Source organism: Thamnophis sirtalis, unplaced genomic scaffold (assembly GCF_051295495.1).
Source record: "Thamnophis sirtalis isolate CommonGarterSnake01/CBP01778 unplaced genomic scaffold, rThaSir2_p1.2 scaffold_11, whole genome shotgun sequence".
NCBI lineage: Eukaryota > Metazoa > Chordata > Lepidosauria > Squamata > Natricidae > Thamnophis > Thamnophis sirtalis.
Genome location: NW_028261391.1, coordinates 38,021,049 through 38,093,137, shown reverse-complemented (window position 1 = coordinate 38,093,137; position 72,089 = coordinate 38,021,049). Strand labels below are relative to the sequence as shown.

Genomic DNA, 72,089 nt, shown 5'->3' with positions numbered 1-72,089 from the left:
GAGACAAAATGGGGGGGGTTGGCTTGTCGCCTGCCAGTAGCCCCAGGAGCGGCTTGTGATCCGTGACAAGGGTGAAATTCCTACCATAGAGGTAGTCATGGAATCGCTTAACGCCGGACACTGCAGCCAGAGCTTCTTTATCAATTTGGCTGTAGTTCCGCTCCGTTGGAGAAAGTGTCCGGGAGTAGAAAGCTATGGGGGCCTCTGAACCGTTCGGGAGAACATGGCTCAGGACCGCCCCTATGCCATAAGGAGAAGCGTCACATGTCAAAACTAGGGGCATCCTATCACTATACTGAATTAGGACTGCCGACGAGGTTAAAATATCTTTTATAGCCGCGAACGCGTGCGCTTCACGGCTACCCCATTTCCAGGCCGCTGACCGGTCAAGCAGTCGGTGTAATGGCTCAGCCAGCGACGCCTTGTGGGGAATAAAAGGGGCATAAAAATTTAAAAGCCCCAGGAACGCTTGCAATTCCGCCCTAGAAGTGGGTGCAGGTGCGTTTTTGATGGCAGCAACTTTAGAGGGAGTGGGGTGGATGCCTTGTGCATCGATAAGAAATCCCAAAAATTCTACTTGGGGAACAGCAATTTCGCATTTGCTGCGCTTTAGTTTCAGTCCTGCCTCCCTAAAACGTGTAAGAACCTCCCGCAGTATTTTTAGGAGTTCCGAGTGGCTAGAGGCTGCAACCAGGACGTCGTCAAAGTAAGGAACGACGCCAGGGAGCCCGTGGAGCAACCGCTCCATGAGGCTCTGAAAAATCCCCGGGGCAACCGAAACGCCGAATTGGAGACGGCGGCAACGGAAAGCCCCGCGGTGGGTGACGATGGTCTGGGCTGTAGCCGCGTCGTCGTCTACGGGAAGCTGCTGGTAGGCCTGTGCCATATCTAACTTGGCGAAAATACGGCCTTGCCCTAAAGAGTGGAGTAGGTGTTGCACTACCGGAACGGGATATGGATTTGCCTGCAGGGCCAAATTGATGGTCGACTTATAGTCGGCACATATTCTCACCGATCCGTCGGGTTTAACCGGGAGGACTATGGGGGTTTCCCAACGGGCATGATCTACGGGCTCAATTACCCCCTGCTCTATAAGCTTATCAAGTTCAGCGTCTACCTTTGCTCTCAATGCGAAAGGGACCCTGCGTGCCTTCAGCCTAATGGTCGCGACCTGGGGATCGAGGCAAAGGGAAATGGGGGTGCCCTTATAACAGCCCAGTTTCCCATCGAACACATCTGCAAACTCATCTAAAACACTATCTACGGTGCGGGGAACTATCCTATGCACCCCTTCTATGGTGATGCCCAAGGCGGGGAACCAATCCAACCCAAGGAGAGCGGGCAAGTCATTCCTAACAATTAAAACTGGAAGTTTTCCTTTAAAATCTCCATATTCCACCCAGATGTGGAATATTCCTGCCGTGGGAATCCCGTTTCCCTGGTAATCTAAAAGGGAGACCCCAGCGGGGCGCAATTTACTCTGGGGAACCCTGGGGCAAAGGCGGGAAAACAAGGCCCAAGGTAAAAGGGAACGGGAAGACCCAGAGTCCACCTCCATTCGGCAAAGCTGACCTTCGAGACGGACGGCGGTGCTAATTTTACGATGGCCGGCGGGGACGTGGGAAGCCTGGTAGACCACGCAGTCAGCGCCGGAGCGCGGGTAGATTGAATGGCAGTCCTCAGCTCGCCTCACAGAACGTGGTTGTTGGCGGCGTTGCAGTGCCTGGCGCTGGTCGCTGGGCTGCATGAACGATGGAGCTGGCACGAGAACCCGACAGACCCTGGCGAGATGTCCTTCTCCTCGGCAACGGCGGCAGACGGCGGAACGGAATGGGCAGGATGCGCGGCTATGGCGGCCGCCGCATCCGCGGCAAGGTGCGTTTGAGGCTGGCTGAGCGGACGTCGGTGGTTGCTGGTGTGGCCTCCGCTTTGGTTGCGTCCTCATTTGTCCGACGGTTTCCTCCTCCTGGTCTGCAAAATCGCACTGAGCAGCCACTGTGCGCAAAGCCTCTAGAGACTGGCTGATGGATTCGTTGGGCTTCTGCACTCGGCGGCGGAAAGTGAAACGGCGTGCGATCAGAGAAGGTGAAGGGGCGTAATGGTCCCTCAGCCTGGACATCAGCTCGTCCCACCCAAGTTTGTAGGCTGGCCTCGGGGCGGCCAGAGCTCTCGCAGAGGCAAACATGGAAGGCTCGCAGCAGGACAAGAAGAAACTGCACTTCTCCTCGTCGGTCTGTGCCCGGTTCTTTGACGCGATTAAATAACACTCGAACCGCTCCATGAAAACGTCCCATGATTCTCCGGCAGATCCGAACGGCGCGAAGGGAGGAAGCGATGATGCCATTGGGTATGAAGCCAGAGAGGGAAAGAAGACGGCAGAGAAAATTTTGCGTTCTCTGCCTGAGTTCTCAGCCTGAAGAGCGGTTCGTGCTGATTCAGACGCGATAGCAAGCTGGCTTGTTCTCCTCCGTGGTCGCGGGAATCTAATCCCACCTTCGTCGCCAGTTTTGCATCTTTGGAGCGAAGGAAGAGGACGCGGCAAGATAGGTAGCAAAGCAGTAACCTTTATTCAAGCATAGTAACTACGATTCAACGTGGCGTGGTTCGCGCCAAACATTTATACCCCCGTGTTTGAACGAGGAGCCTATGGGGCGTCGAGTAACTCGACCTATCAGGGCGAGGATTGAACCGGCTCCGCCCGGGAACCAATCAGAGAGGGAGTCCTTATTCCCGCACTTGTATTTCCCGTGCTAGTATTCAACAGTTAGCTATTTGTGAAATGCAAAAACCCAGTTCTCTCAACTTCTGTGTTAATTCTGACTTCGAATGTCATAGAAAGCATCCAGCATCCATGGAACAATCATGAAGTATTCCAACAATAACAGTAAAAACTTTGATTTGACAGCTCAGTCACGCAAAGGAGGGCAGGAAAAAAATGATTTTCTCTGCCTGCCTGATGTTGCTCATTGAGCCTCATTGGTGGGTGAGGCACTGCAGGAGCAGACAGCTATGCTCCATGATCTGCTGTGCATCACTTCCCACAGTTAACCAGCTGCCCCTTGAGAATGGCAAGAACTATATCTTGTCATCATTGCTGAATTAAGATTCAGCTGCGAATCAAGCTGATGTTACTACATAAAATGGACAGGTATCTTGTCCTTGCCAGTTAACTGGTCTGTCTGTTCTCATGACTGTTCTTCACAGGCTTTCTCTTCCCTAACTAATGTTGGAATTTTAGAGAGATCCGGGTAAAGGAAAGCTGACTTCTGTTTATATTCTAATACAGAATGGTAATCAATATTAAGCGTTCTGGCCGGCTATGATATTTTTGACTTCTCAGAAATCGAATTCCATTCAATCCTTAGAACATGATAAACTAAATCCAAAAGAATATAAATATTTATGCTAGTTCTCTACGTTGTCATACCATAAAAATTTTACAAGTATAAATCATATTTTTACTGTTGGGAGACACCCAAAATATTCTAAGGCATCCTATCATTATTTTGATTTAAAGAGGCAGTTCTTATGAAATGGGAAATACAATCCGCACATATCCAGATTTTGAATCATTTCTCTTGAAAAGAAAAACACCAATTTTTAAGGCAAATTGACACATTAAGCTAAGCTGTAGGTGATTTAACAAGGTATGCTAAAAAAGCTACGATTATGTTTACATATTGGGCTAAGCATAACTTCTTCAACCATAGTCCTTTGAATTAACCACAATTGCTTAAGTTTATATAATAATTAAGCTATAAACCAGTGGCCGAGTTTGCATAGTAAGAGAATAAGATCTGGGTTGCAAAACACCAGTCTGTCATGAAATGGTGATAAAGAGATACAAATACCGCTACAATGTTGCTACCATGTTGGTTTTGTATCAGTGGTGGGTAGCAGGTGGTACGCCCCGGTACGCACGTACTGGTGCCTGCCGGAAGCAGCAGCCACCATACCGGAAGGGTGCTTTGAAGGGCCCTCCCGCCCTCGTTCCTTACCTGTATTTGAAGGAAACGGGCCATCTGTGCATGCGCATGCTGCGTACGGCACCTGTGTGACACTCCGACAAGCAGCTGGAGTGTCGCAGGCAGTGGGTGTGCATGCATTTTGTATGATTCTTAAATACAGGTAGCCCTCAACTTAACACAATTCATTTAGTGACCATTCAAAGTTACAACGGTGTTGAAAAAAGGGACTTATGATCATTTTTCACACTTACAACATTGCAGAATCCTTGTAGTCAAACTTCAGATGCTTGGCAACTGGTTCATATTTATGACCGTTGCAGCATCCCAAGGTCATGTGGTCACCTTTTGTGACTTTTTGATAAGCAAGGTCAATGGAGAAGCCAGATTCACTTAACAACTTATTAAATTAACAACTGCAGTGGCTCGCTTAACGATTGTGGCAAGAAAGGTCATAAAATGGGGCAAAACTCATTTAACAAATGTTTCACTTAGCAACATAAATTTTGGGCTCAATTGTGGTCATAGGTTGAGGACTACCTGTAATCAAATTGTGTTCCCAACAAGGAACCCCAAATATCTGGAAAACATAATAGAGCATTAACAGTAAAGGTAAGGGAGGGTGAAGTTAAAAGTGCATTCAAGAAATTTGTTGGAAACAATATCAATTCCTTTCTCATGTTCATAAATTGACCATCTTAGACATTGCTCTTTTTAAAATTTGAAATACGTGCAAATATAAGACAAATGATTCCTATAACACCTGGCTATGGTATCCTGATGTCTCATCAGGAGATTGTAAAGGAGAAACAGCATCTGAACCAAGGTAGGAATGAGGTGAAAGAGGCCACCAGGTCAATGATGACTTAGGCAAGACAAATCCCCAAACCAGTGGCTGTCATAATGATCTCATACAAGGGCTTCTTTTTTCTAGAGTTTAACAATACTTGCCCAACTTGTCATCATGTCCTTTCAGTCTTATGGGCTGAATCAGAATGAAGGTGTAAGTGACCTACACTGAAAATATGTGATGCTTTATATGTGTTTGAAGGAGAACAAAGCCAGGATACAGGCCTCTCCTTTTGCTTGAATAAGCAGAAGGTCTTGAATGTCTGAAAAAGCCTGCCAAATTTCCCCTCCCTCTTGTCCGCACTGGACAGCCTGCCTTACATTCCTTGCATATAAACAGTAAACAGCCTGTTATTATCCTGACATGCTTGGAATAACTGTGGCTATTTTTTCCTCTTCCCAGAATTTTGAAAAGGCCAAAAAAAAAAAAAAGAGTTGAGCAGTTCTGAGTCAACTCCCTCAGTTTTTCTTTCCCACCACCTTCTCAGTTTTGAGGGAAATGGGGAAAATCCAAAAGCCTCTCTCTCTCCCCCTCCCTCCCTCCCTCTCTCTCCCCCTCTCTCCTCTGCTATATTCATGAGTGGTTACTTTAATTATCCTGCTATTTGGGCTGCCATTACATAGCAAAGTTCCTACACAAGTTCCTGTATAAAATATGTAAGACCCATGTTTCTCCAACATGGCAACTTTAAATTGTATGGATTTCAATTTCCAGAACTTTGATGGTTGAAGTCCAGACATCTGAATGTTGGAGAAACACTAATGTAGACCATACCATGCATGAGCCAACATTATATGTATGTGCCATGTTTAGGACCATTGACACAACAAACTCTGCCAATTTAGGATTCTTTCCTATGCGAAACCTATATAGGATTTTTGTAATTTAAACCAGTTCCGAGGGAGGCTCTAATTTATGGGCACATCCTAACTCTTCAGAAGTAAAAAATCAGTTGTACTTCTCTGTTCTTACAAGATCGTGTGCTACTTTCAAAGGTCTAATAAAACTCATACATTATGCATGTCGCAAACTGAGGGATGTCTATATGGCTTTACATCAGGCAAAAGCTACAATCCTTGGGCTACTTGTGGCTCTTAGCCAAATTTTCAAAATCCTCTCCAAGCCATCAGTTCAGATCTCTGGAAAATATAATTGACTTTCCCCTGACAGCCTACTAGGTAGGGAGTGGAAAGAGGCAGCCCTATCTAACAGAAGCACACAACTCCCAGCTAATTACCATGAATAAATGCAACTCGGGGCAAAAAGAATATTTTCCCACCCTTCCCACAAAACCTTAGATGAGACAGACAAAGTTGGTATAAGTTTGCCCTGATTTCTTTTCATATATTCTAATACTGTCCTGACCTGTAGGATAATTGAAAATATCTTTGTACTGCAAATGGACTACAGGATCACAAGAGAAACATTCCGGCAAATTTGCTCGTGGGTCAGAAGGCATTTTTCCACGCAGTCAGAGACCCTTTTTACATATTAAGGGGTCACCTTCCTCTTACTACAGGAGAAACATTCTCCAGTACAACTACTATTGTTTTATATAATGTCACCAAGGTGTTGCTTTTGTCTCATCCCAGACCATCTCTGGGGCAGTTACCTTAAGCTGTTTCAGTTTTAAAATACAGAAATGTTTTTTCCTATTTTTTTTTACACAATTTTAATCAGAGTTTAAGGTTAGCAACTGCTATTTTATTCCAGCACTAGCTAGCTGATGATAAGAATTTACTTAGGGTTTATATTAATTCCTCATTGCTTTGTTACCAGAATATGTTAGGCAACTGTTTTTGAAAGGTGGAAGAAGTGCCATTTAAACACCCACCCACTCACCCTTTCAAACTGATCTCAGGATACATTTTTCTGCTTCATTCCAAAACACGCTTCTCTATGTTATGTTTCCTTGAAGGCTCTTATCCATTTCAGGTAGCATATTTCTGTTTAAAACAAGTGAATTCCAGTAGTTCATTGCTGCTTTATAGAAGCAGAAATGCTAGTTCAACTGATACTATAGTCAGTAACACTTTTTAGAACTATTGCTACTATAACTGCTCTAAAATTGTCAGTTCAAAACCCAGCTGATAATTTAAACTCACATTTTTTTCCTGAGATACCAATATTTCTCTGTACTTAAAAAAAAAGTCAAATAGTGCCCCACCTCACTGCTTTTACAGTCATATGTGCTAGAAGTGTCTTAGTCCAGATCAAATACCTTACAGGATATTGCCAAAAGTCCAGACATCTGAATGTTGGAGAAACACTAATGTAGACCATATCATTCATGAGCCAACATTATATATATGTGCCATGTTTAGGACCATTGACACAACAAACTCTGTCAATTTAGGATTCTTTCCTATGCCGAACATATATAGGATTTTTGTAATTTAAACCAGCTCCGAGGGAGGCTCTAATTTATGGGCACATCCTAACTCTTCAGAAGTAAAATATCAGTTGTACTTTCCTGTTTTTACAAGATAGTGTGCTACTTTCAAAGGGCTAATAAAACTCATACATTAATTTTTAAAGGATTTTTAAAGGATGGAACAATAGCAACCTAAGGAAATGTCCATGTGTCCTTATCCCAGTGCTTTTCTATGTCTGCAGCTTACATGTGCTTGTTACTTTATTCACTTTCTCATATTATGAAACCCCCAGTCTTCAGACTTTTTGTAAGATTGTTAATGCACTCATATTTTCCAATTGGGGAAAAATTGTTGGCCACATTTTCTGGAGACAGTATGACTAGATTCAATTTGCTGGGAAACCTACTCTTTCTTTGGAGATTCTCTCCACCCAGTTTAACCTTGGTATGCCAGCAGTAGACGCTGATGAACATTTCTAAGATGCCACGTCTGGTCTAACTGGTTGAGCAATGTACAAAACAAGTATGTACAAACCACCTCTGAACATATGTGCTTAATCGGCCATGGTAAATGGTATTGAAACACTTTCCCTGAGCTTCACAGGGCTTTCTAACCACAAGGACACCAACGGGAGAACTTGTTTATACCTACTGTATCTATGTTTGCCTGGTAGCCTTTTTGAGGCTTAAGAGTATAATGGACAAGAGCATTTTTGTGTACTTCTTTTGTCTTAATTACATCTAAAATGCAAATTCAAACATTTTGGTATTTCCATCCAAGCATTCACATCCAAATGCTTGTGCCCATTTGAAAGGAGGGAAAACCCACATAGTCAAATGCAGCACCTTATTATAACTAGCTGGCACAGAAAATAGGTACAGATGTTAGTAGTTAATGAACTACATGTAATCAAGCCTGTGAACCTGAAATAGCAGCCATTTGTATCTTAGATAATATGAAAAAAAGTCACAGGAGTTTTTAAAATCTGTATGTGAAGGGAAGAATTTAAATGGTAGCAACCTCATTTTGGGCAGGTGATGAGCGGTGCTTGGTTTTCTCCAGACATAATGTTTAGAATTGAGATCAAACAGTTCAATCTTGGTTTCATCAGACCAGAAAACCTTGTTCCTCACAGCCTTTTAGTTGCTTTTTGCAAACTTCAAGTAGGCTTTCATGTGTTTTGCACTGAAGAGAGGCTTTCATCTAGTCACTCTGCCATAAAGCCCAGTTCAGTGGAGGACTGCAATGATGGTTGTCATTCTGAAACTCTGTCCCATCTCCACATAGGATCTCTGAGGTTCAGAGTGATCATTGGGTTTTTGGTCACCTCTCTTACTAAGGCCCTTCTCCCCCAATTGCTCAGTTTGACCGGGCGACCAGCTCTTGGAAGAGTCCTGGTCGTATCAAACCTTTTCAATTTGGGCATTGTGGAGGCCACTGTGCTCTTAGGAACCTTCAGTGCAGCAAAACATTTTATTGTAGTTCTCGCCAGATCTGTGCCTCGCAATAATTAAATCTCTGAGCTCTGCAGGGAGTTTCTTTGACCTCATGGGTTTTGCTCTGCTACAATATGCATTGTCAGCTTTGAGGCTTTCTATAGAGAGAGTGTGTGCCTTTCCAAATCATGTCCAATCAATTTAATTTTCCATAGGTCGACTCCAATAAAGGTGTAGAAATGTCAGCAATCATCAAGCGAAATAGGAGCCACCAGAGCTAAATTTCACAGGTTGTTGCAAAGGTTCCGGATACTTACGCCAATATTTCAGGTTTTTTTTCTTTTTAATAAATGTACAGACATTCTAAAATTCTGTTTTTACTTTGTTATGATGAGGTACTGAGTGTGATGAGATGATTAATGATTAATTAATGATTAATAATACACTTCCCAGCATTGATGCTTTAAGTCCACATGGCTAAGTTTCTATTTGGAAAAAAAAGGAGAATATGAAAGAACAATTCAGGAATAATGTGCAGACAACATTAGAAAACTCAGTGTATGCCTTTCCCATGAATAATTCTAGATTTTCATTCCTACCTACTCCTTTTTATTAGCTGCATGATACGCAGACATTCAAACAATTCAGCTTTTCCAGGACAAAGGAATGCCTTCTTGTGTTTCTGTCTGTAATGCAGCTGTAGCATTGGGGATTGCAGAAAAAAGAAGATGCCAATCCTATTTGCTTCATACAGAAAATTAGCCTCTCTTTGCCTGGAGCAGCTCTGTAATGCAAGCCACCCAGAACAGGACTTCATTTTTCCCCTTGCAGATGGAAGTCATTAGCCCCTGTCAAGGTGGAGAGACCAATTAGAAGATGATTTTGTCCTGTTACCCCAATTTCAGGGAAATGACAAAGGTTCCTCCTTTAAAATATGTGCATTCAGCCTGTACTACTTAGGTTATAAAATAATGTTATTGGACTTGTGACTGTATAGCTATTTGCCAAGAAAAGAAAATGATTTTAGTTATGGGATATTAGGTAATTGATTGTCAGATGCTTTTAATTTTAAAAAAATGTATGATGTACAATTTGTTGCAAGCCCTATCTCAGCCTCAATATGAGCTGAAAGAGATCTTGAATGCTTAAGTCATCTGTTTTTAAAATAGCTGAATCAATGGCACTGTAAGATTCCATCAGGATGGAAGAGTTCATTTAAGTTATTGCAAGAGATTTACAGGAACTAACCCACTTTTCTTTGGTACCCACATATGAGGAATTAGGGATGGGGGGAAAGGTACATATAATTATATGCTTTATGTAACGCCTTGCATTGCACATTTCATTAATGAAATGATTCACAGCTTTAAAATTTATGTAGCAACATCTCTCGTGAAAAAAATGAAGGTACCAGCCAGCTTTTGTTAATTGGAGCTGATTAGATATCTACGTAATATTATGTGTATGGAATGGCATTTATTATGCTAAGGAAGCAGGAATGAGTTACCTCAGTGGCATAAAGGAGTACACTTCCACTTGAATCAATTGTCTGAATCAGTTGTGGAATCAAAAGCCATAGGAAAAGAGTCTTTTCTGAACTTGCTGCCCTTAAACTGCATTACAGTTTCTTCAACACTAGTCAACTGTCATTCAAGACATCTGGAAGGCACTAGCCTGAGACAGGCCAAATGGCATTTTCTGTCAACTTGCAAAAGTGCTCTGCAAGATTCTGGTTTCTTCTTCAGAAGAAGCATAAGCAGAATCAACTCCAGATACAAATGAACCCTGGGCAAAGCAGCACCACTTTTTTGAATGAGATTAGTTAGATTTACTGTTAGTGATCCGAACAGCCATCAGCACGAACAGCACTAGCAGTTATGTCTAATCTCCCAAATGCCTCAAAGTGATGCCAAATCAGGGTATTCATGGCAACTTTTAAAGAGAGCATTTTGCAATCCTAAAATATCTAGAGGAATTATAAGATGTACTAAATAAGAGGATAAGTAGTGATAGCACAGAAGCAACAAGGAACCAAGGTAAATGTTTCTCTTTTTCAAATTCCTTATTCCTTCAAAGATTTTTTTAAAAATGTTTTAATTGACAAAAAGTTTTTAGAACAGTCTTTTTCAACCTGATGACTCTGTCTTGTATGGGACTTCAGCACCCATTGGTCATGCTTCTAGGCATTCTAGAAATTGTTGTCTCACTAGTCTTTGCCTGTATCTGCATAATCAGTTGCTGGTTCAAAAGAGAACATTTTCTGGATACTCTTTATCTTGCCTCCATTTAATAATTACAAATTCAAACATAGGCTGGATTAATCCTTGTTTGTTTAACCTCTGGAAAATAGTTGGAATACTTTGGATGCTTGGGTATTCATTAAGCAACATGCAGTGCTGGCTTTTGTTGTCTCACCTTGTTCAGAAGGAAAGTGAACTTGCTCCTGGATATTTTCACAGACCATGAAATTAATTTAGAGGGGGTATTTCAAAAAGTTGCTCAGAAGCAGATAAGCTTCTTATATGCAACGACCCACATGTTATCCATCACCTCTGTTCCTGAAGGTCAGGTGTGTCAAACTCATGTCCTCATATGACGTATCGGGGCTTTTTTTCCCTTCGCTAAACTGGGCGTGGGTGTGGCCAGCCCACAGGCCAGGAGTTTGACAGCCCTGCTGTAGGTGATGATTTTTTAAAAATGAAAATCAATTGAGGTTTTCATTTCACAAAGACGATGAATTTTTTAAAAATCCTTTTACGATCTTATAATCCCATTTGGAGCAGAGTCAGGGCAACTGGATGGGACTGTTTGTACAAATGCCATGTATTAACCAAGCACAAAGTCCAACTGAAAAAGCTTCCAGGTTTATGAAATAAGATAAACCTATAAGTTGATTGGTATGTTTGCTTAGGATGCCTGCATTATGAGCAAATCTCTTAGTAATTTCTTGTTAAAACATGGGTAAAATCATATGGAATATGGATGAGAAGGTTGACATAAACTCCCTCCTTCACAAATATAGTAAAAATGGGAAGAGCCAAACAGGGCCAAGCTAAGGCTGATTGACAAATAATAAAATACCAACTGGTACATTTGGAATTTGAGAGAATGTCACAGATATTTTTACAAAAATGAGTGTTCAAAATGAGATGAACGTGTCTTTTTTTTAAAAATGGTTCCAGCTTTTCCCAATTGGCATAATCTATATATCCCATAAATCATAGTCGGTAATACCCCCAAAACCCAATAGAGTTCAAGGACACTAACAAGGAAAACATCACATTTTAGTAATGAGTCTTTGTTCAGTATGACTTTGTATAACCCCGTTTTCCCCTGTTGATGGAGATCCAATGGACTTCATATCTCTGCAAATACTTCTGCAGGTGTCTTATAGAAATATAATTCTCCAATATTGCTATCTTTTTCTGTTTTTCAATTTCTAAGCCTTCATTAATATTTCACACAACCACAATGTTGCCTGCATTCATAGCTTAATAACATGAATGTGAGAGCTGATCCGTCTTCCAGTATTACAAAGTGAATCATCTCTCGCTGAACTTGAGTTTTCTAATCCTCAGTAAGAGGCTACCGATTTTAAGATTGCAGAGCCCATAATGTGGCAATAATTTTCTTCAAACAACTAATGTATTATTAGACCTATAGTGCAAGAAGATGGCATTCATAGCCTGCATGTAGAACTAAGTTTGGTAGGTTGCTTGGTCACAAAGTTTCAAAATGATGACAAATTTCTCCTTGCTCAATGTATATTCAGTGCAAAGCTTTGGCATAGTTGAGATCTAGAACTGAAGAAATTCAGCACTGTAAAATTATGTGTATCATAATTCAAGCTATGATAGATTATACAGTTTGTAGCTCAGTCCTCTGCTATGCCTCTGAGCAAAATCTTGGGGTGGTGAAACTACACAGGAGCCTTGTGTGTAGAAAATATTTCACAAAGAGCTTAAACTGAAGCAAGGATCAGCATATTTTAAAATTCCAAGGCTCAGCTGTAATATACCATTGAGGACATACAAGTCCTTAAAACTGAGTAATTATAAAAGCAGTCAAATTTCTCACATAGCCACATACTAGGAGGTCTGATTTCCAGACCCACACCCAATGCCTCTGATTTAACAAATTAAACATATGCTGCAAACTGAAAAGTAGAGTAATACTTTTTTAGATTACTGATTGTAGGAAAGTTTAGGACATTTCATATGGAAGACAGACTTTGGAACTACTTTCAAAGAATGTCTTGATTCTAAGTTAGTATACGTGAGTTATTATTGTGAAGTCCAGCAGCATTTTTTTTCTTTTTAATAAAGGCATTTTTATTTATATTTATTACCATTCAGAAGAGGAATATACAAGTACCACAAAAGCAAAATGGAAAATTTTAAGTATCAATAAAATAAAATGTAGCTGAATCAATAAATGGAAAGAGGAAATATTAAACAGATAAAATATTGAAAAAAATCTATCCATAAATACAAAAGCCTATAATTTCTAATCTGAAAAATCGAAATCGGGATGAACAAGTTTTAAGATTTTATCATAGTAGACAGCTCAGTACCATTCAATATATGCTAAAAGATGACAAGCTTAAATTTAAAACAAAAGCTAAAACCAAATATATTGATATATTTAGAAGAATATTTTTTTAAAAAAGTAACAACCCACAGAATCACATTTTGTTATCTTTAAATGATGTTAAATAGTTCATTATGTGGACCTATGATTCATTATGGTACAGAAAAAAGAATTCTACATTTTTTATACATTAGAAAATAGGCTTTTATCGGAAAGTTGTTTTATAAATTTACATTTAAACCATGATTTTGTAGATGGTACACATTCCTGTTCATTTAATCAATGTACTGGCATAAGGTAATCATAGAAATTTAAAAAGCACATAGAGCATTCTGGACCTCTGCTATTTTGCTTTTAAATCAAAATAAGATTATATTTCTAATTTATCCTGGAAATTAATGAAGAAATGAACACCAATCAGTCAATAGATGTTCTTTTCAAATACATAACTCTATTTTTATATCTCATATAAAATTAAAACATTTCTTTTAAAAAGTTAGAGACAATGGTATTAAAGCAATAAGAAGCAGATGTAACAGTTCCTAACTTTCAAGGAAATTGGCAAATGTGATCAGTGTTGACTAATTTCCTACAGTTTCCAGTGGAACAAAATCAGCAGGCTTCTTTAAAGATAGAATTCCACAAATGGAACACCACAGCAAGGAAGTCCTATTTCTAGTCATCTTAATTTGGATGATGACTGTACTCTGTTGTATTCCATAAGTAGGCCTCAAATTATAAAGCTAAGATGTCTATCTTTTGTTTTTCTGTCCCAAAATACCCTGGATAAATAAATATATTACAGTACAACAGCAAAGTACTAACATATTAGTAAAACAGCATCACCTCCATCTTGCAGAAACAGTAAGATAATTGTAAAAAAGAAGAAAGAAAAGCCTATGAAACAACAATTAAAAATATTGTGACAACACATAAAAATTCAAAAAAGTGGGGAGACCAAATACAATCAACAACAAAAATTGTGTCACATATTTAATAGATAGGAAAGAAAATGAAGACAACTGAAGATTGGAATTTTAGGAACTATGCAGTTACTCCTCAAGAGAGCTTGATGCTGGATTTTTAAGACTTTTGAAGCAGTATGATTGTTTAGATATTTAAAATCTATAGAAACTATATGCCATTTGTTCCAACAATATTAATATGGGATCGATATAACTTCTATTACTATGCTTTGTGAAGGATTCAAATCTATTTATTATAGTATACTTAAATTCTGTAAGATTGGTTAGATGCCAAAAATGTAAATACAAACTGTCTTATGTAGAAAGTTGTACTTACTGAAAAATAGGTACCCACCCATATTATAACTGCTGTAGCATGCAACCGTTTCTCTCTCCTTTTTTATATCACAAAATATGAAATTATACCATGTTCTTGAACACAATGTTTTGAAATTGTATGGTATGGTTTTGAAGCCATATCAGTATCCACTCTGCAAAATCTATTGCAAAAATTACTAGCATAGAATCCGAATTAGTTACCAAGACTTTGAAACTGTAATAGCTTCTCAACAGATTACTTGATGGCCCAGATACATTCCTTAGAAACCATCCAAAGTTTAGAATTGTATTGCCATGGAAATGAAAACATTACTTTTTCCAGTTGTCAGAAATATTGAATCTAAGGAGGAAAAAAATGAAACCAAGAGAGGAAATTCTGAGAAAATGAAATAAATGGGAAAGACATTTGATTTCAGCTCTCTTTTCCCACCCTTAAAGCAGAGGAAGGAAAGAAGGAAGGAAGGAAGGAAGGAAGGAAGGAAGGAAGGAAGGAAGGAAGGAAGGAAGGAAGGAAGGAAGGAAATCTGTAGATTTTAAAAGATGAAAAACTGAGAATTGGTGATCGTATGGGTTGATAAAAATAATCCCTAAAAGATTTAGAATAGATGAACATGTTTATGAATTTCAAAATGGGCGAGTCAGGTGAATTAAATTTTAAACATCCCACTGGCTAAATTCAGGCATTTTTTAAAAATTCAATCCTTAATCTGTCCCATGTCAAAAATTCTGTGTGCTCTGGCTGTGCAAAATTGTTCTGCTGGCAAACAGATAGCAAATAAACAGAGTCCAAGCTGCTTTACATAATACCTATCCAACATTCCATTGGGTTGAAAAGAATAAAAATAACTATGGAGCTTAATCAAGTATTAACCTTTGCCTCATAAATCAAATCAGTTGAGAAGAATGAGAAAAGCATGAGGTGTGTTATCTGCATTTGGAACTGAGCCAGGGAAAGACAAAAAGCTGCCCATTTTCTGGAAAAAGTTTGACTGCACTAAATGTGGGGGTTCTTCTTTTCACTGGAATTAAAATTAGTTTCAGCCTGACATGCATGTATTAAAATCTCTTTTCATTTGCCATTAAAATAGTGATTCATAATAAAAAAATCTAACAGCTGGAATTGCAAAGTGGGAAAACATATTCATGCAAAGGAAACATTTGTGTTAATATTAACCATTCTGTTAAAGATACTAAAATCCCAAGCTAATGGTTTTCATCTTATATACTGTGATGAAGGATCAAAGGGCCCCAGCTTTCTATCCTAAACAGTTAAACCAGTATTTTTTTAAAAACTCTGACAGCTTTAAGATGTGTGGACTTCAACTCCAAGAATGCTGGCTGGGGAATTCTGAGAATTGAAATCCACACATCTTAAAGTTGCCAAGGTTGAAAAACACTGAGTTAAACCTTCTGTGTGTTACCCTAGGGAAGTCACGTGCATATGGAAGATTGTTTCTGATGCAATGCATCACAATGCAATATAACTTATAGTAATTTAATTAACAATTAACAATTTCCCCTTTTGGTATGAACTAGAGAACAGGTCAAAGGGTATTCTTTTAGGCCTGGGGTAAGCAGCCTTTTCAGATAGTGAGCCACAATATAATCATGCAATTTGAGCCCCCAAAAGAAACAATGTTTAAATGAAGTTCATAATGAAGTTACATAGAAAAATTCATCTGACCATGAATACAATTAAATAAAATAAGAATGTACTCTTAAGCAGAATATTGCAAGAGATCTCTGATGAGAAAATGTAAATATCACAAGATTGAATGAGCTTGTAATATTTCAGCTTTTAAAAAATTACGTATCCTTTTTTGTGTTGCCTATGGTCCCATTTATGCTACCTCTGGCACCACCCATTTATCCATACAGTTTCTGAGTTCACAATGAAGCTACACAGAAAATTCAAAGCATGTAATGTTTATATCCCCACCTGGACCATGTGTCTTGTTGCTGTCAGAAATACTTCAGGCATCTTACTGGCACTTGATCACATGTTGAGTTAGACTTCAATGAAGGGGAGGAAGGGCCTTCAGTGAGCCGCATAGTAACATCTGACAGGCTGTATCTAGTCTGCAGGCTAGAAGATTGGCACTACTGTTTTCAGTCCTCAAATATGTTTGGGGAGGATGGGACCAAGTAATCATTTGCTGCATCAACTTGATTGATAGCATGGGACTTCTGAGTATCAGAAGCTGGCTGTTCCTAGAAGCTGAAACGTAGACTCTTAGTCTCCTTCAGCAAAGTAATTCTTATGGATTGATTTCGCAAACGGAAAATGTGCAGTATGTAGGATAACACAGGAAGGAACAGGCAACAAGAATACAAGTGTGCACCAAGGAATGTCAGACGAAATTGCACCAAAAGTCAACAGGAATATCCTGTTTGAACCAATCTTATGCATGACAATACTTAAAAATAAATAGCAATGTGCCTGACTTTTCAAGGGGTGTGTCTGATGGGTGGATAATTACTTGACTATAATTACAATTTACTACTTATGAGATACACAAGGGTTAGAGAGTTAGGATTTGCAATTGACAGGAAAAGATGGATTTAGATGGTTGAAAGTTGGCAATGCCGACTTTTCAAGGCCTTCATTCCAAATGACCTAGTTTGCATTACTGAATGAAATCCCAATTACGATACACAACATCTAAAAATCATATTGAATAAAATCTGCAGCCTGCTATCAATTCTTCAGAATATCTAATAGACAGTTTGTAGAGATGTATATAAACTCCAAATGTCCATAATTTAAATAATATTAAAGAAATTCCAATTTTCTTTTCCCCCAACACATAGCAATTGCTGCTGTCACAATATTTCATACAAGTGTAAATAGGAGGCGACAGTGTTTCTCAATTAATATGCAATCTTGATTAGGAAAGTATTTCACAGCTAGAGTTACAGCAGAGTGATTTGAATAATAGCAGAAAGCAGAAAACTCGGGCTTATTCATAAATGAAGAAAACTAAACATCTCCACCTCATATTTTCCTTTCCCCAATTCTCTCCAGCAACCATCATCACCTCATTTTACATCTCCTATCACTGTGCATAGAAGATGAATGACCTCATGTGCCATGATTTGGGAATGAACATTCTGTCCACATTCTTGGACATGGATTGGAATGTCAGCATTTAGTCTGATGCCAGCAGCCACATTCCTGCATGATATTGCTCCCAGAAATTCTATGATTCCCTTTGGAGAAAATGTGGGAGTACTGTTTATATTGGGGTGAAAGATCCCAGTAAAATCCCGCTGGAGATCAATTACTGTGGTTGTTTTTGAACTGAAATCTCTTAAGAGTATTGGGGATTTACAACATATAATCAGGAAAAGAACTGTTGGAATTCTTGCCTTCAAAAATGCATTGTTCCTGCTCCCTCCACCCCCTCTTCTGCCTATGTTCTAGACCTTGAGGGCATTTTATCTGAATACTGGAATTTTTCCTGTATCAAACATGGTCAAATATTTTAGGGAAAAAAATGTGGATCAGCAAATCAAACTACTAAACAGCAAGAGGGAGTTTAGGAAAGAGAAGAATTGTTGAACAGACACACAAAAAATGAAACAAGCAAAGCTGAACCAAACTGATTTCCAATATAAGATGAAGAGATAATGTGGCAGATAGTTTTTAATATCCTACAATCTCCCTTCCACACTGTAAATAATTAATTTCAATTTGTAACTTGGAACGTAAGAACACCTCAACAGTTCTGAAGCCTATTAAGGTGAACAAGTCTACAAAAACTAATGGTAAATACAATTTTGAATGGGACAGAAGAGGAAATTATTAAATAAACATTAAATATGGTAATAGTAACCCTTCAAAACCAACTGAAGTCCTTGGACAAAACAGTACATTTAGGAGTCCAGTAGCTATTTTTCCAATTAACACAATTTATTAATGAAAGTACACTTTCATGATCTTTTTAATGAAATGTTTAAAGTGCTACCAGACTCCTTTGATATTTTGCTATCATAGATTAACACAGCTCTCCTCCCACTAGACCATCCCTAATCAAGGGTCATGTATTCATTTACTAGGAGCTGGATGAAACCTTAGCTACATTTGGTAATTAATGAAGACTTTTATCTTCCTTGAATTTGGCTAGTGCATCTTTTACCCTAATTATCCTACTGAAATGTATGTACCTTCTCCTATACCAATGGTCAACTATAAATTGTATGAAAAATAGCTTCCATTTACTTCTTTGTATAGTTTTTTTTAACATTACACAAAAGATGACACTTCTCGCTGCCAAGATTTTCATTCCCCAAATTCTGAGATGCTGTTTAAAGGGAAGCTATGACTGAAAATCACCATACCGCCATACTGATATGCAGCAATAAACATCTCATTAACCTCTACTCTACAGTACAGAAAAGAAAACCCTTGGCTAAGCCACTAGAACTGGTAAGCACAGAATGAAAAAAGAGAAATTAAGGGGAGAATTCCAATGAAGAAATGAAAACATAATATCTCAAAAACTAAGCAAAACACCAGCTTCATAGTAGTTTCAGTTATACTGCACCAGAGCCAGGAATAAATCACCTCAGCTCTCTGTTCTTCTGACATCATGGGAACAGAGAGATCTGGAGCTGTTTTCAAACTGGCATAGTATCCACATGTGGAAGTGGATATTAGCTCATTTGCAGCAACAATACAAATAGTACATTAATTAAACACCAAATGAAAAATAGTTCCAACAATAGCAATAAGATTCAATCCAGAAATATCAATTTCTGACTGATATTGTTTATTCTTTTAAACTTGGATGTTAGGCGGCCATTGTATGTGATTCATTAATTTTACCATAACATTCATTATTTAATATCTCCACACATATATTTTCCCCTATAGTTTATTGATATTTCCACATGAACACATTAAGATGATATTTGCACATTTTATCCATTGTAGACTTTCTCAATGCTCAATGCTTGATGGTTTGGAGTGTTCTTGTTGTTCAGATATCTCACTGTATCACTGATCAGAAATCTGCACAGTTGTTTATCATGTTGATTATACAAACACATGGCTGGGTATGTATTTCCATGCAAAAGATATGTACAAGAAAAGCATAAATGTAGAAAGAGTAGGCTAAATGCATATGTAATCATAAATGGACTTTATCAAGAAAACTTGTTGGATTGCCATAGTTTTTAAAGTAGAACATTTTCATCTTAAAAGGATATATGCCAAACACATGAGGCAATAGAGAAGTGATATGTATTTACTGGACAAAATTATGACCACGTGGGAAGATTAGATGAGTGTTGGCTTTTCATTCATATGAAAGAAATTAAGTCTCCTATTCCCATATCTACTATATTCTTTTAAAATGAGCTTATTTTAATGTTAGTGAATCAATAGGGATTTTTAATTATTTCTAACGAAATATCTGAAACTTTCCTCTTAAAATAAAAATCTTGCCAGGGTAAGAAAAAATGTAACAGTTAATCACTACACAGATGGAGAATTTGCTGGAAAATCTCCATGCACTTATGAAGCAGGCTATGATTAAGAAAAACTTATGCAATGATAAATGTGCTTGTCATTAAAATGCCACAAAAATCTCTTCCCCTCTCCCCAATTTTTTTTATTCAGGATTCTTTCTCAAGTCATTTTTATTAAGTCAGGGCCTTTGAAAACACTGACACCTAGTGGTACAGGGACATGCCTTGAATTTGATAGTTATAAATGTATGTTTCATATACATACATACATACATACATACATACACACACACACACACACACACACACACACACACACACACATACAGTGAAAAACATTTTGTTGAGTAAACTGGGCTTTAGTTAATCTTGGGTGAACTTGTTAATAGCTGATGTGTCAACAAGGGGATTTTGTAAGTAACCTCATGCTGGAAAGCATGACCTCTTAAAGCTAGAATTGGCTTTCAGTACAAGGGTATCTATGGCTGAAATGGGGGAGTGGGGTAGGGGGTGATTAAGCAATCAGACAAGGGAGTCAGGAGCCTCCGGTGGCTTAACAGTTAGAGAAAGAACCTTAGGAAGGACTTGCTTTAATGGATCAAGCAGTTAAATCTAATGTGAGGTATGTCTGAGATTTGCAAGAGTCCATTAATGTAGCCTTACAATAAAGTCAAACAAGTTTTTCTCCTTGTGTCTCCTTTCTGGTTTACCTGAGAGAGCTGACAGCTGCTTGCATACATGTTGCTGTGCAAATAAAAAAGGGTAGACTTTTCATCCTGCTGTGTACATTTTGGCATCATTGCAGTTAGGAATTGATGTGTCAGCAAACAAAGTTGCAAATAGTGATTACTCCTTTAAAAATTCTAAATTAAGGCTAGCACTCTCCATATATTTTATTTATTATTTATAAAATTTATTTGCTATCCATTTCACAAAAATACCCTAGTGGCGTACAACAATTAAGTAAAACAATAAATATATTAAAATCATATTATAAATATAAATAAAGATAAAGGTTCCCTTTGCACATATGTGCTGGTCATTCCTGACTCTAAGGGGAGGTGGTCATCTCCGTTTCAAAGCCGAAGGGCCAGCGCTGTGGGAAGTCATCTCCATGGTCATGTGGTCAGCGTGACTAAGCGCCAAAGGTGCATGGAACGCTGTTACCTTCCCACTAAAGGTGGTCCCTATTTTTCTACTTGCATTTCTTACATGCTTTCGAACTGCTAGGTTGGCAGAAGCTGGGACAAATAACGGGTGCTCACTCCGTTACACGGTGCTAGGGATTCGAACCGCTGAACTGCCGACCTTTCTGATCGACAAGGTCAGCATCTTAGCCACTGAGCCACTCATTATTAAAACATTAAAATAACAAAAAATCTGCAAGGCACAGGGTGGAGAGAGAATATCAGCTATAATAATGGCACTAATTTACAATGTTATTATCCTTTGGGACCCCCAGTCCTGATGACACAGCCTGAGATTGAGGGACTTCTGGAAGATAAATAGGGATTGAACTAGTCTCCCTTAAATATTACTAAATATTTTTATATTTTATAAAATATTTTGTATTTTGACAACAATTTATTTAAATATTTTCTTTATCCAGTGTGGTCAATATGGCTGAATGCTGGGAGCTATGTTTAGCAACATTCCTTGGCATGATGGATATATCTAAAAGGATGATTCTTTGCCCGCCTTTTCCTTATGATTCGCAGAGAAGGTTACTGATTGTATCTTGAGATATGATGGTTTGGATTAAGAAACTCCTCAAATGATCATTTGCCTTATAACAGGCATGCGACATACCTGAGAAATTTTAAACAATTAATATCTTTTTTTTCCTGAAGCATTTAAATTTGTAGCATTAAGTTTCATGAATATTTTTAATTGTTTATATTTGTGAAAACTGTTCCAGCATTAAGATCACAACTATTTTAAAGAAGTAGACACATATTAAATTCATTATCCAGGTATCTACTATATTCTTTTAAAATGAGCTTATTTGAATGTTAGTGAATCAATAGGAATTTTTAATTATTTCTAAGGAAATAATATTTTATTTGCCAACATGGCACATCCAAAAATAAAAGGGATGGCGGGATCAGCAAGTTGTGGGGAATTTCAAGGTTTTTCACTGAAAAACCATGTATGAAGTATAATCATAAAGAGGTGAGCCAGTTGCATGGTTTTAAATACCAAGTACTTAGTGTAAAGATGAGATGGGTCATTGAGAAAGCAAGAATACAACTTAATATCTTGGAAGAAGCAAGTCTGACTGGCTAACCTGAGTAAAAAAATCTGAAAGATCTACTTGAAAACTGCCTTCCAAAAACACTTTTACTATTAAAAGTTAATCATCACCGGGAAGAAGGCGGGGCTTAGCAGTGAGAAGACGGAGTTTCAGGCTATTCCTGAAATTCCCCTATTCCAAAGGAATAGGACGGGTCGTTTCGGACCCTAGCTGTCCCGGAGAGACAGTGAAAGGTTAGGGGAGATCCAGTGACCTCAGAGACGTTTGCAAGTCTCTGGGGGGCTTGGGATTTAACCCCTTTTGCCAGCTCCTTCTGGATTAGCTATAAGCTAACTGAAACTGCAGGTTGCCCCTAAGAATGGTGGAAGTGATTTCAACTGGTAAGCTGATTTTATTACTCAAAGAGATACAGTCCGCATTAAAATTTAAGCTAATTGAAACCAAAGAACAGAAGAATCTAGCGGCGAATTGGTTTTTTTTAATGGATTTATGACTGGTGGTTACCCTATTTCTTAAATGTTTTAAAGATTACTTCAACATTCCCTCTGACTCTTCTTAAGTGGGCTGTAAACTAATTTACTACAATTTGGCTTCTTATGATCTGACACTTTTATTGCTTGGCTGTGTTGGTCTAAGATCAGATAAGATCGCATAGTTCCCAGCGTGTTCTTACTTGCAAATATCTTAGAACTTCTAGCTGCGTCACAACATGGCGTGTATACATGCTTCAAGTGATTCGTTTCAAATGATTTTCTCTGCATTTCAAAAGTTGTTTGACACATATGAAAGATTTGAAAAAAAGCTGGACTATTTAACATTAAAATATGAAGAAAAAAGTGAGAACGTTGAATGTTTGAATGTTCCTGAAATACAAATGGAGAATGTCAGAAATGAAGTTTCTCAACTTGCTTACACGCCGGGCGTCTGGTTTACTTCGGAGGAAGAAAGAGATGCAACGCTTGAAAGGGGGGCAGCCATACAGAAGATTTATTTTAAAAGACAGAGCGCAGGAGGAATGAGAAGCATTAAAGAACCTATACTTTATGAAACATCATTTGCAGAATTTTCGATACCACCCTTGAGAATTAAAGGCAAACTGAAAAGTGCAACAAGCCTGGGACAACGTTATTATTACATCAGAGGCATCCTGAGCAAAAAGGTGCGAAGATATTCCTGTTTGGACTTGCTTATAAAAACATTTGGTAAATCTGTTCCACGAATGGCAATAGGACTAAGGAGGTTTTGTTATTGGAGAGACATAGGCTGATAGATGGAAGAATACAATTTAAAATTAGCTAAATATAATTACTCTTATTTGTAATAGACATAGCTGAATAATAATTGATATTGATAGTAATGTATATAATGTGGAGTTGATATGATAAATAATAATTGGATATGAGAAGGGAAGGTTGGAAATATTTTTGGACCATATACAAAGGTTATTAATCACAATAATTATCACTATTAAAAAATAAAATAAAATATATACAGTTAAATGTTAACTAATATGGGGAAAATGTTACGATATACGATATAATTACATAAAGAAGGGAGAATGATAATAAACTATACTGCATGGAAGATGGAATTCTTGGTATTAAATATTATGGATGTTCAGCTAAAATAGGATATGAGGATTTGATGTTAATAGAGGATTTTACAAACAAGTAAATGAAATGTCAGCATGTGGTTATGGATTAAATCTTTGGCATAGTTAAGGATGAAGGATGTTTAAATAACTGTAGTCAACTAAAAGTGGCGGTATAATGATGTCAATATAGTAAACATTTGATTAAGATATTTGAATTAATATGAATTAATGGAAGAGATGCACCAAAATATGTTGTAGCCAGCTGATATACTTTTTTTTATAATATATATCTGTGTTCTTTTTTTTTTCTTTTTTTTTCTTTTTTTCCCCTGCCTTGTTTTTTGTTTTTTGTCTTCTTTGTTGTTGTTGTTGTTTTTTTAATTTTCCCACTGGTGTGGGCATGTATTGTTTAAGAAACAAAAATTATTATTATTATTATTTTAATAACAATTATAGTGAAATGAAAATGGATATATGATGATGGTGACATGTATGAATATTTGAGTTAAAATGCTCGAGTTAACATGAACTATGTTTGTTGACTGTGGAAGAGATGCGCAAAAGTCTATTTGGAACCAACTGATACACTTTCTATAGCATGTAAAGAAGGATGTTGTATTTGTTTTAAATTAAAAATTAAAAAATTTTAATATATAAAAAAAGTTAATCATCACCATCTCATTAAACTAACCTGCCATTAAGTGTACCTTTTGATTTTTAAGGAACATATAAAGAAGTATGATTTATAATAATAAAAAGTAGGTTATATTGAATAACATATTGCAGTCTTCCCACGATGAATATAGCCATGAAGAAAAATCTTAGGAATGCATTAGATATGTACTGAATTGCTTCAGGCAAGTTATCTAGAATTATAAGTACATTTATTTGGCCATGACATTCTACCAAATAATGCCTAAATTTAAATATGAGCTTCTTTCAAGAAAAAAAGAAAAAGATGCTATCACATTTTGCCATGTGATAATTTCAACCAAGTGAAACTAAACAAGTGGGATTTTGGTGTCTAAACAGAGGCCATTTTTAATTTATGATTTTGAATCATTGTTTTATTTACTATTTTTTCATTATTTTATCATGTTGATAAACAGGGAGGGAAGAAATGAAGGAAGAGAGGGAGGGAGGAAAAAATAAAAGGAAAGGAGGGAAGAAAGAAAGAAAGAAAGAAATCTAATCTATAGATTCTAACGTGTGAAATTGGGGAGCATATGGGTTGAAAAAAATAATCCATAAAAGATCCTATCCATCCCTATCAAATAATGATATAAGGAAAATAAATGGAAAATGTTTATGGATACTTTGAGCATTTCAGAGATTTAAAAGTGAACAGCAGACTGATCTATCTGAAGTTTATTTTGAGGAAAGGCCAGGAAAAGGGGAATACCCTCATTTTCTCTGCCACATTATGCTCTATTCTGCTAAACAGAATTATATGTAACTGGAAAGTGATATGTTCTTGCAGCTTGAACAACCCATGGTACTGTCATCCAATCACCATAACACTATTTCAGAAATGTAGGATAAATATTCAGATTACATTGAAGTTTTCACAGAATTCACACAGAAATAGGCATAGGAGCAATGGCCTAAATATAGAATCCCGGAGAAAAAGCACTTTCATGCTAAGTCCCATTATACCGCACATCACACAGCCCCTTCAATCTTATAAGCAAACAAAGGAATGGTACGTAAGCTCCTAACCACAAAGTATAATAATGTGCAGATGCTCTGCTTTTTTGCAGCCTCAATCCACATGTGTGTGCTTATTTCATGTAATTGTAGAAACAATGCATTTATTACTGTTCCCAAACATTGAAGGCTGTGTTTTTCCAAAATTGCCCTTATGCTCATTGCTAAACTTCCGATATGTTTCAACATAGAAATGAAAGAAGCATGCCATAAACCACTCTGCATTATCTTATAAAACTGTACCAATTGCCCAGCTTCTGAAAGGCAGTACTCTCCATTAAAGAGATTGAAGAAATCTCCATCACTATGAGCATGAGATACGAATCATTTCTATAGCAGCTTAAACATTAAATCCATTTTTATGCTATCTATTGAGCACATCATCCCCATCTACCGAATTGTAGCTTTACTGGTGCAGAAAATAGATGGATTACCCACAGTTATGCTTGTATCTCTATTCAACTGCTGTTCTGTAGAAGAAGAAATGAATTTCAACTGGAATGACCAAAGCCACTCATTTAAGCACTGTCCATGCTATCCAAACTATTGTATTTCTAGTGTCCCTGAAAAATTCTGTTTCAGACAGATGGATAGAGTCTTGCATATTGCTCTTGTTTCTCTTGCTTTTGACTGCCCTTTTACCTGTTTTGCCAGGTAACCACTATGAGTGGATTATTGATGCTTAATAAATAAACATGAAGCTATATTTTTACTAACTGAACTGAATACATATGTGCTTGCTTTAACCTGGCTGTGGGGATTAACTGTGATTGTGTAGGATGCAAACTAAACTGTACATTACCAGCAGAATGTTTCCAAGTAGCCAGGAAGTATGCCTCTTATGTGGTGCACCTGCATTCTGAAAGAGCAACATCTCTACCAAATCCAGATGGATCTGCTAGCATTTAGAAAGATCCTGAAGACCTGGCACTTCAATTTGACCTTGGATCAGGATGTTGTGTGAGCAATCAATATATGTCAATTCGTGTGCACAATATTGTATTACATATGTCTCAACTCTATTAAATGTTGCTTCATTGCACACACAATGTTGAACAACACTGCCAGATGTTCAAACTGGATTTGGCCTTTTTGTCCACCTATCAAGTCCTTCCCACGGATCTACTATAGGCAGATGTGAAAGTTTGATAGTGACTGATATCATCAGATGATGCAAGCTGTTTCTTATTTTAGGGAAAGTTCAGGCAGTTTTTTTAGAACTGCCTGAAAATTGACCAGATCTGCAAACAAAACCCACACTTCACTGAAAAGGTAATAGTTGATACTGAAATAAATATTAACATTAAAATATACCTTATAGAACAATGAGCTGCATGAGACAGTTGTCTAAAAGAAACTTTTTCTGCAAGCCATATGAAAGTCATTATCTAAAGTATGCAAAGAAAACCTTGATAAGCTTGAAACTTTTGCAACAAAGTGCTTGGGACAGATAAATCTAAACTGAACTGTTCAGCCACAACAATATAATATACATTTAGTGGAAAAAGAGTTGAAACATTTGAAAAAATGAACACCTTGTCATTCTTTAAGTGGTTGGGGTGCAAGCAGCACCTCTTTTATGCTTTAGGGGGATATGGCTGCCTGTGGCACAGGAAGCACCATATTATTATGCCAGTGAAAAATGGATTCAATTAAGTACAGTATTAACATACCCTAGAAGCTAATCTCACAGTCAGTGAAGGAACTTAAACTGAAATTTTTTTTAGATATTTTAGCAAGATAACTAAGCTCACCTCCAAATAAACTGTAAAATATTTATCAAAAAGAAAGGCTTTGTATAGTCTTCAGTTTTCAAACTTGAATATTATTGAAAATTTGTATGGGGAATCATCCACCTACAGTTAATAGAATGAAACCTAAGAATCTTTCTAAATTAGAAGAATTATAAAAGAAAACATTTATAAAATAACAGTAGACGATTCATAAGTGGCCACAGGAAACCTTTCAAACTCATTATTTCTGAAAAAGGAGATTTTTACAAAGTTTTGACTGAAAGGATATCCAGACATTTGCACCTGCCATATTTACTCAATATCATGTGCTTTGTAGCATTAGAACTATTCTTCAACATCTTTACTGTTGACTTTTAAAAAAATAATAATTCCTTGTTTGTTGCACAGTCAGCCATATATTCAGACTGGATTTGGTATTTTTATCCACCTATTGAGCCCTTTAGGATCTGGGATAGGCAGATGTTGATGTTTTATGTTATTAGAACTATTGTTAAATAGCAATAACTTAATATCCCAGATATTAGATGGTAGATTGGGAGAATAAGGGCTAGAATTAAAACTATGTACAATTTCTACTTGGGGGTAAGTAATTTTCCTGCAAGGGACTTCCATAGGAAGAAAATAAGAGAGCCATTGCATAAATAATTCTGCCAATTTCACCATAGCAAGTGGTAGGGAATTGTAGGAAATGGAAGAAAAGATATGCTAGTTTGCGGTCTGTTATCACATATAGCTGTAGCCCAGGATTGGGGATAATTACTATTTGGTCATTTTTCTTTTCTCTTCTTTCCCTTTCCTTTAAACCTGCTGTCTATCATAATTCTGGGAATGGGTATTCACTACTGACTGCTGCTATTGGTTTTCTATTGTTGAATAAGTTTACATATCATTCTACGCCAAAAGTCCACCAACTGAGGCGATAAGATCGTTTGTGTTCTAAAGGTTAGTCCTGAACTATAATAAAGTGATAGAAGGGTAAAATTATTAAATGCATGCAAGTAATCATTTTTTCAGTAATTTAATCTTCATGGTGGAATAAAACCCAATTTAGTTTTTATCTTAGCCTCCCATTATTTACGGTGTGACAATCAATACACTATCAGCCAGAAAAAAGTTAAGCATCTCTACTCCAAGCCAAAGTTTCTTCAATCAAATGACAAAGATGCTCAATGACATCTTGGGCTCTTCCTGTTTGACCCAGAAGCATTTTGGGAAATAAAATATTGTGAAGATTGGCATTTTCTTTTCATGTATATTATCTCGCTGATATTACACAGTGTAAAAGAATAACAAAACAGCAAGTGGGAATCTGAGGGGTACAAGATGCTACAGCATGGGTGTCAAACGTGCGTTGTCACAGTGACATCATGTGACATATCAGGAAATTTTCCCCTTCAATAAACTGGGCATGTGCATAGCCCACGGGCCACAAGTTTGACAGTCCTGTGCTACAGACATGACACCAAAGATGCCAGGTGTGGCATTATAAAGCAGTATTTCTCAACCTTGATTTAAGATGTACGGGGTTTCAATTCCCAGAATTCTCCAACCATGCTCTTACATATATATCCTATATGTTTTTTATGTAACAGTATGAACTGTTACAATACAAAAACACTCCCTTCATTTCTTTTTACCTTCAGCAGGCATCAGAGGCTCTTTTCTTCAAACAGAGCTTCTGTTAATAGTTCCATTTAGCTATAGGCTGGAGTAAACGAATAAATCATGCTATGACTGGATTCAAACAGCTTTGAAATTATGATTTAGCAAGTAGTAGCTGAGTTTAGATACCACTTTTTAGACCCATTGTGGTCAAAGGAAAGCCCACTACAGCAACACTAAACAACCCACAAAATAACTTACTACGCTCAATAAATTGTGCCAATGATAACAAGTGAGGTCCAAGTACCAGATTCTGGGAAGGACACTACTGCGCTTTAGCAATCTGACAAAAGGAAAAGGAAGGCGACACCTCCCGCTAAGCCTGAAGAGAACTTCCAATGTTTATGTTAAGGTTCTTTCGCGCAGGCGCGAAGAAGAGGCCGCGGGAAAGAGAAATGCGCATGCGGAGAGAGCCAGGCCTTGCCTCTCCTGGTCGGATGTGCTGGCTCCTCGGCCGGAGGGGCGGGTCAAGGGACCGCGAGTGCGCGCGTGAGGGAAAAGGAGCTCATGAACCCGGCCCGGAGGGCGCGAGCGCGCGTGGCCGGAGCATGAACGGTCGTCGAGTGTGAGGCCTCGGGCCGGGACCCGGTTCCCCTCCTCCGTGGGGAACCGGGGGCAAGCGATGGTGCGGGGCAGCCGGCGGGATGGAAGCTACGACGCTGCTGCCGAGACGCGGCTCGTCGGCCGCCACGGTTCCCGCCTGTTGTCGCTGCTGCTGCTGCTGCTGTTCCCTCCCGCGAGCTCCGAAAGCCAGAAGGGCCCGCTTCAGGCATCCCTTGGAGCCACGGGACCGGGCCTCAGTGTTTATATGAGTCAAGAAGAGGTCCTGCGCCTTATCGGTGAGTGAAAGGCGGATGTGCCTTGGCCCGGGTGCGCGCTCCCGTGTGTTTGTGCGTGAGAGAGTGAGTGAGAGAAAGAAAGGGATTCTGACGTGTAATCAGAGTCTCTTTCTTTGGTAGGGATGTGGCTATTTTGGGGGAAGACAAGGGAGAGAGCCCGCCGTCAAAGGACTCAGATCGTGTGGGTTAAATGGCGGTAGGCCGATCGGCGTCGGGATTCTTCCTCTTCCTCCGGCCGGGCTATCTCTCCCATCGCCTGGCTCCCCCGTTCCTTGTTGGGCCTTGCTGAGCCCGTGCAACTTAGCCATCTTTGTGCCGTGAGCGCACGCCGCCTGGGATGGGATTTCGGGGTGGAAACAAATGCAGCACGTACGTGACTTTGGAAGAGGAGGAAGAGTGCCCGTTTTAGGTTTAGGTTGTTTGCGTTTTGGTGGTCACTTAAAAGGTGCTTCTCTGAACACTTTCCAAATTCTGTCTTTGTCAACAGCCGGCTGGGATTATTTTCCCCTGGTTTTGCCATCCAAGCAAAGTCACGGTGAAGTTGAGAGCAATCGTACCCCAAATCCAAGACTAATGTTACTTTGCAAATTATGATTTCATTTTGTAGAAACTAATGCTTTTGACAAGAAATGATTTCTGTTTCCTATTGACAGGATAATGTTTTTACAGTACCTTCAGAAGAAATAATTTGGAGCAGAAGTTAAATTCCCATCTTGAATAGTTTAACTGCTTCAGAAACAAAAAAAAATGTTACCTTTATAGCTACAGCACATGTACCTAATTGTTTCATTTGTTGATTCCTTGTGGAAAATAAGTGGAAGATATTGCCTCAATAGTTAAAGCACTTGGTTTGCACAAATTTATCTAATTAATTATCCATTTAAATTGCGGTTAAAGCATCATTTTTTTGTAAATAGGACAATCTTCATTTTGAATAAACACTATAAGTGTTTATTGGTGGCAAAAGATAACTAAGGTCCCTCCAAACGTGCATAAAACAGGAAAAAAATAGTAACACTATTGACATGTAGTGGGAAGGAGTTGAGTTTGTTTTAATGCTGAGGACTGAAACTTGTTACTTGGCAAAGTCCATGGAGTCCAATTAAAATAGATATTGGGTAAATGAGAATAGACCCCATTTGATATCCATTATGATGGAGATAGCCTCAATGAGGAAAGTATCATGCTTTATTCTATATTAGTATTCTTCCAAAGGAGTATCAGAGTAAGCAATCAATAGAGGTTGCTGCTCGTTTCTCCCACAATCTTTTTCTTGGAATTTATTCATCTTATAAATGATGAAAGTAGCATGAAAAGATCCTTATGGTAAACATGATACCTTAGTGAGATAGAGAATGATGCAGTAATCAAAGGTGGATGTCCTTAAGTAAGGGATTTGTTACATAGGTGTAGTATATATAGTTGACTAAGTGTTCTTAGAATATACATTGGATGGTAGTTGAATGGATTAGATTTTTCACCTTTTGAAAATACAGGAGGTATTTGAGAATGAGAACCTTTTCAGCAGCTGTATTGTTGGTCTGCCTTTATAAATAATGTAATAAAAGAGAAGCACTTTTTTCCTGAGCAATACTGTTGGCAAATTAACCAAAAGTTGAATTCTAAAATTTGATCTTTGTGCTCTTATTCAATAATCTAGATTACAATTAGTATAAGTTTTTATCTGAATTTCTTCATATGTAGCGGAGAGAGGAAGAGAGAGAATGTGTTATGTATATTGGATAACCAAACAGCTTATAAACTGAACAAATAAATAAGCTGTCTCTATTTGCAATTCTCCCCTCTTATTGCAAAATGTTGTGTCCCATATTTGAGCTTTTCTTTTGGTCTCCTCACCCAATAACATTGATTAGGCATGACAAACAATTATAACTCTTTATCTTAGCCATCAGATACGTTATAAATAAAGTAATAAATTATCATTTGAATCTGCCTGATACATAATTCAAAGTTTCTCATTTCAGGCATAAATACAACATTGGTTAATTTTTTTGGTTAATTGGTTAATTTCAGCGATTAGTTGAATAAACTGAAAACTATGTTTTGTAGTCTGTTCAAACAGCACACTAAACCAAATCAATGCCATAATATACCTAATGCTGAACTTTTTTCCTGGAACACAGACAATTGGCTATGCTACCTATAGAAATCTATAAATTCTGAATTTACATCTGAAAGAGAGACAATTGTCTGTCCACTTGGTATTAAATGTTTGAATAAAATAGTGGATGTTTATTTCCTGTTGGTTTTTATAATTCCTTTTCTCAACTAAACTTACATGAAGTTGGAAACAATGTAATATTTGGCAAAAAGAGTCCAATTTCATCATAAACAGTAATGCTGAAATTCATTTAAATGCCAGTATAGCTCACAGATCTGATAGAAACCAGAGCTTATCACACTACATGTGGAACTACATGCATGCATACATATATGCTAATGATGCTTTTCTCTTCTATAACAAGCTGTGTTAGGCGTAGCACAGAAAAAGAGGAGCAAATTAAAGGAAACAAAAATGAAATACATTTAAGGCTAATTTACCGCAGCTCCATTCATAATACCTGTCTGTACTTTTCTTCCCTTACAAATCTTTTTTGCTTTCATCATATCCATATATGGATTCATGTTTTGCACACTATTCTTTAAATCTAGCTCCTCTCTTTTTGAATGCCTCATTAATTCAGCATAAGCATTACTTTCTCAGACTTCCCATCTCTCAAGAAATGTGCTCTTCCCTCATATATTTATTTTGCATTTCATTCCTATTTCATTCTTTATATGATCCAACTCATTGTTTGCATTGATCATTTTTTAAATATTCAGTCTGAGCATTCATTCATTCATTCACTTTCAGTTTACAGGTAGTCAGCTAACAACCACTAATATATCTACTATTCAGAGTTACAATGGTGATGAGAGTAGTGGTTACAATGAGTCCAATGCTTCCACAGTCACATGATCACAATTTGGGCATTCTGTAGTCACATGATCATGATTGCCAATGTTCTGTTTTGGCTACCCATAGGTAAAGGGAAACTGGTAGGAAAGGTTGCAAATTTCTGCAACAAGGCTTCCTCATCCATAAATTATTGCCTGCCTCCTCTGTGTTCATGCCTTGGCTTACACAACTTTGTGCATCTGCCCTAGACTCACTTTACTTGTGCCAGACTCTCTGGCTACTTGCACACTCTCCCTAGCCACCCACAAACCCTCTCTCAGTTGACAGGAGCCATCCCAAGCTGCATTGCCATTAGGCTGTGCTTACCCAGCCATCTGCCTATCTTTTCAGCTCCATTTATGCAGCTGAACAAAAGAGTTCTCCTCCATGCCTAGGAGGGAGGGGTAATTCTACAGGGAGCTGCAGGAACAAAGCTGAAATACTAAAGGTTTCAGCTCTGTTTCTGCATCACCATGAAGGATTTCCCCTCCATGCATGGAAAACCTTTGGCAGGTTGCAGGAACCACGCTGAAATTGTGAAGATTTCTGCATCATTTCTATAGCTGAAATCCGTTGGCGGGCAGCACAAAAGTTTGAACCCGAAAGAGCTGCCTGCAGAGACGATTTTAGTTCCAGACAGATTTGAAATTGTTTGGCAGGCATTCCATCTAAAAACCTAGAATCAGGAATGCAAGAATTGCTGTTGTTGAGCGTAACAGTCACATGAAGATCTTGTTTAATGACTGCTTCATTCAACAATGAAGATTTTGTTCCCAATTGTAATTGGAAGTCAAGAAGTATCTACACTGTTGCTTACCAAGGTCATATCCCGCCTCAAAGTAATTTCAAATTTTTCCATTGAAGCTTATTCTTGATCTGTAACATCATTGTAACATGCTTTGTCCATTTTATGAAGTAGATTATTTATTTTTTCACAGAGATTGGCAAAAAAAAGTGTGCAATAGCTTCTGTTATAAATTCTGCTCTATTTTTTTTTATTCTCTAACTCCCTTTAGTGCTTCAGCCTTCAAGGTCCCCTTATCATAAAAAAGTCAAAACAAATGCCATTGTCTCATGAGAAAATTAGTTTTAATTAAATCATAGGCCATTCCAAATCAATCTAGACCTTTAATCATTGTTAACTTTCTAAAATCTATATTCTGAGCATCTATTTTCTGTATAATTCAAAAACTTATATATTGCAAAGTTTTTAAAAAATCAAATTTGTACCATGTGGAAGTGGATGGAACTCCCCAAAGAATACATAATGGAGGGGCGTCTTATACACAGGAAGCAGAGGCAGAGAGGCGAATGGTACACATGCCAGATGAGCCTCTATTTTATATGCAGCTCTATCATTCTTTTCTATTGTTGTTTCCCATATCACATTGCCATTCTAGGTTTCATTTTTATTGTTCCTGTGATGCATTTCCTGTTCTTGTTGTATTATTCACTCTAACAAGATGCCTTTTGCACAGTGATGTCTTGTAATGGGCTTATTGCAAGAAACTACATGAAACAAGGGGGTGTTTCTATACAGAAAAATATGGTATATGTTTGTATAGAATGTTCATAATAGGTGAATTTCAGATTGGTCATTTGTGCCTCAAATTAGAATTCTGAATTTTTTCTGTGTTAAATTTGTTTGCCGTCTTCTCTATCCATCTTGGTCTTTTCAGGAATCCTCTCCATTCATAGTAAACACACTATTATTCTGCCTCAAAGTCCCCAATTTTGCTTCCATAGATTGTGATAGGAAAAACTACTGCCTACACACCATTTTCATCTTTGCAGTATAAACATGGCATGGTAATTCTTTTTTCAAGGTATTAATTTCTACTCAATCAATTCTACCAGTGACATATTTCTTGACTGCTGGTTCTTTAGTGTTAATAATTGACTCTAAAACTGCCCGCAACTATAATAACTTGTCAGTTCTGTCACTAGGTGCTGTAACTGCCATTAGTTTGGGGTTTATATTTACTCTTGGTCCCATTTTTTTTCACTATCCTTATTGACTTAAATAATATGACCTTCCAAATCATAGTGTCATCACTAAGGTGCAGGTTATCGATTATTTTCCCTCCAGATTTAAATATGTGTTCATTTTCTTCCAATCCAAGTTCCCTATCTATATTTATAGCACTGTAGGCTGAATGAATAAATAATCTTTGTGCACTCCTATTCTGACCTGGAGTGAGCTTCTTGCCATGTTGCATATGGCTTCTTTTTATAGGTTCGTCATAAGGATAGTGAGTTGTTAAAGGATTCTTGTTTTCCTAAGGGTCAACACAACTGAAGCCTTTCTATGATCAATAAAACTGAATTGATATGTATATAAAGATATAATTTTGGTTTTTATCACATTTCAACAATATTTCTTAGCTTTTAGTTTTTTTCAAAAACCAGCTTGAATTTTTAGCATCTCAATTTTCATGTACAACTTTAAACTTCTATACTTTATTTTGATAGCATATGAAGTTAAATATATTGCAAAATAGTTTTCACACATTGTTATGTCTCCTTATTTGATATTGTTTGGTCATTGTGCTTTTTCAATTATGTGCCTCATTTCTGCTATTAGCCATCAAGTCACTTTCCACCATTTTTAAATTAAATCTGCTTTTGTAAATAAGAAATATCTTCTAAGGTATCTTGAATGTTGACACATCTAGTGCTCAGATAGTGCTCAATTTATGATTGGTCATTCAGGGACCATAAAAGTTAAGAAGAACCTTCCAAGGGCTATTTATTACATATTCAAAGTCCCAAAAGCCACTAATACCCCCCACATTCACATTATCACATTTTGGGCTCTCTGTTTACTTCCATTTTCTGGCAAAAAAAAATGCAGCCACCCTGAATTTTTTGAATTCTGACAGTACATCTGCCCTATACACTATTGACCGTCGCCATTTTCTTGCTCCCATTGCTGATGAAGTATGCCCAGCCTGGGCGCTATGGGGAAACAAAGCAAATTGTAATCCCAGGACTTCAGTTTGCCAAAAAAACCATCTTTGTATGGCATTTGTGGGCTGGATTGTGGAGGGGGGGGGTGTCATGCTGTGAAAAAAAGAAACTGTAGTCCTTTTGTGCATTGTGAAAACAATTATTGTAGATTTTGGAATCTGGTCTCCCAATTCTCATAGACTCAAGGTCTTATTGTTTGCTATTTCATTATCTGTGGCATTACATTGTAACAGAACTGTTCAGATATCAATCCCCCGTTATTTATTCATAAATCGTTAAACACTTTTATTCTCTGTTTTATTCACTATTCAATATCGAACAATTCTATTGAATAAATAGAATATGCCATGCATGTTTTACTTCACATGTTATTCTCAGAATATTCAATAATTTCAATTCTATATTCTTACAAAACATAATTCAAACATATACACTTTATTTCTCCAAACCAACAATGATACAGTAAACTTTTTTATGTCAATACATTTCTTGAGGAGGAGGAAACCACAGTTTAAAACTATTTTAATATGTGATTTCTATAATGTCGGCCAAGAAAACATTATTGGAGTGTCTATTATTTTATATCTTACGTTTCTGTCAGGAATTCAAGACAGTGGATACATAATTCTTCCAGTGTTTCTTCGCAGCAGGAATATTGTGGGATATGCTAAGTTGAGAGAGATAATAAATGTCTTAAAATCAGTTGGTTGAGCTTCCATGAATCCCATGCTATTCTGTCAGCTCTAGGCTACACTTAAGCTCAGTTCAAAAGAAACTTTCTAATATCTCTTTTCAGTCTTGCCTTACGTTTAATCTCTCCTGCCAGACATCTTAAATTATTGCGGGTGGGGGGAGGAGAGACAGTGTATGGTTGGGATAGAACAAAAAATGTAATTTATAGTACAGTATCTTAATATTTGCCACCAAGGAAATATACCATATGTATCAGGCAACATCTGCAAAAAAAGTTTGATAGTATTTAAGATGGAGAACAGATCTACTTTATCATTTAAAAAGACTGAAGAAGGGTGACAATATAATTATTACCTTCTACAATGATGACAATGTTTCTCAGAAGTGCCAACATATGTATGCTTTGAAGTGTTTTATTGGCATTAAACATTAGCTTGTTTCTCCTAAAAAAGTACAGCATTAAGCTTTTCCTTGAACTGATTTTATAACTTTGTTTTCATCCTTTTTTATAATTTTAAAAATATTTAGGTATTGATGCAGAACTTTATTATGTGAGGAATGACCTTATCAATCACTTCGCTTTGTCATTTAATCTACAAGTACCAGTAGAGACAAACAGCCTTCATTTCACTTGGCATGCGAAGTCTAAGGTAAGCAAAAGCTATTTTCAGGCTGCAAAAGAATTGATTGTTTAGTTGTAACTGAGGTTTGTTAAAAAAAAAACACTGTAAATTTATAGAACCTGCTATCCTGATTTGTTCAGTGATAGAGAATATTTTTATTCATCTTAGGTTATTGTGTCTGAACAGACGGTTTCAGCATGAATTATGTCTAATTATAAAACACGATACATTTGGAATACTGTATCCAGTTTTGGTCTCCACCATGTAAAAAAGATGTTGAGACTCTAGAAAGAGTGCAGAGAAGAGCAACAAAGATGACTAGGGGTCTGGAGGTTATAACATATAAAGAACAGTTGCTGGAATTGGATAAGTTCTGGTTTAATGAAAAAGGACATGATAGCAGTGTTCCAATATCTCAGGGGTTGCCATAGAGAGTCGAGCTATTCACCAAAGTACCTGAGGGCAGGACAAGAAGCAATGGATAGAAACTAATCAAGGAGAGAAGAAACCTAGAATTAAGAAGAAATTTCCTGACTGTTAGAACAATTAATCAGTGGAACAACTCCAGAGGTTTTTAAGGAGAGATTGGACAACCATTTGTCTGAAATGGTATTCCTGAGCAGGTTATTGTACTAGAAGACCTTCAATGTCCCTTCCAATTTTGTTATTCTATTCTACAATCCCACATAGGAATAATAAGAGTTCTTTTGTGATTTTACAAGCTTTAAATTATTCCAGATGGAAATCTATGCTGGTACAAATCTAGTATGTATAAAATGTATTTAATTCAATTTTGTGAACTATGTAGATGGTAATTCAAATAACATCCATTCCATTATGAGTGGAATAATAAGTGCAATATGTTGTATTTCTTGGTTTCTGCTTTCAATATTTCAGTATAATTTAAATATTAAATATTTCACTACTATTCCAACATTTATATTTTACCACCTAGTTTAATAAAAGCATTAAATATGTAAACATTGAGCACATTTATGAAGAAATGAATATGTATATTTTCCTATATAAAATAATTTTTGTTTCATTCTCTTTGATTATTCCTGCTTCTTGGTATAAAAGTGATTTATAAAGCATTATTTAATTTTTTATCTAAATCTGTCCCTCAGATATAATGTGGCACCTAGCAAACATGTTTTTTTAACAGTGTAACTGTAACTTGAAAGACATAATCTTTTTAGTTTTTTAGTTTGATATCTTTCTGCTTATTATTACAGATTGAATATAAACTGGGGTTTCAAGTAGATAATCTGTTGGCTATGGATATGCCACAGGTAAATATTTCTGAACAAGGAGAAGTTCCTCGAACTTTATCAGGTGAGTGCATTTTCATTAGATCTGGCACACAAGAGAATATTCAAATACAGTTAACAGAACCACCAAGCACATGTGAATCTGAGCAGCTGACCACATGGAATTGAGATTCTCCAATAAGAAAGAGGATCTCTGGGTGCTTCTGCTTGACATTGACCAAGGAAGTGCCATCTTTTTTTGTAGTTATAGAGTATGATAGGTTAAAGAAAGATGCTGCCAGATTTTGCTGCTATGTGATAATTAATATGATAAGCCGTTTGAGCTTATCATGTTAATTAGACTATGGTGGCTCACTTGCTGGAATAAATAAATAACAGACTGATGATGTATGTAATGTATGTGATTTGGAAATAAATTAAAAACAATGAAAGAGTCATGCTTGCTTTCTAAATTATACTTATATTAGATTTTTAAATTATAGCAAAGTGTTGAAGTTATTTAAAATAATAAGATTAACTTTTGTTTTATCTTCCTATTTATAGTGTTTCGGATGGAACTGTCTTGTACTGGCAAGTTAGACTTTGATGTTACAGTACTAATGCAACTCAACACAACAGTTAATACTTCTAAAAATATCACAGTATTAAATTTCAAAAGGAGGAAAATGTGTCATAAAAGTAAGTTATGGCTTTTTTGGTTTTTTATTTTGCAAGAAATCAATTTGCAAACTTTTCATAGAATCTCCATTGGAAAGCTCTTTGTCACTGCGCTTCCTCTTTTAACTTCATCACTTTAAAGTGCAGAAAAAAAATAGTTTGCAGATTTTGCCCCTAAAATAGATAGCTACTATGGTAGAAATAGAATATTGAGGACAATACAATTATGTTCTTGTGGGAGAGAAATAATCTAGATTTTCAATAACAATATTTATGTCAATATTTATAAACTAATGGAAATAAAAATGAAATGAAATGCAATAGTAACCAATAACTACAGGAAAATGTAAATTTTCTTTTTATCATTGTTCACAATTTCCTGCTAGATAATACCTACTAATCTATTTTAGTATATTCAATATTATGTAAAGAATATGTTTTATTGATTATATCAGTTTCACAATACTTTCCCCCAATAATTTACATTTTAGTATATGAAAAAAATCAGGATTTGAATGCAGAATATGAATTTAATTTAGAAAGTTAAAAATTATGTTTCCCTTTAAATATGTTGGACAAATTCATTCATCTCTTTCTTTCCTTGGATCACAATACATTCTCAATTTAATTTTAGTTTATGTTTCTCCCTGTTCCCTATGAAATAGATATATTTATATGAGGGTATTTCATTTTTAATAAATGAAATTTATTTTAATAAAAATAATTTTAATCAGCTGCATAAGTTGTAATCCCCTTTTTTCTGGAGGTTTGAAGGCAATGGTACTACATGCTGTGGTATTTCCTCTGTAGACCGTGGATTGGATAGAATTTTTAAAATAACCAAACTTTCAAAGCTTTGTGTTTCTGTTGGTGCTTGGGTAACTTCTTTTTAGTTCTTTTCTAATAAAGGAATATATAAGAAAACTTACCTAAAATGCCCTTTTTCTCCTCTTATCTTTAGAACTTGATTTAGAAGTAAAGCTGCCAATATCAGACAAAAATAATACTAAAGCCATTTGTAAGTAAATGTTTATACACAATGATGGGGATTTTTGTTCCTTATTTTAATTCATGTTATGATTTGCATGAGGAAGATCATATGTATTCTTTTTGTATTACCTGCTCATATAGGAATCAGAAACTAAATTCTTCCCAAACTTGGATTGGATTGGATTTATTAAATTTATAGGCCGCCCAATCCCGAAGGACTCCGGGCGGCTTACAGAAAATAAAATTTTAAGAGAAGGGTTAAAAACAAACAGAAGAAAGCGGATTAAAAGAAACACATCATGCACCCAGTCTAATCAGGGCTGGACCTCGGTCGAGAGGTCAACAGCCCCAGGCTTGCTGGAATAGCCAGGTTTTGATAGCCTTTTGGAAGGCCATGAGAGTGAGTAGGGTCTGGATCTCTGGGGGTAGTTCATTCCATAGGGCCGGAGCAGCTACAGAGAAGGCCCTCCCCCATGGCGCCGCCAGCCGACATTGTTTAGCTGATGGCACCTGGAGAAGGCCCACCCTGTACGATCTTATCGGTCGTTGGGAGGTATGCGGCAGAAGACGATCTCGTAGATATCCGGGTCCTAGGCCATGTAGGGTTTTAAAGGCAATAACCAGCACCTTGAATCGTGCTCGGAGACCAATAGGAAGCCAGTGCAGCTCACGGAGGATAGGTGTAGTGTGGGTGCCTTGGTACACCCAGTATTGCTCGCGCGGCTGCATTCTGGACTAATTGTAGTCTCCGAACACTTTTCAGGGGCAGCCCCATGTAGAGCGCATTACAGTAATCAAGTCTTGAGGTGACGAGGGCGTAAGTGACTGTTTGCAGTGCCTCCCGGTCCAAATAGGGCCGCAGCTGGTGCACCAGGCGAACCTGGGCAAAGCCCCCCCTGGTTACAGCCGACAGGTGATGTTCTAACGTCAGCTGCGGATCCAGGAGGACCCCCAAGTTTTCTCCCCCCAGGCTTAGAGACGGACTAGCTGGGCTGTCCTTAGGGGGCAACATCCACAGCCACTTGGTCTTGTCAGGATTGAGTGCGAGTTTGTTCATTCCCATCCAGACCCTAACAGCTTCCAGGCACTGTCACATCACTTCCACCGCTACGCTGAGTTGGCACGGGGCGGAAAGATACAACTGTGTGTCGTCCGCACACTGGTGGTATCTAATCCCGTGTCGACAAATGATCTCACCCAGTGGCTTCATGTAGATATTAAATAGGAGGGGGGACGCCCCCTGCGGCACCCCATAATTAAGGGGCCTAGGGGTCAACCTGTGCCCTCCAACCAACACCGACTGTGACCTGTCGGAGAGGTAAAAGGAGAACCACCGTAGAACGGTGCCTCCCACTCCCACCTCCTCCAGCTGTCGCAGAAGGATACCATGGTCGATGGTATCGAAGGCCGCTGAGAGGTCAAGGAGCACTAGGATAGAGGAATGTCCTCTATCCCTGGCACGCCAGAGATCATCGGTCAGTGCGACCAAAGCGGTTTCGGTGGAGTAACCAGGCCTGAAACTGGACTGAAAAGGGTTTAGATAATCTGCTTCATCCAAGGTCCGTCAGAGTTGAAGGGCCACCACCTTCTCAACAACCTCCCCTAAAAAAGGGAGGTTGGAGACTGGACCATAGTTTTTAAGAATAGCTGGGTCCAGAGAAGGCTTCTTGAGGGGGGGGGTCTTAGCACCGCCTCCTTCAGAGGTTGTGGGAAAGATCCCTCCCGCAAAGACGAGTTTGTAATTCTCTGGAGCCAGCCTCTTGTTACCTCCCTGCTGGTCGAGACCAGCCAGGAGGGACACGGATCCAGTAAACAGGTGGAGGCACTCATCGCTCCCATGGCCTTGTCCACTTCCTCAGGGGTGACAAGCTGGAACTCATTCCAGGAAATCTGAGCAAGACCCTCCCTCGGCATCGAGGGAAAATTTGCTCAGACCTTCAAACCTTTTTTCATTCCTGTTTAAAGATCCTAAGTTACTTAGTATTTGGACACTATATTGGACGCTAAGTGTCAGCAGCAAGAAATCAGGTGCCAGGATAGAGTTCAAAAGCACTATATGTTTATTTCATGCTACCTACACTATATTGCCAAAAGTATTTGCTCACAACTGATTTTGATTATGTGGATGGGCGAGCGAATACTTTTGGCACTATAGTGTAATGGTTAAAGCAAAATAGGTGCCAGATAAGAGTGAACAGGTTTCAAGTGGAGGCTGAATTTACATCCCATACTTACATATGGGTGCTTAGGGATTCCAAATTGATGATGTATTTGACCCCCTCAGCCTAGTCCTCTCCTACACTAAGAATATTAACCGAATTAGAAGTTTATGCTTAAGCATTATCAATATAATGAAATAAAATACTAAGACACCTTTCCTGGGATAGTGCCTACTTGAGTGTGCCTATTGGTAAATCTGGTTATTCCAACTAATTCAGCAACGGAATATTTTGAATGAAGATCAGAATCTGGCAGACACAGATTTTTATATGCCACAAGAACTGCATTATCACAGTTGAGCAGCCATATAAATTAAATAAATAAAATATATCTTTTCAATTTACTTTTACATTATGAATGCCTCTACCATTTATAGCTATTTGGGAAGGGGGTCTTTTTATTTCATGCTGTTTTTGATCGTTAGCCGCCAAGTCTTCATGAATGGGTGGTATAGATCCATACAGGAATAAATAAATAAGCTGCTCCAATGTCATATTATTAAGTTCTTGTTGTTTTTATAGTAACCAATTCAATTTTTCTATCAGTTACTTTTATACATAATTTTTTTTATATTTGTTATGGATTGGATATAACCAAATTTAAATCTGGCAATAATGCACTTTTAAAATTTGAAGTTCTGTAAATTAAAAAGTGAGCTTTATACAACATAATGATGCTGCATAACATAATAATTTTTTCTTGAGCTAAGATCTGTCAAATATTATGTGCATTTAATTTGCACTAATTTTTTGTTGAATTCTATGTTCCATTTCAGTTGATCCTGTAAATGCAGCTCCCACCACTTCGACACGTGTGTTTTATATCAGTGTAGGAGTTTGCTGTGCGGTCATATTCCTGGTAGCAATAATACTAGCTGTTTTGCATCTTCACAGTATGAAAAGAATAGAATTAGAAGACAGGTAAAAGGGTCTTACATTTTCTTTCAGTTTTCATATGAGAAGATTATAACAGAGGGGATTATTTGTTATGAAAAAATACCCAATATGTTTGGATAGAGCTGACAATTGTTTAATTTTCCTAATATTCTAACATGAAGCCCGGAAACTTTAGTTACTTTAAGTAATGATTGCACATTAAAGAAAATATTTTCTGATGCAACCAAATAGCACCTGAACCATGATTTAAAATACATTGTACTTCTGAAATCATTGTATTCATGTAGCCATCTGATACTTATATAGTTATTTTAATGTACTATTAATTTCATGCTAAAATATAAACTATTCAAAGACGTGCAGTGAGCTTCATGGCCGGTAAGGCAAGCGCGAAAGCCCTGCTGAAGCCCTGACACCACGTCCGCCATAGAGTGGGACCGGGACCCACTCTATGGCAGACGCGGTGCTGGGACTTTAAAGCCCTGCCGCCGGGGCTTTAAAGTGGCAGCAGGGCCCCGGCGGCATCCGCCATAGAGTGGGACCGGGTCGGGACTTTAAAGTCCTGCCGCCGGGGCCCTGAAGTGGAGGCCCGCTCATCTCGCCGGCCGGCGCACGCACGCTCTGTGAGGGAGAAGAGGGTGAGCGCTCAGGTCCTCCCTGGGGAGCAGCTGCGGCGGCTCCTGCGGTCCCCTTGCTGAGGAAGTGCTCGTTCGGCGGCGGTCATGGCGGTAGCTCTTGGCACCCGTTGGCCGAGCGAGAGGGGCAGGAAGTTTGGGAAGCGTGACCTCTTCCCTAGCATGGCCCTCAAGCTGCACGGGGCAAGGGCAGGGAGGAGGGTAGGTGGGTGACTACCACTCTGGGCTCTCCTCCCCCCTCACTCACTCACACACTCACTCCCTCACACACACACATACCGAGCGCATCCAAAAAACCCAGGCGTGCACCTCTGGCTGCCCTCAGTCATACCAGTTTCTCGCTTTCGCACTCTATGCAAGCAGGCAGGCAGCCCCTCCCTCCCTCCCTGCCCCTCGCGGTTCACCTGGTCAAGATTGAGGTCTATCTCCAAGCACCGGTCTATAAAGCAGACATCTTGGTGCCAGCGATTTGTCCAAGGTGGAGGGTTGAAAGGAGAGAGCGAAAGAGAGAGAAGGGAGAAAAACTCAGCCACAGGCAACTCTTGGAGGTTAGCTCTGCCTTATCTTGGACCCAAACAAGGACGCCGCCCGTCGTGCCTTACGGGCTTTGAAAGACTCGCCCTTTTACAGAGTCCTTGACTTCAACCCCCCCGAAAGTTTCTACTACAGGCAGCCACGCCGTCTGAGTGCCTACAGAGGGCCACCCGCAACTTGACACAGGCCTGAGGGCCAAAAAGGCAGCACGCCGTTCCCTCCAGCCAGCGCTCCGCTTACCTTCTGCTCGGGCGGTGGGGAGGACGCCGCGTTTTCAGCCCCAAGAGTCTCTTTCCCCTTCTGCCCCATCCGGGGTGGTAGAATCCCAAACCCAGCCAGCTGAGTCAAAGCCCACCGCAATCACGGCTGTTACTCTGAAGCCTTCAAGAGTGCCAGCTCCTTTGCAAAAAAATAAACCGAGCTGCAGGAGGGAAGGCGGTTCCTCGAGCCTGAAGTTTGCTCGAAGAACTGACTCCTCCCGGACCCGGCTCTCGTGTGGTCTCTTCTGACAAGAGCGGAATAACCCGCCCAACATAAGCGTGCTCAACTGCAAGGCATGATTCGCTGCTCCCAGATCAGGAGGCGGGAGAATCACGTGCCTCCTTTGCATACGAAATTTTTCGCTTTTTAACCCTTGCTTAACTCTTAAAAGGTGAAAAATTCCTTATGCAAAGGAGGCCCATAGTTGTCTCACCTCTCCCTACAGTTAACACTAAGCAGACTCAAAGTCACTGTGACTTGGAGTCTGGCAGCAACTACCTTGGCCCTTTTAATTATTTTTTAAAAATTCTTTCCTTTTCCTCATGAGACTGGTGAGGCCCCGCCTCCCCTGCCTCTAGTGACTGCGTGTCCCTGAAACTATTAGTTATAACATGCTTTATGCAGCCTATTTTCCTTTTTTTCTTTTGCTGTATTTGAATCATTTATAAAACATCTTTGGATATGAATATGAGACATCTTCTGCAAACAAATATGTTATTGAGACAATGCAAGATTATTTTTAGCAGTTATAACTCAGTACTAAATTGTCATACTAAACACACCATACATTCAGTTCCATCTGAAATGCCTGACATTGAAATGGAGGTTATTCTTCTTTCCCAATTTTAAAAAGTCTATTCACAGATGCTAAATTTGAATTTAAAAAACCCAAGATTCTTAAAAATAATATATCAGTGTGTGAGACCACCTGTGAACATAACTACAAATTAACTAGAGATGATGTTGGGAAAGAAAGAAATATATCACAAATGCTTTACAATTCAATAACACTTATGACAGAGAGATTTTCAAGTTAGACTCAGCTTTGCACAAAGTAAGGAGAGAAGCGTAGAGCATGTTTTGTCTATGCAAGGCTGATCCAATTTTAAAAAGCAAATATGATTCTTAAGTTATCTGTGACATCCATTCTCTAATTATCCAGCTTTGTGCCTCTGATTTTCCTTCAAAGGGATGATAAATATGCCAAAAATGGTAGAGATGCCAAAGTTGTTTTAAATGCTTTTAATTGTATTTTAGTGGTTGTGTTTGAGTTATGTTGATTGTTTAACATTGTATTTTAATTATGTGTGCTGCCAAGAGTCACATGCATGAGATAGATTGCTACAAAAATTAAATAAAATAATAGGGTAAGCTTAAAATGACAACATGTAACTTATTTATTTATGCATATGCTGCCAAAATCATATGCTTGCTTTTAGTTCACAAAGGGCTGAAGCATCTACAATAATAGACATGAAAATAATAATAAAATAAAAAATAAAATAAAAACTAACTACAGGTTAGTTTTCCTATTGGATGTGTTTCTTCTAATTATCAAGGCTCATACTCTCTTATGATGTCCGTTATTTTGCCTTTGCTGTAATTAGTGTATAATAGATGAAATTATTAGCAGAATAATAATTGAACAAAATAAAGTTCTTGAAGGTACCCTAGCAGCAAACCATTTACAATTTTATAAGTTATAATTAGGAATTATATTCATAAATCTATTGATAAACAACTAAGGTCAAATATAATATGCCAATGACGTCTTCTGCAAATTAGCAAATGGACCATGTATTTTGTTTGAACCAAGCAGTTTAGAAGGTAGCTCCTAATAGAACATATCTGAGTGGTCTCCTTTCAGCTTTTTTCGTTTCACTAGACCAATGTGGATATGTGCATAATAGTAAAATATAATAGTAAAATATATATAAAATATGCTATTGCCTCCACCTCTCATAGCCTTTGTAGTTTTGTAGAAAACTTAAGTACTACTCATTCTGAATATTTCAAAAGCCTTATATGTGTCATAAGCATGGTGAAACTTTGTTTCTGTATTTGGGGCATCAGCAACTCCTTTGTAGTCTTTTGTTATGAATATCATCGGCTAAGTTCCTACATTTTGTTTTTCTTTCTTTAACTTTTCTGGTTTGAAAAAGAAAACATAGCTAATATTGAATATAAATATGCAAATGTGGATCCTATCTCTGCCATTATACTACAAATTTTATCTGTTCTTTTAGAAAAAAGTATACAGGACTTAAAGTTTGATTTGTTTTAAATTATATTTCTTAGAAATGCTGCTGAATGGTTTTTTTCTATTTCCTAGCTTGATTGTGGTTGCTTAAGTTTTTAATATCTTTGATGGAATACAAACTACATTTTGTAGTGTTTAGACTAGAAATGCACAAGTAATTTAGAAAAGTTGAAATTATGCTATATCCTCAGAAAACTGAAGAAGATATTTTTTTTAAACTTCAAGTGAACGTTTTGGAAACAATAATGTATTTTGTGTTTGTTTTCCAAAGCAGCATTAGTAACAGCAGTAGTTCTCAAGGTTTATCCCAGCCTTCAACTCAAACAACCCAGTATCTGAGAGCTGACACACCTAATAATGCTACACCAATTACCAGTAAGTGTTTATCTAATTACAGGTTTTGCATTATTCATTAGTCTTTTATGTAGTCTTTTACTCCCAGAGATTCTACCAGAATTTCCAACTATCATGTCCATTGTTGAGAATTTAGGGAATTGAAATTCATATAATTTGGAAATCAGCTAAAGTTGAGGAAAACTGTGTAGTGTTACTGATTGTTTAAAAAAAAATCAAATAGAAGTTGACTAAGAGTTAAAGTAAGAGGTGAGATAAAAACAGTTAATTTTGCCCTTAAATTTTCAGGGCTACAAGAAAACAAAGATGCACATATAATAGACAAAACTTTCTTCTAACTTAAATTAAGGATTCAATCCATCATTTTGAGAAACCAGTTTTATTGTACTTTCAACAATAAAACTTCAGAAGGTATATCTGTTTTATTATCTAGTAATATTAATCCTATTTTTTAACCTGCTGTAAAGGCTTCAGGTTAAAAAAAAACAACCAAAGCAATGCAGTGAAAACAAAGTCAGATTTATCATACCATTATAGACAGATATCAAAAGACCTAAATGTTTGGATTATTCATTGTCTTTGTGTCACTGAATTCAAGCAGTTCTTTTTATTGCATAATTAATCATAATTAGTTAATATATGCTCATATTCACAAGAAAATAAGCATGACTATTCTCAAGAAAACTATTTTAAGTAGACCAGCATTTCAATAAATATTTTAAAATTTGCCTTTGGTATATAAATTATGGTTTAAATTATGGTTAAGCATATTATTTTATATATCAATCAAGGACAAAAAAACCCATTAAAGTTATGTCCTGAGATTTTTATTATAGTTTCTGACTAGATCAGATTGTTTTGCCTCTGTTAAAGGCTAATATAAAGGAATTTACAGGGGGAAAAAATACATCACATGACAAGTCAGCAATGTATGTCTTGTGCTAATATCTGAATTCCAGGACTAACTCTCTGTGATACCTTAGTTTTATGTGCTTTTGACGTTGCTATCTCAGAAGTCATGTGTAAACTAACTCATTTTTAAATATGCTAGCTCTTTGAAATGACTGTAATAATTTTGTCTGTGACTGAATAAATTAATTCTGTCAGGCTATAAGGTAGAATACAGTTCATTTTCCTTGAATGATCACATAGAGATTCTTAAAATAAAAGATGGTTATTTAATTATCAGCTTTTTTAACTAGTAGAAGGAATTGAGGGCTTACAACATGCCTACAAAAGAGAATTTTCAACTAATTTACTACTAAAAATATTTTTGAACAAACCTTACAATACTTTTATCAGTCTCCATAAATAAGCAATATCTTTATGAAAACAATTGCTATAAATTCTAATTTTGCAAAGTATATAGAGAAATAAAACAGCTTTCATATAACAGTGCCATTTAAAGTCCAGAAGATGGCAGTGTGCCTGCTTTCTTGACTACTAAAATATTATAAGCTTGTATAGTGTTTAGTAACTAAATACAAGGAAATTCTTTTATTATCATGTAAAAAACATTGAATTGGGTTTTGGGTTGGGTTTGATTTGGCTTGTTATTGATGCTTTTATCTTCTAGTGTTTTATATGTTGGGTTTTTAATTTTACTTTGTGTAGTTATTTTTGAATCGAACAGTTTACAGCAGGGCTGTCATGCTGACCCATGGACTGGATGGGTCACACGCCCACACCTGGTTTAGCAAAGGGGGGGGGAGTTCCGATATGTCACGTGACGCTGCAGTGACGACATGAGTTTGACACTTCTGATCTCTAGGTTAAATAAAATAAATACATACAGTATTGTCCAGGAGTGGGTATTTTTCTTGCAGTATTAAAAATGACTTTTCTTTAAGTTGCAACATATTTTTGTCTCTAATTGTTTAATTAAACTTGTACTTCAAGTATTTACATTTGATATTTATATTGCTATTGTTTGGGTTTGCTGGTTCCTCAGGTTATCCTACTTTACGGATAGAGAAGAATGACCTTAAAAGTGTAACTCTGATGGAGGCAAAAGCTAAAGTGAAAGATATAGCAATCTCCAGAGAAAGGATAACACTAAAAGATGTTCTTCAGGAAGGTATTATTTATGTGTTGCTCTTTATTTTTTTTACATTTTTTTCTCTCTTTTCACAGTTTCTGTAAATTATTCAGATAGATGTTGGTAGTTTTAATCAAAGAGTTAACCAAAATAATCAAGAAAATTGTCAATTTAAAAACTGATTGTCAGGATTCCAAGGAATACCCCTAATGAAAGAAGACTCCAAGGCTGCCACTGATTTTTATCAGACGTTTTTTGTTACAACTTGGTTAAACTTAGATGTCTAATACAAGATGAAAAAACTGGTCGTCTTTGATAGAGAAAATAATCAAATTAAAAATAAACTGCTGTGGAGAAGCATAAAAATGCCTTTCATTGGAGCATCTTCTTTAGAAACTTCCCAATCTAGCTGGCAACCCTGGAATTATATATGGTTTCCATATGCAGTTTACTAACCAGAATCGATGTGCTTAGGTTTGAAAATAGTCTGATTCCTTCTTGCTTAATGCTTAGGGAAAAAAGTTTCTTTGAGACAGGTTCTGTAGAGTATAAATTATTTAATAATAAAATAATAACTATTTTACCATTTTTATAAGTTAATTTTTGTTCTCAAAAATTGCTTTTCAATGCTACATAATACAGAACCATTGCTACAGTTTCTGCATTCAAATGTCATGTCCAAGCCCTTGTAATTGATGTTGCTTCTTAAGCTTTTAACTTCTGGTTAAGTTGCTCATTTCCCAGCTTTTTTAATCAAATTAATTCAGACATAACATTCTAGTGCTGGAGGCAATCAAAGTGCACAATTGGAAGAGCAAGTTTGCAAAATTTCACTAGGGAAAGATTGTGATTTTCAATTTATCTGGTCTATCTTAAAATGGACTTTAAAAGGTTTCAGCAAGCCTATATTAAATTGTATTTCAATAATAATAATTTATAAAATGTGTATGCCATGACTTTCAGTGACATTGGGCGTGTTTTGAATTAGTTGAGTGGATTAGTTGAGTGGATGGGTTTAATAAGTTCTACATTTTTTGAAAATGTAGAATAAATGAAATAACTGAGTTAGCTTCTAAAGTTTATATTGGCAAGTCTTTTTTTGTTTCCCCAAATTATACAATAACAAATCAAAGTTCAGGTGTCAAATACTGTGTGATTCAAAGCAAAGAAGCATTAGCTGTGAATGTTCTGAGGAGGAGGATCAATTGCTAGCCTTAATTGCTCTTCAAAGTTGAGTTGTTTGAAGTATGTACAAATATTTTTATATTACTTTTTTCTTATTCTCAGGCACATTTGGTCGAATTTTCCATGGTATTCTAATAGAAGAGAAAGATCCTAGTAAAGAAAAACAAATCTTTGTCAAAACAGTAAAAGGTAAGTTTTTAACATAGAATTTTATTCTTGGGGAGCCGTGTTTCTTCATCAACATTCATTTCTAGGTGTATCAAAAGAAATGACCTTTAGCACACATTTTTTTCAGTTCACAGAAAATAGAGGGTCCCATTTTATTATACATATGTGTACATTTAAAGCATATTTTTAGAAGACAACGAAACAGTAAAGAGATTGGATTAGTGAATCTGGTAGTTGGTGCCTTCCACAGAACCTTAGAAATATGTGTTTTAAAGGGAAATCATTCCAAATTCTATTGGGAAATCAGTTTGCGATATAAAAGATAACAGGGAGAAAGAAAAATAGAAACACATAAACATACTAGCTTTGAATAATACATTGAAAGGACCTCTAGCTTGTACTTTTCTAATTCAAAGAACCAAGTGCATGGTCTTGTGAAGAAGTCTAGAATTAAGAAAACTAAAAGGGATCCTATCCACCTATTTTGCTAATGAATTGATAATCAGAATTTACTGCTGCCTTTTATCATGAGGTATTTTAAAAATATATTACAGGAATTTCTATGCCATTTCAGTTATATAGTTCCTAAGAGGTTTATATTAATACATAATATATAAATCAAAGTTATTAGCAATTAGAAACATAAGTACTATCAACATGTATCATTTGATAAATGATAACTGATTGCTATAAGTACTATCAAGAATTAACATAGATTCAAAATGGCATTAATATATGAAAACAGCACTAAATAGTCAAATTTATTTCAGCTTAAGTATTTCTTTATCTTCACCTTAATCTCCACATTCACATTTCAAGGCCATTTTGAAAAAGCTTCCTGGAAAATAAGAGTGAGGATGCGGTTTGATGGGAGACCATTCTCTGGAAGGAAAACTCTTTCAGAGAATGTTCACTTCCATGTCCCCTTTGGTTGCATCTTAGGTAGAGTGGGTATGCATTTTAAATTACTGACTATTACTGACAGATTTGTTTTCCTAGAAAAATGAATGATTTATTAGAAACAACAAGGAAATAATATTGATAAGAAAAAACAATAGGTTTGATGTAGAGTTTATTCTGCATGAATAGAATAGTTCTCCTTTGGAAATGATCCTATCAGGCATGGTTCAAATACTTGGGATCAAATCCAAAATTTTGGAACTGTTTTAAAAGATAAAGCAGATTGAATAGAACATTATTTTAATATCCTAGTTTTAATTTGAATGTGTCAGCTTTTTGCTCGGCTATTCATACTTGAAAAGTATCTAATTACTAAAACAGTTTTTTTAAAGAAACTTAGGTAATAGGTAATTTCCATGCACATAACCTGTATTAACATTTTGTTGACACCTTGTATAGAAAAAGCTTTCAAAATATTGTTGATGGTTTTCTTATGTTTCTATCTTTTGCTTTTGTTTGTCTATTTTTATTTCTCAATCAAAATAATTTGTCCAATATGTACAAGAGAAATGGATAATATAATGTGACACCCAGTAATTCAGATACCCAGAGAAAATTTAATATGAATCGATCAATGTCTGCCAGAGAGTAGTTATAGTTACTAAGTTTTTAAAACTTACCTAGTTATTAACTTAAATTGTTGTAGTTTAAGATAAAATTACAAGTGCATTTTCAATCCTTGTAACTTGTTTTTGTATCACATCCATGTATTCTATGTTTTCTGAGTGAAAAGTGTGATAATTTAATCTAATGAATATGCTTTGGTGTCTTATTGCTTCTTTCAGTTATAGAGTTATATGCAATATCTAAATGCTTAATATTTCATGAGCATATTTATATAGGCACATTTTCTTTTTTGATGTTATCTATGCACACACATACACATATATAATTTGGATATATTCTATTGCTCTATCCTTTTTTACAATTGTTATTTTTACTGTAATTTTTATGTCATTACAATTATATTTCTTTCCATGCAATCGATATATTACCAAAACTCTCATGTCTGTTTATTTGTGATCTTCAATTGGATGAAGCAGCATATCATAGGACGATGATTTTTGAACCAAGGTACCTGAAATGAGCTACCTTACAGAATGCATCCAAAATCTGGGACCCATCAGTTCTGTGGGCCTGAAATTAACCAAAATTGTGGCTGCTTCAGTGCTACGACGACTTCTGCTTCTACTTCCCAGAAATTTGTATCTTCCATAGCACAAAGGAAGATGAGAAGGGTGTATTCCCACCCTCTTTCCCACTTTCTTCTTGACCTACAGCTGGCAGAAAGGCCCGACCAAGGCTGCAATTCTGAAATTTCTGAGTAGGGAGTGAGGAATAGAACAAGAGAGTGACCTAGATGCTTACTGACAAAGTAGGGCTTGCTGGGGAACATGGTGGTTGAGAGATCAGATCTCTTTCTCCCTGAAAGGGAGGGCTGTTGGAATGGCAAACAAAGGTGCAGTTTTCCTCATAGTCTTTGGCTCCCTTTGTTCTCCCTCTTTTCAACCAAATAGTAGACAGTTCTGCGGGTCAACCGAGGAGTAGGAAGAGTGATTTCCAACACTCCTTTCCACTTCCCACAAGCAGCATCGATTTGAAAACAGGCAGGAGATTATAAGTTGTTCCTGTTTCCACTGCCTTTTTGCCTTCCTGTGACTAGTTGTTTCTCTGTTTAGGTAAAGAAATATATCTGAGAGAATTACCCAATGGGTCACAGTTATCAAGTAGTATCTAAAAATTAAGTAGTGTTAGAGCTTTAATATAGCAGCATAGCCTTATTGCTTTATTTTCCTTGTAGCTATTTTCACTTAAGTGAAACAATTCAGTATATTCCTTATCTTCCCAGATAATACTTGTGGAAGTGTATGTGAGGAAAAAGGTGCAATGTGGTATATTTATTATATAAACAAGTTTTCATTGAATGTGGAGCATTATATATAATTTGAATCTTGTTTTATTAGTCATTTACATGGAAAAGTTGGCATGAGGTATCATATGACAATGAATTCAAGTACAGGATTGTTTCAGATAAATATAGTTAAAATTATGCCATACAAAAATACTTGCATATTTCATTTATTACTCGGAGATCCCAACTTATTACAAAAGAAGAAGGAATTGAAGGAACTGGACCAATCAAGAACTTTTAAAAGTGCTACCAAATTATTCTGATCAAATTTACGAAGTTAGGAGATACACTACTTCATCCAATTTCTTCATTCTTCAAGCATTTTGAGTTTTTATATTTAAGTCTGCAAACTTATTTCAAGAAAGCTTTTTTTCCGTCTATACAAATTGACTTTAACAAAGATTTGGCTTTCTAGATCAAGCTTCCGAAATTCAAATAACAATGATGCTGACAGAAAGCAGTAAACTCAGAGGTCTTCATCACAGGTTAGTTCTTCTTTTAAAATCACGCTAAAATTGTTTTACGGGATTGAAAGGTTTATTTAAGGTTTATTTCAGCAAATAGCTTTTTAAAAAATTATTGAAGATTCAAAATTGTCAACTTCTGCCTTCAGGAATATCTTGTTCATTATTTTCTAAAGAGCAAACATAAAGCAAAAGAGAAGAGAAGCATTTGAGGGTGATGAAAGCATGTTTCACCAAGAAACTTTTGCAATATCTGAAAATGTCCAGAAATGTAACTGAAAAAAATATTTTAAAAGAATTATTTTTAAAATGAAATCAATCTTTTCTGCAGTCCTAAACATGTTTTAATTTTTTTAGTAATTTCTTACTTTTGTCCTATGATAAATAGGAAATTAGTATTCATTTCATATCTTTAGCTATTTCTTAATATTTAATTCATAATACAGAGAAATAAATTGCTATTTTTTATGTGACAGACTGAAGCAGCATCATTTTTTTTCTCAGTATAATTATTCATAGAAACATAAAGAGATCATGGATTGACCAATATACAGTATACATAGTTGTGGGTGTTTATTATCTCTTGATAGAAGATAAAGTTCTTGTTGAATGTGATTTCTTTTTATTAGCTAAGTTTATCAAGTAACTAGTAAGGTCACTTCCCATATGTTTCATTTTATTCAGCTGTGCTTTTTGATGTAATTATAAAATGTCATAATTTACCTCTCCTAGATATATTTTTGTATACTATTTATACAGAAATGTATTGCAGAAAAATGGAAACAAAAGGGATAAGGATGATAATTCTACAATATATGCAGCAGTACTGATTGGTCATGGAATATTAAGCAACAATGAAATGGGATAACATTATAACAAGCCAACATTATATTTCTTTCAGAAATCTACTCCCAATCACTCATGCTTGTATTGAGGAAGGAGAAAAACCAATGGTGCTGTTGCCTTATATGAATTGGGGGAATCTCAAGCTTTTCTTGCGACAATGCAAACTTGTAGAAGCTAATAACCCTCAGGTAAGATATGTTTAATCTTAGGATTCAAAATAGTCTCCACTCTGGATATTATAAACATTCAGATTTCTTGACATGATCTGAAAGAGGTTCACAATGTCTTGTTTTTATCAAGTTTTGTGACAAATCTTTAATAAGCAGTATGTTTTTTTGGCAGTAAATCTTTTTACTGCAAATTAACAATCTTTCACGGAATATGCACCTAAGAGTCTCATCTCCCCCCCCCCCAAAAAAAACAAATTAAAATTGTGTGCATGTGCAAATCATTTTGCACTTATTCTGTAGGCTGCAGGTACTTGTAAGGATTAATTTCAAGTGGAAATTAAGATCTGTAGTGTGATGGTGAACCTATGGCACGTGTGTCAGAGGTGGCATGCAGAGCCCTCTCTGTGGGCACCCACTCCATCATCAGCTGCTCTTCTGGTTTCCGGCACACATGCTGTCTTCGCAGGCACTGGAGCAGCGGGAAACGCCCAAAAAAATGACCTGAAAACCAGCCAAAAAACCAGCCCATTTTTCGGCCATTTTCAGGTCGTTTCTCAGGCTGAAAATGGCCAAAAAAGGGCTATTTTCCCAGCCATTTTCCAGCCAAATTCAGGCCTGGAAAATGGCCCTCAAGACAGTCAAAAAAAGCAGGCTTGCTCGTGCCAGCCAGCTGGTCTTTGGATTTCTGGTGCTCCGCTATGCGCACATGCACACGTATTCCGGTTTGGGCACTCAGCGCTATCACTGATCTATAGAATAAAAGATATGACTTGATTGGTTTAGGGCCCACAGGTTTGCGAATATGGAAAAATGATTCCTTTTATTGAAGCTATTCAATAAAATGCATAAAAATGCTACTAATTGATTATGTGCTCTCGAGTATTAACTCTCAGTGACTACATAGCATTTTCCAGGATGATCTGCCCCCAGCCCCGTCGTGAGTTCAAGAGTCTATCCGCCTTATTGCTGTTCATGTTCTTCTCTTCCTTTCACAATTTCCAAACATTATAGATTACTCAAGAAAGCTAGGACTTCTCATTATGTGTCTAAAACTGCTTCAGTCCAACTTCCATTTCCATAGAATGTCACAGATAAAATATTTGTATGAATTCTAATCTTTTTATATGTTGTTGCGTCACAGCATCTGAATAATTTTTCAAAGGTCTTCATTGTAAGTCTACCAAGTGCTATTCTACTGTATGTTTCTTGATTGTTGGTTTCTTTACTATTGATAGTTGATACTAAAAGATGGAAGCCATCCACCATTTCAGTAGCTTTATTATCATTGCTAAGGCTGCTTATTATACCTGTTATCATTAGTTTGGTCTTCTTTATCTTTAATCTTAGTACCATTTTTTCACTATGCTCCTTGCCTTTCATGACTAGACCTTGCAGATTATTTGCATTTTCAGGTATCAGTGCAATGTCACCAATATAGTGCAGGTTATTGATGTTTCTTTCTTCAGTTTTAAAAACATGCTTATCTTCTTCCAGTCCAGCCTCCTTTGCCAATATGGAGCAAGTCTGTTTCACTATATTTCATTCAGACTAGCTTGTTGACCTATGTGACCTGTATTCTTCTGATGTTTGCCATATTTTTTAGACATTCCCTCAATTCTTGTGACCTTTCCACTTGCTAATGACCAGAGTGCAAATCTAACTTCATAGATCTGATTTGATAGCCCTTTGGTCTCCCATAACCCTTCAGGATATTTTTACATCATTAGAATCTATATTTGATTTTAAAACCATGTGACATATCTGTCTAATATCTGAGTTTAGTTGGGTTGGAGAAAGCTTTGCTGGCACTAAAACAGCAACTTTTTGATCTGAACCAGGGGTGGGAAACTCGATTTCATTGAGGGTCGCATGAGAGTGATGTTTGACCTTGGGGGGCCAGGGTGGGTATGGCTAGCTCATTGTCACTCATGTTGGCTCCTGTGGTGGCCCAAGTGCTCTGCCAGCAGCAACGGGCTCCCAAGCTCCATTTTTGGCTGCGATGACCTCCTGCAACCCTCTGCCAGTGAAAACTGTTTTTACTGGCAGACGCACCACGGGCCAATCTGTCGCTGTTTCCAGTGCGGTCCCGTGGGCCAGATCTAAGCACCAAATACGGCCCCAGGCCTTGAGTTTAACACCCCTGATCTAGATTTACAGTAAGCTCTAAACTATAGATCAAAATGATAATTTAGATTTTTATTTTGATGACCTTTCTCAGTGACCATTTACTTTTTAGGGTGAACTATGTTTTAGTCATGAACTTTTAATCATGAATAAATAATAATTAAATTTTGTTTGAACAAGTTAATAAAATATCACCTTTTATTTCAGGCAATTTCTCAACAAGACCTTGTACATATGGCAATTCAAATTGCCTGTGGAATGAGCTATTTGGCCAGAAGAGAAGTTATTCACAAAGACTTGGCTGCTAGAAACTGTGTGTAAGTGTAAAGAGATAAATACATAAAGCAGTGGTGTTGGAAGAACATTATTTTAAATGTTCTACTGTTCAGTCAGGTCAGGTCACCCTTTCTCATCAGAGATAGTACAGGAATATGGGGATTCAAAAACCCCGAAAGGCTGTATTTCTTGGCAGTTTATTCCTTGCCCATATTCTGTTACTTTCAGCCGCAATATTTAAAATTAATGAAAAGTTTTCAATTTATAGAATTTGTATATATTTGCATGAACCATGGTGGCAGCAAAATGGGACGAGACACACTTACATTTTAAGAAGTGTCAAACCCTAAACAATAAAATGAATTATGTTTGCATTGCTAATATTAGACTATATTATACAGTGATTTTTTGAACACTGTGTGGGAAGAATGATTTAAGATGATTAAGGCTTGCCTATAAAAATTTTACTGTCTTGCCTAAATGATTGTCCATATATATTTCAATATGCAGCATTGATGATGCACTTCAGGTAAAGATTACAGATAATGCTCTATCCAGAGACTTATTTCCAATGGATTATCATTGCCTTGGAGATAATGAAAACAGACCAGTGCGTTGGATGGCTCTTGAAAGCTTGGTTAACAATGAATTTTCTGGTGCTAGTGATGTGGTAAGTTAATATAAATCATTCAATATCATATTAGAATCTTTTAAACCATGTAAATATTTTTTTAAATTGCTGCTTGCAGATAGCTTTCTTAAGGTGACTAATATGGTTGTTTCTGCCAATGATCTTAAAGCAAAATTGGTTTGAGAAATAGAGTTGTATACATCATTTATAACTGGAAGGTGTTTGAAGAAGTTACCCTTATTCATTACCAGCATTATAGCCACTACTTTGTAGTACTACTTTGCCTCCATTAGTTACATTAGAATGTATGTAAAAGCTTTATAAATGCATTACAATATAAGAAGATAGAATGTATCAGCTTAAATTTTATTAACTACAATGTTCAAAACATATGACAGTATCCTTTCTTAAACTTTAAAGTGAGATGATAAAATAAGACAACCAATTTTGTTGTATTTAAGTACAATGACAATAAAGATTATACTTACGATATATTATAAATTAGTCTTATATTGCATTTTCTAAGCAGATCCAGAACAATTCCTTTTTGTTTGGGCTCCTCATTTTTGTTGCTTTCAATGTTTCTCCCTCCTTTACCAGTCTTTCTAGCCAGCCCTTAAAATTACATGTAAAAGTCAGTGAACCAGGAAATACATTCCAGATGAACCAAAGTGTATTATTTGGATTGTTTTAATCATTGTTAATTATTATATGAGATATTTGATTTTGCATCTTTCATGGCTATAGTAATTTAATGGCTGAAATCATTCTTAATTCTTTCTTCTAAGTCTACATGCAGGTTACTTGATTATGATATATGAGCTGTTTATTTGTGGATAGGGTTAAATTTTAGATCAGGAATCTCCAAACTTGGCAACTTTAACTTCTGGTTGGGGAATTCTGGGAGTTGAAATCCACACGTCTTATAGTTGCCAAGTTTGGAGACCCATGTTTTTGGTCCTACATTTTGTATTTAGAAATCCTTGCAGCCAAACATTTCAGAGAAGTGCTATGCACTCATGGTGTTATTTGATAGCAAAAAGTATTGAACCACCAGATACCATAATAGCATTAAAATTATCAGAATAATAAAGGAATAAAGACTACAGCTTTAAATGTTTATCTAACTTTTCTCTCATTTAAACCTTACTTCCCTTTTATTAACCAAAAGATTATGTCATATTATTGCATTTAGAAATCCTAGAAATCTTGAGCTTAAGCCATTTTAGCTGAATTATTTACTGAAATCATAAAGGCTAAAATAAATCCAACTAAAGCTACATGCCATTTACTTTGGAATCTAACATATTGAGTTTTGTGACATGCATTCTGTGAAAGCATTCTGTGAAAGTATTATTCTTCTGTTCCCTCTTCCCAATCCATAAAAATACACTTGCAAGTTCATGCTCCTTATGAGTGCTGTCCTGTCACAGAGCCTCTTAGTTTATTTGCTAGCTTGCATATTCTTAATAGCTGGATTGCTGAATAATTTCCATAGAAAACCAAGCTATTTCTTTCATGTTGAATAGGATTTGTAATATCTGGACCGTATTTTTCACTTTTCATTAAAAAAAGTTCACTGATTTTGTTAGTTTTGAGATAAGTTTGTTTTCTTTGCAAGAAGTATATGTTAACTACATTTGTCAGACCAGTTCCAAAGTTGAAATGGCCATGACAATGGAATCCCTGCTTCTTAAAGGTGGGCCAGTTCAAGCCTTGCAGAGTGAGTTTATAATTTTCTTTCAATTTTTCCTCCTATTTTGTCTTCCATTGATAAAAAGTAGAAATCCCCCATTGGAAAAGAAGACACCTAGAGATTAGCATAATTTATCAATCCAATCTATTAACATGTCAGTGGAACAAGAAGGCTTTGATTACTACCATATTCAAAGTCTTCTATTATAAAAAGATTTTCATTTCTGGTACTTCATAATGACAATTGTCATTATTTGTTTTATCTAGTCTTTGGGAGAATTTTAGGACTGCTTTAATTAGCAAACTTATCTCAATACTATAAATGTTTTTTACATTTTTATATTAAGATTACAGGAAATGTTTCACTAGATTATTTTGAACTGTAAATTCTTTTACAGCATAATGATGATAAAAATGATAAGTCATCTGATCTAAATATAAAATAACTTTTTTTTAAATTGACTATATTTTAAATATATGTTTGTGCATTCAGGTTGTGTATCCTGCATGTGTGTTTCTATTATGTTTGAATACAAAGTGATAACTTTTTTAAAGTACTTAAAAGAATAACCAAACAATTTTGTGATCATATCTGTTTCACTGCAACTCACCTATATTTAAATGTTATATTAAATATTTAGAAACATTTGCTTTGAATTCCTAAATATGAAAAATGTTGAAACAATATTTTTAAAGTCTAATCAGCTGTTCTATCTAATGTTTTCTAGTGGTCTTTTGGGGTGACTTTATGGGAATTAATGACTTTAGGACAAACTCCATATGTAGATATTGATCCCTTTGAGATGGCTGCTTATCTTAAGGATGGATACAGAATAGCTCAACCAATCAACTGCCCTGATGAATTGTAAGTAGAAATGCCTGCAGTTGGTGGTGACTTGCACTTAATCAATCATTGAGAACTAATTTAAAATTGTTTAACTAGACATTCAGCATTTCTTTTTCTGTAGGAGTGGGCAAAGGAAGAGCTTATTTTACAACTTTTCATAGTCAAGGCCATAATAGCTAAGACCATAATTTTAATTAGTGAGTTAAAAAAATTCACTAATTTTTAGTGACCATTTAAAAATTCACTAAAAAATTCCAGCAAAAATCCCAAAGTGTTTTATATTAAAATGTATAAAACAGTAACTTTCTGATCTTAAATGGTGTACAATGTACAAAATGTGTTGCGGTATGTATGACAAGTTGGAATGACTTCTGCTTGCTTTTTTTTAATTTTTTTTTTAGATTTGCTGTGATGGCTTGTTGCTGGGCACTAGATCCTGAGGAGAGACCTAAATTCCAGCAGCTGGTGCAGTGTCTAACTGAATTTCATGCAGCATTGGGAGCTTATGTCTGACAATCAACATTCAACTTAAAAAACATTGCTGCATTCACAGAGAAAACATTGCCATCTATTTATACAACTGTAACTTCTATCTTAAAATACCTGGAAGAACATTCTATTAATTTTTGTGGAGTCTTCGCATAATATTAACATCATGAAGTCAGCATACTACACAGTAGCTTCAGTAGAGGATCTTTTTCCAAAATCACCGTGCCTTAAAAGAGATAACCCATCCTGGAGAAGATTTGGGGATTATTGGGGACAATTGTTTGAAAAATAAACTCTTCCAATTTCCAAAAGAATTCATGTAAACGAGTTGACAAAAATGTAAGGTTAATTTTTGCATTATGTAGATGGAAATAACAGAAATGGGAGATGTCTATTTAAAAAAAACACCAAGATTCAAGGGGCAAAAGTAAACCATCCCTTTTTTTCTCTCTTTTCCTTATCCCCCAAAGTCTTTTGTGTATTGCAGCATCAAAATATTTAAAATTACTTGACTGGTTTGGGTGTTCGGGTTTGTAGTTGGAATTCTTTGTATCAATTGCTTTTATTTTAAGATGATAGCACAGTATTGTTGAAACCACAAGTGGCCTTTTCTTATTTTTTAATCTCATTTTTCAATAGCAGTTTTTATTGCGGAAAACACTTTTAAGGTCATTGTGCCCCTTCTAAGACAGCAAGAAATTATTTAAAGATTATGTATTAAGTGCATGTGGAGATTCTCAGTCATCCAGGTCATGGTTGTCCTGAAGTTCCTAAAACATCTTCAAGGAAAAACAAAAGTGCAGTTGCCTTTTGAAAAAGCACCCTTGGGACATTCGTTGAAAGTAAAACTAAGTCTCATGCTAAGTGATAAAAATCTGGTAACATATTATTACAAATGTTAAAAATGTTGAAGCTGTCTTTTTATTAGAATTCTTTCATCCTGGTTTATAGAATGCAATTTTTCTTGTTAAAATGGTACTGGTTTGTACGTGTAGGTTTTTTTATGACCTGAAAAGGAATAAAATATATATATATATTTTAAAGAAACAATTGATGAGTAGAAGAAATTGTTGTTATGATTAAATGAGAAATTCTAAATTTGATACTGTAGTATTGCATTAAATGTAATTAATCAACATTTATTTCAAAATTTGGATAAATGAAGCCATTTTATTATTTCTCAAATACTGAGATTCACTACCAATTTCTCAGATCTCATTGTGATCGTAAAAATTGGCCTTAAAAATGATGAAATTATATTTTTACTTACCGCATTTTTCGGAGTATAAGACGCACCTTTTTTCCTCAAAAAAGAGGCTGAAAATCTGGGTGCATTTTATACACTGAATACAGCAATTTTTGCCTCCCGAAGCCCTGCCCCCTTCACCAAAATGGCCGTGCATATCCTTATGGAGGCTTTCAGAGAGCTTCTGGGGGCTGGGGACAACAAAAATGAGCAAGAAATGGGCGCTCCGCAGCACTCTATAAGCCTCCATAAGGCTATGCATGCAATTTTTTTGACAAAAAAACAGGCTGTTTTTTGTTCATTTTTGCCCCCCCAGGAGCACTCTGCAAGCCCCCTCCCCCAAGGCTATTTATGCCTTTAAAAAATGGGCCTGTTTTCACGAAAAACGGGCCGTTTTTGGGAGGTTTGCAGAGTGCAAAAACTCACTCCCCCCCCCCCTTTTGAAAAGCTCTTTTACTGTTTGATGAGAATTACATTGATCAAGTGCTGTGCCAGCAGAAACAAACTCTGGTGCTACAGATTGTCAGCAATTTCCTTCTCCAGCACATGGATAAATACACCTGGAAACATCTACCTACCTACCTACTATCTCTCTCTCTCTCTCTCTCTCTCTCTCTCTCTCTCTCTCTCTCTCTCTCCCTCCCTCCCTCCCTCCCTCCCTCCCTCCCTCCCTCCCTCCCTCCCTCCCTCTACCTACCTACTCTCTGTCTCCCTCCCTATCTACTGTGTTTCTCTCCCCCAACCATCCACCTATGTACCTACCTACTCACTCTCTTGCCCTCCCTATCTACTGTATTTCTCTATCCCTCTACCTACCAACCTACTTACTCTCTGTCTCTCTCTCTCTCCCTATCTATCTACTGTATTTCTCTCTATCCCTCTACCTACCTACTCTCTCTCTCCCTCCCTCCCTCTTACCTACCTACCTACCTACTTACTGTATTTCTCTATCGCTCTCTATTTCTCTCTCTATCCCTTTATCTACCTAACTACTCTCTCTATCCCTACCTACCTACTGGATTTCTCTCTCTCTCTCCCTGTCTATCCCTCTATCTACCTAACTAATTTTTTAAAAATTTGCCTCTTCAAAACCTTGGTGCGTCTTATACACCAAAAATACGGTAGGTAACAATTCTGCCATTTTGTCTGAATTCCTGCTCTTGGACAATTCAGATGTAATTGACTGATCATATAAAAATCCCTGCTGCAATATAAATTGAATATAGTTTAAATCAAACTTAAAAACATACAGTATGTCCAAAGATTTTATCATACATGTGTCCAGTGAGAATTGCTGTTTTACCATTCCACATCCTAAAACATGCATAGTGTTTTATTTTTGTCACCTTTTTCTGCATTTCTTATTAGTGTCACATGAGATCACTCACAAAAGTACAGTTGAATTTGTCTGGGGAATACAGCAGAAAAATGGTGGAACAAGTGAAAATAAAAGTCTTAATTTTGACACATTTTCTTTTGATCCAGAATACATCTTTCCTTTAGTTCTAGTTTGTGCAGTTACAGAGAAGATATGTTAAGAATTTGGTGTTTGATGGAAAGAATGGATGTAGTGTTCAAATCTATATGAAGTATTAGCTTTTACCAATATGTGCTCTAGATATATTGGACTCAAACTGAATGGAGATGTTTCTGTTTGTGTATGTATGCATATGTATGATAAAGAAGATAAAAGTCCAGCACTGATGATATTGGGGGAAAAATTCAGGACAAAAATTTACTTGGTTATTTCATATAGTTTACCATTGGGACTTCAAAAATGATTAGATTTAAATTCTTCCTAGAATGTTGCACTACAATTATTGTAGAATAACATTAAAACAAAACAAAATTACATGAATGAAAAAGAGGCTATGAAGCAAGTCAACATGGTGTACAACTTATAAGTTACATGAGGACCTTTGTCTTCCCCAAAATTACTTGGCACCATTGAGACAAGAGCAGCAGTGATTGATTCATTCTTTTAGAACCTTAAGTCAGTGTTCCGACCAATGCCCTAATTAAGTCGTGAGCCTCAAGCCAAGCTTCAAAAGAAATCTATTAGAAGCTTCATGTTGGCACGATCCAAAGGAAGCCACCTCATTTAATTCGCACCTTGGCTCTGACCCTGTTTCCCCGTCCCTTCAAAATGTGTCATCAGTCACATTCCTCAAATGAGGCAATTTTGTGGGTTGTAGAAGTCACTCCCTCTGGCCACTGTGGGTCCCCCTGGAGAAGACCTTGACATTGCCACTGGAATGTGCTTCTCAATGCATCCACGAAACTTGGTTTTCCCATCCCCCTGCCTATGGCAACTCGAAAGAAGGTCAGGAATGCTTAACCAGTTGGCACCTGATACTAATCAAAAAGCGAGTATTCATTTAAAACAGCATATTTTTCTAATAATTTGAATAGCAATAAAGTTAGGCCAAAATCAAGCACTCCAGCCCATATATAAATAAAATAAAATTTATTTTTATTTAAATAAAATAAATAAATATGCTAGCTCTAGCTTCAGGGAAGAGTACTTTCAAGTTTTGTACACAAAATTTGCAAAATCAATTGTGCAACACACAGTATTTAGTAAGCTTTAAACGGAAATCTATAGTAAACTTTCAATTGGCTTTTGCTTTCATCTTGTTTTCTTCTTAACTTCCTCTTTTACCACTTTGGATATCAAATATTTAATACCTGGAGCAAATTGGTTGGTATGGTCAACATGACAAAAATACATATATTACTTCTAATAAAACATGCATCTACAGCTGCTTTATTACTTTATGTGCTTATCTGTATAATGAAAAAGGTGCCTATAACTGCCTAGACTTTTTTTTTAAGTGTTCTTTGAAAGTTGATTCTAGTATACAGCAGTTTTGTTAAATATCAAAGATGACAGAAACCACCTGGGATACCTTCCATGGTGCAGTCCAGGAACCCTACTAGATGGGTTCATTTGTAAATGTTCTAAATTATGTGGAGAGATTTGATGGGAATTATGGCTCTAAATACTCAACCACTCTGACAAGTAGGAATACTGGGATCGCTAATTAACTAGAGGGCAGTGCAATAGCCATGGTTGGTAATTACAAAAAAAACTCATGAAACTTTGGTAGGTTAATGTCTCTTTGATAGGAACGCTTTGAAGGGAAATTTTCTTCCTTAAACAGACCCATATTCAGAATGCTTCAATCAAACACTCAATTTGCATTGATAATGTTTTTAAACATTAAGTAGAGTACAATAAGTTTAAAGTTTCCTGTATTAACATTATTATAATGATATCAACATTTTCCATAATTTTGTAAAAGTTTGGAGTCCAAAAGAGTCCAAACGTTTGGAGTCCAAAAATTTTAAATGCTTTCATATTCACAAAGAACTGAAAAGTTTTTTTAGAACCTTAATCCAGCATGCATTATGATCGTGCATTTTATCATTCACAAATGGGAATCATTGGCGTGAATAGTTCCTCATTGAAAATACAGTCCAGGAATCATTAATTACAATATTTATATAATTCTTTCCTACTAATGTTAAAGTAGTACAAGAGAAGTAGCATGTAGGGCAATTTTCCACAATGCTAGTTATTATGTAAATGTATAAATGTATAAATTATCTGTTTCATTTTTAAAATACTGACTAATGGCAAAAGGTGATGTACTCATTGTAACAGGAAATCTTGAATGGGTTATTATTAAGATAGTAATAGCACTTAGAGTTATGTACCACTTCTGCCTCTCTAAGTGGTTTTACAAATGCACAATATTGCCCCCAACAATCTGGGTCCACATTTTACTAACCTCGGAAGGATGGAAGGCTGAGTCAACCTTGAGCTGGTGAGAATCAAACTGCTGGTAGTCAGCAAAATTAGCCTGCAATACTATATTTTAACCACTTACTGTCTTTTCATATCTGCTAGCCGGCTTGCTCAAATATCATTATATTATCCCTGCTTTTTATGTATCTAAAGAAAGTGATCTTAGGCACATTGAACACCATGTAGAATTATAAGAAGCCATCAGGAATTTATCAAGGATATTTTTTCTTTGCTTAATAGATTTATATGGCCACCCAATTCACAAGAGCAGCTGTGAATGACTTACAAATTGAAGAAAAATTGAAGGCAGGGAAGTTTAAATCATTGGTTCTTCACTTTTTTGGATGTAATCATTCAAGCTGTGTCTTTCTTCTTCCACAGTCTGTTTTACTTGTAGAAGTCCTCGACCACCCTCTGCTCTTAGTAGATACAATCTGTCAAGATCACTTTTAGGGTGCAAAGCATTATTCATTGTCATAAGCTTCCTTGTTTTTCTGTCCAACTCCATCTGGGTCCAGTCAATTATTCCTGCAGAGTATCGAATCACAGGTATAGCCCAGGTATTTATGGCTTTTATGATGTTTCCTCCACTCAATTTGGATTTTAATATCTTGCTAATCCGTCGAATGTACTTGATTGAAGTTAATTCCTTGACTGTATTATGCATTAAGTAAGAAGCCTCTAAAATCCCAAAGTACTTGTAACCTTCTTCTGGTTTTACTGCCTTTATCATTTCTTCATTCTCAAATTCTATTCCATCATCTTCTATGACCTTGCTTGCTTTGGTTGCTATTGTTGCACATTGGTCAATTCCAAACTGCATACCATTGTCTTGGCTGAATTATTTTGTGCTTTCAATTAATAAATTCAATTCAGCTTTTGTTTTACCAAACAGCTTCAAGTCATCCATGTACACCAAGTGCGAAATTTTCAGTCCTTTCTTTGCAAGTTTGTATCCATAGTTCATCTTCTTCAAAATGATTGTCAGTGGTAGCATTGAGAGTATAAAAAGTAAGGGTGAAAGGGTATCGCCCTGGAAAATGCCTCGTTTAATTTCAACTGCACCCAGTACTTCTTCCTTATCTATAAGCTTCTTTTCCAGAGGTTCATTTGAGTTTCCATTAATTTTTGTATGTTGCTGCTGATGCCAAAGATTTTCTCGATCCAGCTATGGGGAACTGAATCAAATGTTTTCTTATAGTCTATCCAAGCCATGAACAGGTTGGTTCGTCTTTTCTTTCAATTCATTAGGATTAGTTTGTCAATCAGCAGTTATTATTATCGGGACAACACGTGATTTCTTTTTCCACAATCACTCAACCTCAATTTGCAAGTCCTGGTATTTTGTGATTTTTTCTTGCTGTTTATCTTCAATTCGTGAATCACCAGGTATTGCAATGTCAATGAACCATACTTTTTTCTTTTCAATTATTGTTATGTCAGGTGTGTTGTAGGCCAAGTGCCTGTCAGTCTGGATTCTGAAGTCCCACAAGATCTTGACTTTCTCATTCTCTAAAACCTTCTCAATGTGATGGTCCCAGTGGTTTTTGCTGTACTGAAATCCAAACTTTTGGTACAATTTCCAGTGAATAATCTTAGCAACACGGTCATGGCGTTGTAGGTAATCAGTTTGTGAAATTTTGCTGCACCCACTGATCAAGTGGTCGACTGTCTCATCTTTCTCATTACAGAGGCTGACAGTCCAGGTTTGAGACCTAAGTGTCATGTGACAGGGTGAGCTCCCATTACTTGATCTAGCTCCTGCCCACCTCTCAGTTCAAAAGCATGCAAATGCAAGTAGATAAATAGATACCACTTTGGTAGGATGGTAACAGTATTCCATGTGACTCAGCATATAGCATATGACTATTAATTGACTCCCTCAATTAAGAAACAGAGATGAGCACTGTCCCCTAGACTCAGACACAACTGGATAGGGGATAGTTTTACCTGTACATTTATATTATTAAAGTTTGATGAAATATCATGGCCAGGCCATTGATTCACCTAGTTTTCATATGGTTTCCCATGAAATTGGCCATTCATTTGCCAATATATGTCATTCAAATCCCAACAAATCCAATAGTTTAATATGCCATACTTCTAGATGCTACTTCTAAAATAATGCAGCACATATTTATGTATATAAACAATCTATAATCATGCCTTTAAATAAAAGCAAAAGAGAAAAGCAAACAGGAAACAGGAAACACTTAGGAAGTAAAAAAAAAAAAGACCCTTCATATGCAGAGAACGGCAGCAAAAATATAACCAAGAAAATATAACTAATAATAACAAATCATGCATGCACTATAATTCAAACTATATATAATATAAATTTACAAAGGAAAGCATATTTGGACTTCTATATTAGTGAATCTCAATAGAATGGAAATAATGCTGACTAATAAGTGGAATTATTATCAGAAATAGACAAGTTATAATATTTACTTGTTTATTCCTACAATACTCATTGCACCCTAACAGTATTCCACATCTGATAAGACCTATTTGCAGGTCTAAAAGCCATCTATCACATCATCTAATCTAATATACTGCTACAAAGATGGTTTTTAAGATAGCAACATTTTTATCTATCTGGGTTTTTCCCCCATTTCCCCTCTGTCCTATTAGCTTTCCCAATGAGGATTTCTCAGTACTTGATTTGATTGATTATGGGCCATCAAGTCGGTTTCAACTGTTAACAACCACATTGTTAGATTTTTATCTATGATTATTTATCCATAATTGGTTTCCAATGGTGTTGACACTTGACAACTGGCTTAATAAAGGTATTGCTTCTCTGGGTATTAGATTTTTAAGTAAAGAAGCACACAAGTTTTCCTATAAAGATGTAACTACTGGGTTTTATATTAAAGAATAAAAAGGAAAATAAATATTTGCTTCTCCAATTAGAGTCTAGTCTAGGAAGTTGATGTTCTGAAAGATATCAAAGTTGGAAGGGATCATTTAGGCCATTTCTCTGCTTAGTGGAAGAATTCAAATTAAAAGTCTCACATGTTCACTTTTCTGAATTTTCTGAATCAAATTGTGCTTACAGTTTGAAATTTTTTTAACATTTAACCCCCTTATAATTTAAATTCATTATTCTGGGTCCTATAGATCCGGTAATAGGAAACAAAGTGTTGTGGTCCGCCAGTAGCCTGTGGAGCTGGCAGCAGAGTTGCACAGTGAGGAGGTTAGGGAGGAACATGGGCCAGTCCTGGAGTCTGGGGAACATTTGGACAAGGGCTCTGCGTCGGAGGCAGAGAGGATTCCTGGGCCATTTGAGAGTTATGTCCTACCTCCGGAGCCTCCAGAGTCACACATCAGAAAGGCAGAGGAACAGGGGGAGCTTGTTCTCAGTGAGTGCATGCACAGAACTTCCTGAAGGCAAGAACAGTTATGACAAAAGGGATGACTCAGGAGTAAGGTTTGGAGATGATTGGCCCCTCTCATACGACATAAAGGAAGAGCAAAGACACATGAGCCTTTGCAGGAAACAACTTTGTTCATGCTGGTCGGTTTACATTCTGAAGCTCCATTTTGACTCTTTGCTCCGTGTGGCCTTGCTAAGCTAATTGCCAATTAGGTCTATGGTAGCGTTTCAAAGAAGATAAAGGTGGGTGTTTATCAGCCTTATCCTGAAAGACTTTGGCAGACTACTGTTGGATTCTGTACAATCTATTTGGGACTCATTGTGGGCTCTGAATGAACATAATTTACAGCCTTTGAAATAAAAAGTGTGTTTTGGAGACTAAGCATGTGCTTTTTACTGTATCAGGAAGCCTAGGTCAGAGAGCTTGATCTCTATTGTATATCTCATCAGATATTTGAAGAATATTTATATTTCCTTTCCACTTTCTCAAGGCTAAGCACATTCAGTTTCTTCAAGCTCTCTCTGTACCATTATTTTCTACTTCCTTGCTCATTCCCATTGACCTAGTTTGCATCTACTTCAATTTGTCTGATTTTTTCCTAACACTAGAATTTCAGAACAAAGGATGTAACCCCATGAATGTAGAATGGGCACAAATGCAAAATCATATCCTCTGAGCACATAAGACAAAGTGACAAAAGTATTTATGATTTTATGCAATAATGTGTCATTTTCTGTACCTGTTAACTCTGTTTTTCTTTTTACTATTAATATGGATTTTCTTTAGGATAAAAATCCAGAAAAGGGAGAAAAATCTATACCTATACATATCCATGCACATGCCACACTTAGTTTTCTCCTTATATGTGGGACTGCAACTCCCAGAATTCCCATAAATGATGGACCAATTGGTCAGGGATAATAGAAATGGTAGCTTTACATAACTATAGGCCATTAGGTTGGAGAAGTCCATATATAATTTTTTATTGTAAACAATATAATTCATTGCGTGCCTCTCAATACCCCATTGAAGTTGCTTGAAATAACATTTCTTGGCTATATACAAGTCTATTGAAGGCTATTTTGGAAAATTTCTGGTGCCACTTGTTCCCTGAACAGGGAGTGAGGTCATTCAATTAGCAGACATCCCACCCTGCCCTCCACCCTTTATATTAGATTTACCTCCATTGTGCAATTCATTTACATGTGCGTACACATATGAGCAGTCACAAAAGTATAAATCAGAGCTGAAAGATTTATGAGGGGGCTTGAACTGGTCAATTGTAACAAACTGAGGAAATATACTAATCAGAGTCCAAACAATAAATCATCAGGGTCTTGGATCAGAAAATAGAGCTTAGCAGGGAAACTGAACAAAAAGAGGCCATTCTGTGCAAATAATAATTGCTAAGGGAGCTTCTAAGTATTTGAACTTCAGAATAGTTTGGGTAAAGTTATCTCTGGAAAATGTCTATGGAGGCATTTTTCATATCTCTGGAAATTTCACAGAACCAAGGGATCCATTCTGTATGTTTTTAGCCCATATTTGACCCCTTTGTCTGAAGGAACAGCAATGCCAATGAATGCAGTTGCTGATCCATTAGGGAGATCCCCAAAAGCTGAAGCTTTGGTTCCTTCCTTCCACTATAATTTGTAATCTAAATTTGTCAGTGTAATCTAGACATACAAGATTTCTCTTTTTAAATATTTTTATTAAACATTTTACCTTTAAAAGCAGAAGGAAAAACACAACAAAAGAAAAACAAAACACAAAACATACATAACAATATAAAGTAACTATATAGTTTTCTGTATCGGCTTTCATGTTTAGCCTTTATAAGTCTCCATTCTACATTGCCTGCCTATTGATTTTACCTTCTCTAATACTATAATAACAATAGTACTAACACTTGTAATAATATTAATTGTTCATATCACTGTTATATTTACATTATAGTCAATACTTTAAGTTTGATAGTGATTAGTAACTTTGGTTAATTTTTATTCAATACTGGTTTACTTAAAAAACCACAAAGACTTCTATTTCCTGTTTTGGCTTCTGTTTTCTAACCACTTATAAATTCTATTCCATATTTTATAGAAATCCTATTCTTCTCTTTCTTTTAGTTCCATGGTTATTTTGTCCATCTCTGCACATTCAAGTACTTTTACAATTATTGTTTCATCTACGGGTGTATTGATTTGTTTCCAATTTTGTGCGAAAGTAATCCTAGCTACAGTGAGTAGGAGTAGTATTATGTATTGAAATTGTTTGTCCATTTTCATGTCTAATATTCCTTATAAGAAAGCTTCTGGTTTTAATTCTATTTTTTGCTCCGTAATTTCTTTCAATCATTTCTGAATTTTGCACTAGTATTTCCTTGGGTATGGGTAGACATACAAGATTTCTCATTTCCAAGGAATAAACTCAAAGCTGAGTGAGTGAACATTCTCTGAGTCCAGAATTACCCAGGAAAATTTTATGACAGCATTCCTATATGGCAGTCTGAATATTTTGCAAGAGGTATTTAAAAAGTGTCCTCACAAAGACATGTTTGTTCAAATACTATTTTCTGCTGTCATGAAAATACCTGGGGATGGCAGGAGTTCCAAAAAATCATGACGGAGCCATGACTGTGTGATCGAATTTCATGTGCAATGCACATAAAGAGGGGCAAGATTTTGATTACACAGTTACACCAACTATCTTGTCATTTTCAACC

At 36.6% G+C, this 72,089-nt stretch overlaps 1 protein-coding gene across 4 annotated transcripts; it reads left to right on the top strand.

Annotated features, from left to right (window-relative positions):
- Positions 1-29,418: 29,418 nt before the first annotated feature.
- On the top strand, positions 29,419-61,924 carry RYK (receptor like tyrosine kinase). 4 transcript variants are annotated; one of them, XM_087725561.1, is made up of 15 exons: positions 29,419-29,802; positions 36,953-37,074; positions 38,283-38,382; positions 38,862-38,996; positions 39,937-39,993; positions 42,961-43,105; positions 47,043-47,146; positions 49,077-49,202; positions 50,451-50,537; positions 53,804-53,873; positions 54,754-54,886; positions 57,200-57,309; positions 57,779-57,938; positions 60,323-60,459; positions 60,843-61,924. In XM_087725561.1, the coding sequence occupies exons 1-15, from the start codon at positions 29,586-29,588 to the stop codon at positions 60,952-60,954; spliced, it is 1,815 nt and encodes a 604-aa protein (XP_087581687.1). In that variant the 5' UTR covers positions 29,419-29,585; the 3' UTR covers positions 60,955-61,924. The 4 variants fall into 4 exon arrangements, with proteins under 4 accessions (XP_087581687.1, XP_087581685.1, XP_087581688.1 ...); XM_087725559.1 differs by having other exon boundaries at positions 47,043-47,148; positions 49,070-49,202; XM_087725562.1 differs by having other exon boundaries at positions 29,420-29,802; positions 47,046-47,146.
- Positions 61,925-72,089: the final 10,165 nt, after the last annotated feature.

Excerpts from the sequence above, each read along its gene's own strand:
- RYK (XM_087725559.1), top strand. The coding sequence starts at position 29,586 with ATGGTGCGGGGCAGCCGGCGGGATGGAAGCTACGACGCTGCTGCCGAG. Across the intron at positions 54,887-57,199 it reads TAGAAGCTAATAACCCTCAG|GCAATTTCTCAACAAGACCT; the intron begins GTAAGATATGTT and ends CTTTTATTTCAG. Across the intron at positions 57,939-60,322 it reads TTTCTGGTGCTAGTGATGTG|TGGTCTTTTGGGGTGACTTT; the intron begins GTAAGTTAATAT and ends AATGTTTTCTAG.